The sequence below is a fragment of the Schistocerca gregaria genome, chromosome 2, assembly GCF_023897955.1.
Source record: "Schistocerca gregaria isolate iqSchGreg1 chromosome 2, iqSchGreg1.2, whole genome shotgun sequence".
Classification (NCBI taxonomy): Eukaryota; Metazoa; Arthropoda; class Insecta; order Orthoptera; family Acrididae; genus Schistocerca; species Schistocerca gregaria.
Window position 1 is genome coordinate 546,137,309 of NC_064921.1, and position 72,089 is coordinate 546,209,397.

A 72,089-nucleotide genomic window follows, 5' to 3' on the forward strand; every position below is an offset into this window, starting at 1 on the left:
CGGGCCAAATATCTCATGACATAAGAATCAAACGAAAACACTACAAAGAACGAAACTCGTCTAGTTTGAAGGGCAAAACCAGATGACTCTATGGTTGGCCCACTAGATGGCGCTGTCATAGGACAAACGAATATCAACTAGGTTTTTTTTTTTAAATAGGAACCCCAAATTTTTATTACATATTCGTGTAGTACATAAAGAAATATGAATGTTTTAGTTGGACCACTTTTTTCGCTTTGTCATAGATGGCGCTGTAATAGTCACAAACGTGTAAGTACGTGGTATCACGTAACATTCCGACAGTGCGGACGGTATTTGCTTCGTGATACATTACCCGTGTTAAAATGGACCGTTTACCAATTGCGAAAAAGGTTTACATCGTGTTGATGTATGGCTATTGTGATCAAAATGCCCAACGGGCGTCTGCTGTGTATGCTGCTCGGTATCCTGGTCGACATCATCCAAATGTCCGGACCGTTCGCCGGATAGTTACGTTATTTAAGGAAACAGGAAAAGTGTTCAGCCACATGTGAAATGTCAACCACGACCTGCAACAAATGATGATGCCCAAGTAGGTGTTTTAGCTGCTGTCGCGGCTAATCCGCACATCAGTAGCAGACAAATTGCGCGAGAATCGGGAATCTCAAAAACATCAACATCGGTTGCACCCGTACCATATTTCTGTGTACCGGGAATTGCATGGCGACGACTTTGAACGTCGTGTACAGTTATGCCACTGGGCAAAAGAGAAATTACGGGACGATAACAGATTTTTTGCACGCGTTCTATTTAGCGACGAAGCGTCATTCACGAACAGCGGTAACGTAAGCCGGCATAGTATACACTATTGGGCAACGGAAAATCCATGATAGCTGCGACAAGTGGAACATCAGCGACCTTGGCGGCTTAATGTATAGTGTGGCATTATGGGAGGAAGGATAATTGGTCCCCATTTTATCGATGGCAATCTAAACGGTGTAATGTAAGCTGATTTCCTACATAATGTTCTACTGATGTTACTACAAGATGTTTCGCTGCATGAGAGAATGGAGATGTACTTCCAACATGATGGATGTCCGGCACATAGATCGCTTGTTGTTGAAGCGGTATTGAATAGCATATTTCATGACAGGTGGATTTCTTTCTGTGGGGAAAGTTGAAGGATATTTGCTATCGTGAACCACCGACAACACCTGACAACATGCGTCAGCGTATTGTCAATGCATGTGAGAACATTACGGAAGGCGAACTACTCGCTGTTGAGAGGAATGTCGTCACACGTATTGCCAAATGCATTGAAGTTGACTGATATAATTTTTTGAGCATTTATCGCGTTAATGTGGTATTTACACGTAATCACGCTATAATAGCATGCATTCTCAGAAATGATAAGTTCACAAAGGTACAACCGAAATAAAATGTTCAAACGTACCTATGTCCTGTATTTTAATTTAAAAAACCTACCTGTTACCAACTGTTCATCTAAAATTGTGAGCCACATGTTTGTGACTATTACAGCGCCATCTATGACAAAGCGAAAAATGTGGTCCAACTAAAATATTCATACGAAGGCAGTAACTAGTTCTCGAAAAAACAGTTACTGATGATGACCGTGCAGATTTTCCCTGGAACCTGTCGGCAGCTGAGTTTTTCGGTTAGTCATCATTTAAAACATTCATATTTCTTTACGTAGTACACGAACACGCAATAAAAAAATGTGGGTTTTTATTTTAAAGAAGAAGGCAGTTGATATCCATTTGACCTATGACAGCGCCATCTAGCGGGCCAACAACAGCGAGATCTGCTTTCCCCTTCAAGCTCGACTAGTTTCGTTCTTTGTAGTTTTTTCGTTTGACGCTTATTTCGTGAGATACTTGACCCGGTCACGATCAATGGACCACCCTGTAGAAGTTTGGGCCTGATCGTCAGTGGTGCTCGAATAGCCTAATTGTAAGGCGATCGCTCGCGATAAGCGGGAAATCCGGGTTCGAGTTCCGGTCTGGCACAAAGTTTCACTGTCATTATTCTGTTATACAGCTGATGGTTATCTATATTCGGAACTACGATTACATCTCACGCATTTTGTCATAGCCCTCTAGGAATGGTATTGTATTCCTGAAGACACAGCCTCTCCTTCTGATTCCCTTATGGTATAGGCGGGGGGGGGGGGGGGGGGGGTGAGGGGAAGATGGGCAGGGGGTTGTTATCGTCCCTCAGGGCGGAATCTGCCGCGGTAATATCGCAGATCCGAGTAATGGCCACTTGTCTTGTCACTCGCCGCTAATAGCCGTCAGCTAACAAGACATCGTACTTTATGGCCCCCATTCACTGTCAGGAGAGGTCTACAGACGCAGCCTGTCACTAAGCAGCAGTCTACTTTCCCTGGGGCCCACCTTTTCATCATACCAGCTATTGGCTACTTCTGATGCCCGTTGCCTGCGTTCTTTACTCTGGTTTCAAGGCATTTTCCACACAGCAGTACTAAAACCGGCGTGTTCTCTATGCAGACATTTTAATAATTTCTGTTACCTGTCGTATTTACAACTCTAAAATGCTTCAAGCGGCATTCGTTTCCATCTCTGACTTCAAAACTATACAGTGTGGCTGGAATATTTGAGTAAATTTTTATGTGTTTGGTTTGGATACAAATAGCCAAGTGTGGCTATCTTAAGATGAGAAAAGTAGTAGTGATGGAAGTTTCGCTTTTGTGAAGACAATGGACTGAAATTGCCTTCCAGTCACCCTACTACAGTTTTCTAAAATCAGTTACATCGAATGGAGTTGGTTCCTTCAGTAAGGAATGAGCAGCGGCAGATTCTTTTCCTCGTTGTGAAAGAGCCCGAGCTGGTCATTTGCAGTGGCCAATGAGCTCGATGTTGGTGCTACGTCAATTCAAACCTCCATTTCTTTGAAATTCTGGAAAGAAAATATAAAAAATTACAGAGAGAGGTGAGTAATCCGCAGCCGTCCGTTGTGGCCGAGCGGTTCTAGGGGCTTCAGTCTGGAAACGCGAGACCGCTACGGTCGCAGGTTCGAATCCTGCCTCGGGCATGGACGTATGTGATGTCCTTAGGTTAGTTAGGTTTAAGTAGTTCTAAGTTCTAGGGGAATGATGATCTCAGATGTTAAGTCCCATAGGCCTCAGAGCCATTTGAACTATTTGAGTAATGTGCAACGTCCGCAAAACCCAAAAATCAGGAAATATAGAGTTTTGTTAACCAGGGTATAAGCACAGTTGGAGACTCTTGTATGACTTGCGCATCGTTGTGGCCGAGCGGTTCTAGGCGCTTCTGCCCGGAACCGCACTGTTTCTACGGTCGCAGGTTAGAATCCTGCCTCGGGCATGGATGTGTGTGATGTCCTTAGGTTAGTTAGGTTTAAGTAGTTCTAAGTGTAAAGGACTGATGACCTCAGATCTTAAGATCCATAGTGCTTAGATCCATTTTTGAACTTGCACTTCGAAGAAGCAATCAGCTAAGTGAAAGAACAATACACAAAAAGAAAGAAAAATAGTTTCATGTGCCATCGCTGAGAGCTGCAGACGACACTGCTATCAGGTCGAAAGTGATGAAGATTAACAAGAACTGTTGAATAGAAAAGATAAGCTGGTCGTTTGCGTTCCACTCAAACCTCAACACAGTGAGACTAAGATAAGAAATTTGATAATATACCCTATAAAGAAACTTGTGAGAAGGGCTTACTGTCACAATGTTAGTAGTACCAGTACATGCACTCACTCTTTCACTGGTGCACGACTCTTCGTCTCAGTAGTATGAGCGGCATTCAAAAAGCAATGCAACACATTTTTTTTCTGAAAGGGGGTTGATTTTGTTTAGGATTCCCATACACCTCATTATTACCCACTCTTTTGGCTGCAAACCCCTATTTTGCAACAATCTCCATTTAATGTGACGGCCTTACGCCATGTTACTGGGAAGTCCTGTATGCCCGCATGGTATCACTACTTCCGTCGTCCACGTACTGCTTTCTGCAGAGAGCATCCTTAACTGGATCAAACATAGAAATCGAAAGGTGCGAAATCCGAGCTGTAGGTTGGATGAGGACGAACAGTCCAGTGAAGTTTTTTGAGTTCTTCTCGAGCGCGGAGACTTGTGTGAGGCCTTGTGGTGTCATGGAGAAGGAGAAATTAGTGTGCATTCCACACAAATGGTCCTTGGTTACTCTTACTCTTTATGTTGTTCTGTCAGGGAGCGAGGAATCGAGTGGACACGTACCTTTGAGTGCCCCAGTTGGTGGACGAGTGTGTCAGCACTACCAACTGACCCATGCAATTGTGCGGCAAAGCGCTTAATTGTGATCCGGTGATGTCCTCGAATGAGAGTATTAGCACGTTCCAACAGTGCAGGAATCACAGCTGTGTGCAGCTGGCGGGCACATAGAAGGTCGGACAAGTCTGCGCGACCTTGTTGTGATGATAACAAATGCCTCACTCAACGACTCACCGCGCTTTGGTCTACTGCTAGTTCTCTGCATGAGATGCTCTGGTTTTCTGCCAAAAAAATGACAGCTCTCTGCTTGGAACGCATCTCCATTTCAGACGCTACGTATAGAGCCGCCATGTATCGGAGTTTCGTGAAATATACAGGGGCTGAAGCGGGAATAATAGTCCCACAACCAATTCTGGATTTTTTCAACCGAAATTGGTCGAGAGAAAAATCTGTCGCATTACTTATTGAACCCCGCTCGTAAAATATGGTATGCTGAAGGACAGCACATTGCATCACAGGAGCAACTGGGAATTGGAGTTGGCAGCGAAGGCAACCTTACTGCTTACAAACATCAGTTTACACCACTATCAAATATGTAATCTGTAGTACAAGGTGTTGTGACTGACAATTCGCAATTTTTCACAAACACGACTTTTATTGATGTTCGTTCACAAGGTTGATGACTGAATAACAAAAGAAAGGTAACAATACCGATGCCAGTAAAATCTCCTAATTGAGGCAAACAAAAGTTCACTTTTAATTTTCCACAAAGATTCGTGGGACCACAAAGACAAACATACTCACACACACACACACACACACACACACACACACACACACACACACACACACACACACACAAACTAGTAAAAGTCCAATTCAGAGACGAAGACCAAATTTTCAACGGTCGCAGTACACGAGGTAGGCATCTGGCGTAAACTGAACTTTGGGGCTGGTTCTAGGCTCTAAACAGCTGTCTCCAGCCAATCAGGTTTTGGCGTAGAGATACTTCCTGCAGGCAATGGTTCGAGCTCCCCCTGCAGGAAGTAGTGCTCGGAATGTCTGTTTCCATTATCTTGTATGTAAATAGCCGGTGTTTACCATGGTGCTTTTGGTACGCCTCGTCCTCTGTGGTGTAGTATGGGTTGCCAGACCTCAGTGGCTACCTTGGCTCTGGTATAACACAAGGAATTATTTATTCCAGAAAATTCAAACTCTGGCGTCTTAAGTAACCAAGGTAAAAATGTATTCTAGGCCTGAAGTGGAAATTTAATTTCAGCTTCGACACATACATTAAATGTTCCTTTACTCAATTCCCAAACTACGCAATAGCACTTTTAAGAGAATCACATGTAAAAGTTCTGTGGTCAGATGATTAGCTGAGTGATTATATGCTGTCTGAAAGTGATACTGAAGAACGTCATAATGTTGTGGAGGGTGCCTGCAGTTTCAAAGTGATGTTGAAGAACGCCATGATGCGAAGGGTCCATGAGATCTGCAGCGCCGACGCTCAGGTTGATGCCGTGTTCCTTGACTTCAGGAAGGCATTTGATACCGTCCCGCACTGCCGTTTTCTGAAAAAAAATAGGAGCTACATCTACATTTACGTCTACATCTACATGATTACTCTGCAATTCACATTTAAGCGCTTGGCAGAGGGTTCATCGAATCACAATCACACTATCTCTCTACCATTCCACTCCCGAACAGCGCGCGGCAAAAACGAACACCTAAACCTTTCTGTTCGAGCTCTGATTTCTCTTATTTTATTTTGATGATCATTCCTACCTATGTAGGTTGGGCTCAACAAAATATTTTCGCATTCGGAAATGAAAGTTGGTGACTAAAACTTCGTAAATAGATCTCGCCGCGACGATAAACGTCTCGGCCTTAATGACTTCCATCCCAGCTCGCGTATCATATTTGCCACACTCTCTCCCCTATTACGTGATAATACAAAACGAGCTGCCCTTTTTTGCACTCTTTCGATGTCCTCCGTCAATCCCATCTGGTAAGGATCCCACAACGCGCAGCAATATTCTAACAGAGGACGAACGAGTGTAGTGTAAGCTGCCTCTTTAGTGGACTTGTTGCATCTTCTAAGTGTCCTGCCAATGAAACACAACCTTTGGCTAGCCTTCCCTACAATATTATCTATGTGGTCTTTCCAACTGAAGTTGTGCGTAATTTTAACACCCAGGTACTTAGTTGAATTGAGAATTGTACTATTTATCGAGTAATCGAATTCCAACGGATTTCTTTTGGAACTCATGTGGATCACCTCACACTTTTCTTTATTTAGCGTCAACTGCCACGTGCCACACCATACAGAAATCTTTTCTAAATCGCTTTGCAAGTGATACTGGTCTTCGGATGACCTTACCAGACGGTAAATTACAGCATCATCTGCGAACAACCTAAGAGAACTGCTCAGATTGTCACCCAGGTCATTTATATAGATCAGGAACAGCAGAGGTCCCAGGACGCTTCCCTGGGAAACACCTGATATCACTTCAGTTTTACTCGATGATTTGCCGTCTATTACTACGAACTGCGACCTTCCCGACAGGAAATCACGAATCCAGTCGCACAACTGAGATGATACCCCATAGGCCCGCAGCTTGATTAGAAGTCGCTTGTGAGGAACGGTGTCAAAAGCTTTCCGGAAATCTAGAAATACGGAATCAGCTTGAGATCCCCTGTCGATAGCGGCCATTACATGATTAAATGTGTAAATTTCATTTAACAGAACTGCCACCTATGGCGACAACGACGGTTATTACACCGCAGGCATCGAGTCGACCTGAGCGTTTATGCTGCTGCAACTCTATGCGAGAGTTCACCAATCGTAATTTATGGCCAGTGGTGGCGTGCCGGTTTCTCGGCAACCAAATGTTTTCAGTGGGCGAGAGATCTGGAAAACACATTGGCCAGGACAACAGTCCGACACCGTCTTCATCCAGGTAATCCAAGACAGTGCAGCTAACACGCACTGTTGCGTTTCCTTTTTGAAAGGTGACGTCACAGAGACATCGAAGCTGGGACCCAGCCTTACACTTTAAACACAGCCCTACATCAGAATGTACGAGAGTCATTTCAAAGGTCCTGCACACAGCGCAAGCGCAACCGTTACGTTGGCGTGACCCAGTTCCCAGTTAAAATTCACGTAAGTTGTGAGCGAGACTTTAGGCGTGACGCCCGTATACGTGTTTGCTGGTTCGCGACTGTGTCTTGAGTAATCCAGTTTTAAAGTGGAAGCCGAAACCGAGTCGGGTTGGATTACACGTAGTGACCAGCGTTAGTTACTACATCAAAATCGAATCCCTGCGGGGAAAGAACCCAACAGAAATGTACAACGCTTTGGGAGAGGTGTATCGGAATATTATAATGGTTAATAACACAGTATGATGGTCGTCTGCTCGTTTCCGTGAAGATCGGGTAAGCACTGAGGACAACCCACCACAAGGAAAGCCATGAACTGCAACAGACTACATCCCTCAGCTTATTGTTAATGACGTTTTGAGAGAGGATCGACGAAAAAATAGTCAGAAAATTGCATATGAGACCAGAATGTTTGTAACTGAATAGTTAAAGATGAGAAAAGTTGCTGCCAGCTGGTTCCACATGATCTGAATGAAGAGTGTAAACACGTCACAAAAGAATCGTAGGAGAATTGCTTCAACGATATCAAACAGAAGGAGAACAGTTTCTGAAAAGGATTGTTGTATCTGATAAATCTGTACACGAGAACTGAACTCCCAGTCGTCACAAGGGCAGAGTTCCGATTGTCCAGGCCCGAAAGAGTTCCGTCGCGAACAATCAAAAGTGAAACTGATGATAATCTTTGTGTATGACATGAGTGGAGTCATAGCTACGAACAGAGTGGCCCAGGGACATTTGTAACAGGCGCGTACTACAAGCAATATGTTTTGCTCCCGAAAATTCGTCAAAGAAGGCCTGACATACTTTCAGCTGGTGCCCTCATTTTGCACGACAATGCGAGACAGCATATTGCCTTACCAATGAGAGAAACGCTCAGCAAGTGTGGATTCGAAATACTTCCCATCATACTGTGATTTGTGTGAAACTGAAGGAACAACTCCGAGGAAAACTTTTTATACAGCAGATGAAACTTCCATTGACTTGACGCGAGTAATCAGACAGATCAACAATGAAGGTGCCCTATACAGAATACAGAAGTTGCCAAAACTTTGAGAAGTTGTCATAAGGAAAAATGAAGATTATATTAAATGATTCTTTAGCAAAATAAATTATTTTCTTTGATTCTATCTTACAGTGTGTAGAACTTTTGAAATTATGCTTGTATTTCATTCTGTTCAGACTACTGGCTGTGCGAAATAGAGGTGATTCTGTTGTGTACTCGATGGCCTCCATACTATCACACCAGGTGTTTGGCTCTTATGACCATGACTAATGCAGTCTGGCAACGTTCGTTCTGCTCAGAGCCTCCACATACGGATACGACCATCGTGATACTGTGCGAAAAACCAGTACTTGCCTGCATGGACGACGTGGCTCCACTCCCGTGTCCAGCGTTGTCGTTGGCGCTTCACTGTCGGCGCGCCTCTCTCTGTTGCTATGTCAATGAAAACCGTAACAACGGTCGCCTTGCTCACAGTCCGTCAGCACTGTCCGTGTGTATACTTGTCTTGTTGCAAACGAGTGCCTTTCCTGACTCAAGCTTCATGACCTACCTGTACGATGTTTTAGGGCTAAGCGAGCAAAGTCAGTCCTCTCGAATACTAGTCGCATGGGACCGTTGACTTCATGTCTGGCGTTGAGTGTGGCCCTCTTGAGCCGGTCACCTCCGTATTCGAATAACAGTCATAGGATCAAAACGTAAGGGAGCAACAATACAGCAGTAAGATAAACCACTCGCTTTCTATGTCACAAACGCGCTACTGTAGATTTTTTTTTTTTGGACGTGTACCTTTAGATGTTTCTCCTTTTAGACGAGGCATGATTCCATTTTCTCACATGTAACCAATATTCATATGCCATTTCTGAATCATAAACCTGTTGCATAATCCTTCCTTATGCAGGGTGTACCAGAAATATTGGGACAAACTTCGAGGGGTTGCAGAGGGTGTCTTGAGGAACAAATCGGGGACAGCAACCCATGTCTGGGAACGTTATCCAACAAGGCTACAGTGTCTCGAAGGCACTGGCGCCTACCACTAGGCCACCTGTTCGGCAATGACTTTGTACACTGACGGACCGTAGACAAGAACGTCTCACTGTGTCGTTTGTTATTCACTGATCACGACTGATTGTTACGATCGTCAGTGGAGAAGACGGAGCTAGCTGCTGCGTACAAAAGCCTTCTTTCCTACGAATGTGATGGTCCGGTGCCCCAGTAGACGACGATTTCAGACACAGGTTTACATCCTCAGTGTATTTTTCTCCTGGAACCCTCTAAAAACTGCAGTGTTTTTCGGTTTACAGAAGTAAAATAAAATGCAGGTGGAAACCCGTGTCAGAAACCATCATCCACTGACGCAACAAACCATCACATTCATAAGAGACTGGGCTTTTTTACGCAGCAGCTAGCTCCATTATTCCACTGCAGATAGTGCCAATCAGTCGTGATTACTGAATAACAAACAACATTGTGAGATGTTCTGCTTATGGTCCGTCAGCGTACAAAGTCACGTTTGCTGCCGAAGGGGTGGCCTAGTGATGCTCTGTAACATAGCTGGGTGACGTTTCCGGATACGCATTCCTATCATCGAGTTGTTCGTCAAGTTACCCCCCCCCCCCCCCACAACTCTTCGAAGGTTACCGCATTTCTGGGACACTCCGTATGAAAAATTTAGATAATGTTATTCCTACTTATTTTATGCAGTTGAGCTGAAGTGCAAATGATGTTATTCCTACTTATTTTATGCAGTTGAGCTGAAGTGCAAGTCATTTACATATCCAAGCATCTGCGGCATACTTCATGCCAATTTGACATTTGTCGCATACTACCTTAATCGTGTTGCAGTTTTAATGGTCCACAGTTTGCTATAGGGAATCTAAATGTCCAGCGTCTACCAGGCAATCACCTAAATGATGTGATCAAAAGTATCCGGACACTTGGCTGAAAAGGACTTACAAGTTCGTGGCGCCCTCCATCGGTAATGCTGGAATGCAATATGGTGTTGGCCAACCCTTAGCCTTGATGACATCTTCCACTCTCGCAGGCATACGTTAAATCAGGTGCTGGAAGGTTTCTTGGGGAATGGCTGCCCATTTTTAACGGAGTGCTGCACTGACTAGAGGTATCGATATCGGTCACTGCGGCCTGGCATGAAGTCGGCGTTCCAAACCATCCTAAAGGTGTTCTATAGGATTTAGGCCAGGACTCTGTGAAGGCCAGTCCATTACAGGGATATTATTGTCGTGTAACTACTCCGCCACAGGCCGCGCGTTGTGAACAGGTGCTTTATATTGTTGAAAGAAGGTGCTTAAAATATCGATGTAGGCCTGAGCTGTGATAGTGCCAGGTAAAACAACAAAGGGTGCAAGCCCCCTCCGTGAGAAACACGACCACAGCATAACACCAACGACTCCGAATTTTTCTGTTGACACTACACACGCTGGCAGATGTCTTTCACAGGCCATTCTCCTTACCAACACCCTACCATCGGATCGTCACGTTGTGTACCATGATTCGTCACTCCACAAAACGTTTTTCCATTGTTCAATTGTCCAATGTTAACGCTCCTTACACCGAGACGTCGTTTGGCATTTATCGGTGTGATGTGCGGCTTGTGAACAGCCGCTCGACCACGAAATCCAAGTTTTCTTATCTCCTGCCTAACTGTCATAGTACTTGCAGTGGATCCTGGTGGAGTTTGGAATCCCTGTTTGACGGTGTGGATAGATGTCTGCCTACGCATTACGACCCTCTGCAACTGTCGGCGGTCTATGTCAGTCAACAGACGAGATCGGCCAGTACGCTTTTGTGTTGTACGTGTCCCTTCACGTTTTCACTTCACTATCACATCGGAAACAGTGGACCTAGGGATGTTTAGAAGTGTGGAAATGTCGCGTACAGACGTATGACACGAGTGACACCCAATCACCTTACCACTTTCGAAGTCCGTGAGTTCCGCGGAACGCCGCATTCTGCTCTCTCACGATGTCTAATGAGTACTGAGGTCGCTGATATGGACTACCTGACAGTAGGTGGCAGCACAATGCACCTAATATGAGAAATGTGCGTTTTGGGGGTGTGCGGGTACTTTTGATCACATAGTGTGTCTTGACTGACAGCACGGATGCCCAGTGGCGAAGACGGTGATATATGTTGTTCGTGTTATTTGCATTAATCCTCGTGTTTTCGATATCTTGTAGGGTCGCTGGATATGATTTCAGCAGCAGAGCTTCATTCCATCCTCGAAACCTAAGCAGATGGAGACCATAGCTGCACGAAGATCTGGCAATGACACAAATCACTGCAAGGACCGTATATGTGGATATTCTTGTGTATATGCTCGACGAACACATCCTCACTTGATCGCCTCACAGTTTAATGCAACCGTACAACTAAGTGCATTGGCTCCAAAGGTGAGTGACAAGGTCTTTGTCAGCCATGTAGATGGTGAAACTGAGAGAGAGAGACATAGAAACAACTGCATTGCTTTTGCACCCCTCGTAAGTGGGAGTCTCCTAAACATTACTATTTGTTTATATAGTAGTAGAACGGTAAATGTTACAGAATCATTGCAATCTCATAAACATATATAACAGGGCATTGACCATTTAATTATATTAACATGGATTTAGATTGCTCAAGAAATAAATAAAATAGTACCGTCAGTTTGTTATTTCGTTCAGATTCTATAATACGTCACTCATTCAGGTTTCACTTTCAGACACTCCGTGATTATAGTTTCAAAGCGCTTTTTAGGCATATGGTACCCCTAAGAAACCGTCGCCATACGGAGAGCCATTGTTAACTATAGGGAGTATAAAAGCAATATACGACAGAGATTAGTGTGCATTAATTATTTTTGAAGATGTCTCCTCTGTCCGGAAAAACATTGTGAGGATGCCTTATGTAGGTCGCAGAAGCCTCTCCGGATTTTGGTTGTACCTTAGTTATGCAACCTGGTAGCCATCAGTGAGAAGTGGATGTACAGACTTACAAGGGGTGCAGTCAACCGATTCGGCTCGTATTTGGCAACTCGCTTGTATATAACCATAACTGAAAGACTCTTAACATAATTACGCTTATTGCCGTCTTGGTTTTGAGAAAACCACTAAGTTCATGACCCACAATCAACTCAAAACTGATATGATCGATAGACAATTGAAAATCGAGCATATTTCTTCATCATATATTTATTTATCCACTTGTTATTATTTGTTATTGTGTATTTATCTTATTAATTTATTGGTTATTATTGTTTTATTTGCCTTATTGATCCTATCCCCCTCCAATTTCTTTACGGGAAAATACATACATAAAATTATAATGCATAGACTCGTATGAATCGAACACAACTCCTCCGCTTCCCAGCCAGTTTCCTTTGTCGCTCGGTCAGCGGCGATTTACTTTAAGGACTTTTTTTTCTTTATGGGCACATAAGCGACAGTGATAACGATTTCTTTTCTTCATTTCTCGGACTGGAAAATGAGCGTTTGTGGACACCAAATATGATGATGAAAAACGTGCAGTTTCTAATTATCTGTTGATCCTGTCACTTTTTAGTAGGTTGTACATCATTAACTTTAGAAGTAGTTTTGTCAAAAACGGAGAGGTAGTCCTTCATTATAGGGGATAGGCAAGCGACTTGCCAAACCCGAACCGAATAGGTTGGTCGTATCTGAGGTCTTCACTCTGTGAACATAATATTGCAGTGCATGTGCTGCGTTTTCCCATGTCCTCTGTTCTCGACGTAACTGGGTAGTTGTGTTGTGTATCAGAACAATAACGTTGTTTGCAGGAACCAAGTAACGAAATGACCGATATGTGCTTGCAGGTGGCATAGCTGATGACAGTGCAGAGCTACTGGGCAACAGCATGCAGGTACATTTCTCAACAGAAATAACTTGCATCATTCGATTTTTTCATACTGACACGCCTTTGCTCAGCCTGATGTCTAATGAGATGGTGGTCCATTTCATTGGAAATCACCATCGAAGCGCAACAAGTGATAGAAATAACAGCCTTTTTCTTCCTGTCCTCCATGTATTCGTCCCTGTTATGTAAGGGGCTCTGATGTTTTCTGCTGATAGTACTCTTACAACTTAGTTGCGACACTCAGGTGAACCTGATCACAAGTTGATACTCTAACACTGTAATAAAACTAGTAATGAAATGTTGGCTTAAATTGGTAATAAATGTCTGCATTTAAGAAACTGTGACAAATTCTCGACCTAGCGCAGAGATAATTTTGATATCAATGAAATTTTGTTTTTTTTTTTATGTTGTTAGATGTTGCACAATAATGTAAGTCACGTGTCAGCTTGATCTGGGAGAGCAGTTTACTTGAAGTAGTAGTACTGTGCGTGTTTTGTTAAAACTGATAAACTGGAATACCATTTCGTCATAAAATTCTGTTTATCGCCAATGGAAATCAGTCCAAAGTTGATAGATGCTTATAAGGTGCCTTCCTGGTCACTTTCAGCAGTTAAAAACTGGGTAACTGACTATACCTTATTGGAGATGAACCACGAGCTATCACAAATAGAAACATCGGGAACATGCACAATACTGGTTTCAGGTGAGCGCTGATTAAATGTGTTGGTGTCATGTAGACACATGCGGCGCGGTATTAGCCGAGCGGGCTCAGGCGCTGCAGTCATGGACTGTGTAGCTGGTCCCGGCAGAGGTTCGAGTGCTCCCTCGGGCATGGATGTGTGTGTGTTTGTCCTTAGGATAATTTAGGTCAAGTAGTGTGTAAGCTTACGGACTGATGACCTTAGCAGTTAAGTCCCATAAGATTTCACACACCATGTAGGCATATTAGAAGAACGAGTACGGCAAGATTTACACGCTTTGGCATTAACTATGTGAAAGCTTCGAGAAAGATGAGTATCACATTTGTTGAATGCTGCCCGAATGGAACAAAAAGAGAAATATAACAGATTCTGTACCTTTTTTTATTTTGCTGCCATGAGATTTGGTTCTACTGATTCACGACAGTTCACGACATTAACTGAACACTTACTACCAGGAGGAAGTCTGTAGCCCTGCACCAAAAATGCTATTTTCATCTGCTAGAAAGATTATGGAAAACATTTTCTGGGATGCAATAGGGACTTTTCTTATTGATAGCGCCTCTATGGGAGATATAACTAGTGAAAATTAGGAAAAGACTTAGGTCACTTGATTGAAAAAAGGAAGAAACACAAGTGGACTGAAGTGAAGAAGGAAGCTCTGTCACAGGACAGCGCTGCCCCTCAGCTAAGTTCTTCGACAAACGCATTGTGTGCCTTGAGGACATGCCGTAAGTTTTATAGCTTAGTCGGTAACCAGTAAACTCTCGCCCCAATATTGCAAAGAATGAAATTCCTACGTGTACGAGGGCGTCCACAAAGGGGAGGGGGTGCTAAGCGAGAGAGGGCACTTGCTGCACCTGCACCCCCACCCCCCTGAATCTGGAGTGCAGGGTTTTTATTCAAATATTCAGTGGATAACTATCAATTTTCTGAGAACAGTAAATTTTTTGTCACCTATAAAATGTAGTTCTTACAGCATAACTTATAGCTCTTAATCAGTACATTATGACAGCATTTTAAATTTGTAAATTCGGTCAGTAACTACATGAAATATTGAAAATTGGATTTTTATTGGCCTTGAAACACATTAGATATACAACCTGCAATAGTGACCGTGACTCATGGCCCAGATTAGGAATTTGGTAATATAGATACCACTGACTGCAAAAGGCTATCTTTCGCGTTCGAGTCCTGCTGTATTCGGACACGTAGCCTGTGAGCAATACTGACCATTTCTGTGGGTTGCCGAAACGCGGTCCGGTTGAGAGCACACCACAGAGGAACAAACAGAAGAGTCCAGATGGTAACAGCAACAACAGGGGCCAGTCGGTGCTGCGTCATTGAGAACCAAACACACCAGTTCAGGATAAGAACAGCAACAGATTGTTGTCATAGGAAACTATGGCAGCCGACGTTGACACCAGCGCACAATGGAATATTTACAACGAAATTATGGGCAAATTTTTTTGATAGTTTTAAAGGTTTAAAGAATTACCGTTCACTTTTATTGTAAGTGTAAATACCCCTAAACTCCTTCGATACCAACTTTAGAGAGGCGCCTGGGATGACTCAGTATGCGTTCGTTATTTTGTCTCCCTGTCTTTCAGTCTGTACCATGTAGTTTTCCACAATTTCGGGTCTTTTGGCTTGAAAATTTTAACTTTGCTTCATGAGATACCCTGAATTTTCGGTATATATTTGGTGGCGATATGATGACAGAAAGGCTTCTATTAGGGTAGACAAAAATAGAACTTACAGGTGTCATTTTAAAGCGCAAAAGTATGACAAACAAAGAAATTTGATTCAAATGTGACAATAATAAGGAACTGGCAACTTACCAAAGTTCACACTCTCTAAGAAATGCAAAAATATTTCTAACAAATCAGTCGGTCTGTAGCAGCAACAACACACAACATTAAACGTAAAGGCGGCCCTGAGAAAATGGTTTCACCTTGTGTCCGCCAGGCAGCAGCACTTAAGAATGTAAAAATCGAAAAATCTTTGTACAGTAATTCGATTATTATCTCCCTTCTTCTCCATAGAGAAGATATCTCTGGAGTGAGCATTCATATGAGCTGAACAATTTTGTGTTGTCAACATACATTGCCGGCCTGGTCTCGTGATTTCGGAACGTGTGTTTGTCTGTGTAGCACCCTGTATATTTAGAATGTCACTTCATCCCTAGTGCAGACGGATTCTTTTCGTACGTGTCGTGGATTATTTATATATGTTGCGTAGACATTTTAACAGTATCCATTTGATACCGGGAATAAACCAGCTACGTAACTTTTAAGGGCAATGTGGTATTACATTCTGCTTTTTTGAGATGGGTGTCACAGTTCAGATGCACTCGATTTTTGGTAGTTTTCGGTATGATACGGCACTTTATAGTATTACAGAGCCTGACGTACATTTTTGCAGTGACATTCCTGCAAAATGACTTGGCAGTACGCTAGTACTTTTGCAAGTGTCCGAAAAACACCGAATTTGCCACCAATTAGCGATTGTATCCTTGCTAATTCATCCTTTCTCGTTTTTTCGACCTAAAGCACAAATTTTCTTACTGGTGGCACTTTGAGTTATTTATTTAACGCATTTTAAGTACTTGCTCCCAGTTTATTAAATAAATAGTAGACTGAGTAATCTATATACATAAACAAGTCACTGATAAATGCATAAAAGATAGTATTTACTGAAACAACTAACCATTCCCTTTCCTGTTCCACTAGCAAATTTACGAGAGGAAGCGATTGTTTGTAAGCTTTTGTACGAGCCGTAATATCTGTTATATAGTCATGAAATCGTAGAAAAATAGGTCTACAGAATCAATCCTTAATTATAAGGTGTCTCGAAATTTTTAAACATATACCGTGTCCCTTACTAATATGATAACTATAATTAGAGCTACATGGTATGTACCCATGAAAAGTTATTATCCCTCCTTTCACATATTTTTCTTTGCATCCGTAGCAACAACAATAATTCACCCTCGCTATTACACTATCAACAAACTGTGAAATACAACAAAAACTCTTGATATTATAAACTTCAAACGCTGCAGAAAGCACACACGCACAGCGAAGTCCCGAAAACACGCGACAATCCTGGTTTCATGTTGACAACATGCGCAGAACGCAATGCTCACTCCAAAGATATTTACTCTATGTCTTCTCAATGTTGTTACATCATCTTTGACGTTCCTTTTCTGGTTCTGTTAGATAATTCCTTTATCATTTGTATTAAAGAAATAATGATTATTGTTTGAAAACATCACTAAATGTGAATAAATAAGGTTTCATAGTTTCAAACAAGTCAAAGATTTACTTCTAAGGTCATTTGTAGACGAAACACAAATGAATTTTTCTATAAGATGAATAAAAAAGTTATTTCTTTTAAAAAATCCTATATTTATGTAGGAAAAAATTGGGTTTTTTATGTTTGCAATTGGCTGGCAGTACTATACCAATCACGACTATACTTTAGAATAGGTCCATCAAGCCCCGGCACACATTCAAAACTGCTAAAGGAAATCGCAGTTGGAGTAAAATATTGTTTAATAAAACGCTTCAGTGTCGTTACTGTCTTATAAATATAAGTAATTAGATTTGCCCCTATTTTAAATACAAGCTGTTACAATCCTGTGACGTTTAAATATGCTTCAGCTAAAAACAATTATTTAGTGAAGCCACAAAAAAGTTAGAATCAAACTAATACGTTAATCAGGAAAAACGTCCCCTGGCAGAAAAAAAGCTCTTCTTCAACTATTGCTAGCGGAAAATAGGCATATCTCTGGTCCCTGAAAATTGAGTTATGAACTCACCAGTTGGTCAGTCACAAGAAAATACGCTTGTTATAATCGTTGGGCAAACTTTATTTTTTGGAGTTTTTGCCTAGAATTCCACGGTGCAGTCTTCGCCAACAGACAGCGTTTTCCGCACCAGTAGGAGACATGAAACTCACGGCACTACTTGCGTCGCCCAAGTTACGTGCCCCCAAGAAGGCCATGCAGATTTCCTCCGCCAGTAGAGCATTTACACCAACGCAGGGCTACGGCTAGCCCATTCGGTCCCAGCCACGTAACCGGTTCAGTCCATCCACCGATTCAAGACCACTTCGGCTGCACCATCCTCCAGAGGAGTCAGCCAGTTTACTACGAGCCTTCACCTAATCGACCATTGACATCTCAGGACTCCGATCTCGGACTTGTTCTCCGTCTTCGCCACCACCGTCCTCCTGAGATGCCAGCTGGTCAACCCAGAGTCTTCATCACATTGACCCTCGGCCTCTGAGGACTCTGAAATCGGACTTGTTCTCCACCTTCCTGAGCTGCCGAATGGTGAGACCCGATTGGTCACACCCGAGCCTTAACGCCATCGTATCTCAGGACTTCAACCTTGGCCTTGTCCTAATCTTTAGCCATCACCATCCTCCTGAGCTGATTTTTTGTCAACTTCAAGTCTTCACCTCATTGATCATGGCCGTTGAGTACTCCGGCCTTTGGACTTGGTATCAGAGAAGCTGACCTTGGGGAAGACCAGTTTGGATTCCGTAGAGATGTTTTAACACGTTTGGTATTACTGACCCTACGGCTTATCTTAGAACATAGATTAAGCAAAGGCAACCCTACGTTTCTAAAATTTGTAGACTTAGGGAAAGGTTTTGACAACGTTGTCTGGAATATTCTCTTTCAAATTCTGAAGGTGGCAGGGGTAAAATACAGGGGGCGAAAGGCTATTTTCAATTTGTACAGAAACCAGACGGCGGTTATAAGAGTCGAGGGGCATGAACGGGAAGCAGTGGTTGGAAGGGCGTGAGAGATGGTTGTAGCCTATCCCCGATGTTATTCAATCTGTGTGTTGAGCAAACAGTAAAGTAAACAATAGAAAAATCTGGAGTAGGAATTAAAATCCATGGAGAAGAAATAAAAACTTTTAGGTTTTCTGATGACATTGTAATTCTGTCAGAGGTAGCAAAGGGCCTGCAAGAGCAGTAGAACGGAATGGACAGGGTCTTGAAAGGAGGATATAAGACGAACATCAACAAAAGCAAAATGAGGATAACGGAATGTAGTCGAATTAAATCAGATGATGCTGAGGCAATTACATTAGGAAGTGAGACACTTAAAGTAGTAAAGGAGTTTTGCTATTTGGGGAGCAAAATAACTGATGATAGTTGACATAGAGAGGATATAAAATGTAGACTGGCAATGGCTAGGAAAGCGTTTCTGAAGAAGAGAAATTTGTTAACATCGAGTATAGATTTAAGCGTGAGGAAGTCTTTTCTGAAAGTATTTGTATGGAGTGTAGCCATGTATGGAAGTGAAATATGGACGATAAATTGTTTAGACAAGAAGAGAATAGAGGCTTTGTGGTGCTACAGAAGAATGTTGAAGGTTAGATGGATAGATCACGTAACTAATGAGGAGGTACTGAATAGAATTGGGGAGAAGAGGAATTTGTGGCACAACTTGACTGGAAGAGGTCAGCGTGGAGGGTAAAAATCGTAGAGGGAGACCAAGAGATGGATACACTAAGCAGATTCAGAAGGAGGTAGGTTGCAGTAAGTTACTTCGAGATGAAGAAACTTGCGCAGGACAGGGTAGCATGGAGAGCTGCATCAAACCATCTCTGGACTGAAGACCACACAACAACAACAACAACAACAACATCATCAGAGTCTCATAGACTTTATTACTGTGAACGCCAGATAGCAGCCAAGCTTGTGACGTGTCCGTACACATAATTACACTAATCATGTTTCCTCACAGACACCTAATTAAGAATTGCCATCGATTGGCTCTCTTATTTTCGCTAAACTTTGTCGAACAAGAAAGGAGAAGAAACTTGAAAACGTGAATGGCAAGCCAGCAGTGCTGTAGGTCAGTGTAGCTTTTGGTTCATTGTTGAGTTCAGTGGGAGGGCGATTGTGGATGATACTGGTCGCAACTGCTACACTTTTTTAAAAATCTTTTCATTTCTTCTCTATGATGAGAAGAGGGTGGGCTGCTTGGGAGCATCTTGTTGCTCAATTCAGTCACTAGTGTTGTTTTTCCATTTATTTCTTTACTAGCTAACCCCGCAGACACTGTTCTGTCCAAATTTTAATAAATCTGTTTGTGACCGTTTTCTGAATTTCTAAGAAGCTATTGAAAATGTATAAACAAAGTTAGTGTGAGAAGAAAAGCGAATTTTCGAGTGATCATTGTGCCTGTTAACAATAAATCACGTTGAATATCTTAACGATTTTAATCCCTTTCATTTTTTCAAATCTCATTAATTCGTTAAATCACACTTGTATAGTAGATAAATTGTATGGAATTAAATAATGAACGTAAATTAAATAGCAGTCGTAAATGTTGAGTTATAATATGGTTTTAATTCGAAAAATGATCTAAAATGCTGTTTTTGAGAGTTAGTTATCACAATATTTCACCTGGTAGCGCCTGAACCTCAAGTTCAGCCTAGGTGTCTATAAATACTAACGAAGTGTGGCCCTGTGTATTTTTGTGTTTCGCTTCGGTGCGTGTACGGCACAGCAGCTGACGGGAGTAAAATTTTCGAATGGTCTCGGGCGGTGCTGACGGCTTATACGCCGCAGCCAACTTACTGAACCGTTGTTCACAGCTAATAATATGTCCAGTGCGTCCACGTGTTCGTAAACAAATGTTGGAATAACGCTCGGAGATAGAGATAACAGGAATGTTAGTTGTAATTGAATTTGAAATGGTTTAAATTTGTTAATGAAGATACTTCTCGCACACATTATTGGAAGCTACGATCAGCAGCGACAGAAAGTACTGAATATCGGCCCTAAGTCATACACCTTCTATCAAAAACGCCACAGAAACAGACATAAGGATGATACATAAAACTACGGCGCTAAAGGAGGAGGGCAATAGGGAAATGCAGAACAAAGCATGGAACACAGTCCTCCAAATATACGTACTAGGGGGTCACTGAACGTCTGGGCAAAATTCTCCGTCGGACAGGTATTAAGCCGATTTTTCGTAGCAACGCAAAATAAAAGACGTTCTGGCCCTAAAGAAGCATACAATTGACAAGTTTCACGCCACCGGAGTTTATGAAATGGGGTGCGAATGTGGACTGGTGTATGTAGGCGAGACGGGGCGTCCAATAAGCACAAGGTTATCTGAACACGAGAGATATATCCGTCTCTGCAGTACAACAAATCTGTGGTGGCAGAACACCAGGAACAGTGCAGGATGAAGATTGAATTTCTAGAGGCCCGCGTACTGGCGATACAGCCGTTAGCTTGAGGGGGAAGATCAGAGAGGCTATAGAAGTAGCCAAGCGACCTGACAACATGAACAGAGAAGACGGGTGCTGACTACCAGCGCCTCGCTGCGAGCAGTGACAACTTTGCGGGACAGCTGTCGCAAAGCAACAGGTGCGCGGACTAGTTGATACTAGGCAGTTAGTAAACAGCGCTACGCTGCAGTCGCCGCTCAGTTTCCTGTTCGCCGATTTCCACCAATGGCAAGCAATAAAGGAAACTCCAATGGAAAATGCCTATTTGCGTCAGTGACAACATGTAATGCAAAGACCAACAACACCTAATACCCTTCCTCCTCACCCTCATATCCAATGACAACATTCCTCCATAGTACCGGGTGATCAAAAAGTCAGTATAAATTTGAAAACTTAATTAACCACGGAATAATGTAGATAGAGAGGTAAAAATTGACACACATGCTTGGAATGACATGGGGTTTTATTAGAACCATAAAAAAACGAAGTATTCCTGGATGCGTGAAAGATCTCTTGCGCGCGTCGTTTGGTGATGATCGTGCGCTCAGCCGCCACTTTCGTCATGCTTGGCCTCTCAGGTCCCCAGACCTCAGTCTGTGCGATTATTGGCTTTGGGGTTACCTGAAGTCGCAAGTGTATCGTGATCGACCGACATCTCTAGGGATGCTGAAAGACAACATCCGACGCCAATGCCTCACCGTAACTCCGGACATGCTTTACAGTGCTGTTCACAACATTATTCATCGACTACAGCTATTGTTGAGGAATGATGGTGGACATATTGAGAATTTCCTGTGAAGAACATCATCTTTGCTTTGTCTTACTTTGTTATGCCAATTATTGCTAATCTGATCAGTTTGAAAGTTTGTATTTTTTTGTTCTAATAAAACCCCATGTCATTCCAAGCATGTGTGTCAATTTGTACCTCTCTATTTACATTATTCCGTGATTTATTCAGTTTTCAAATTTATACTGACTTTTTGATATAAGTTATCAAACTAGCGCCCATTCAGCATTTATCAGTACACTCTGAGGAAGACGTCTTGCAGTAGTCGCCGAAACGTCGGAATTTTGTAGTTGAAAACGCTGTCACAAACCCAGAAGAATTTTATTGAGTGTGACAACGTTCGTGGAAGCCTGCGTTTACATGTACGTTTTATACTTTTAGCAGTGGCCTTTATTGCTATATTTCGCTATTTGTGCATTTCAAGCAAACTTATTGTGTTCTAACAGTTACTGTTCTGTGTTTTGGACGTTTAGCTTAAGGCAATGAACAGTATATTGTCGTTTTTAAAATCCATTAGTTCTTTTAAAACTCTGTTATTATGTTGATTTACTGATTTATTGTCCCTCTGAATTATTCTTGTAGAAGACATACAGATGATAAAAAGAAATTCATTATGATATCGGACATGACATAGGCGATTTGATGGGTGAAGACATGAGGTTAAGTGATGAAAACTTACAAAACACGAAGGTAATATGATTTTACACAAGGAAATGCGGTGATATTTACTATAATGTTGCCAGAGTTTCACATCGCACTCGCCACACGCAAATTAAGTAGAGTACATGGCTGGCATAACAATACACACGGAAGTATACGATGTCGATTACGATCGAAAAGTATGTAATGATTTGACCAGCAGCGCTAGATGCAGTCCGACGGTGTTAGTGTTGCTGCGAAACCAGCTCATGGTCAGAGTGCCTCGTCGTCACTCATTGAATCATGGCTCGGTTCCGCCATCTGGTCAATATTCTTTATGTTCTCGCTGTGCTAGGTGCCAAAGGTCTTTCTGTCGTAGCTTCTCGTGTCTTCATGAGTACAACATTGGTGCATTTTATCCGTACTCTTTAAGAGAACTGTTATGGAGTGAAATAACAAAAACTCTATCATAAGACTGACACAGTTTTAAACAAAATTCATTCAAGTTATTTTTAAAGGCATTCGCTTTATAGGAATGTGTGCGTATTATTATTATGAGGAGGAAATGATTTTAGATCAGTCACACTTCTAGCAAAATTTTAAATTTTACGACGCTCATATTTCAAATGTAGGACAGAATAACTAATCGAATAATAGTTGACGAATGACGCAACCAGCCACAAGTACTTTTTATAAATTTTATATTAGCACAATAATCGGTTTCTGGCTGCCATGCCCATCTTTAGATGGCTAATATTTTAAGCAATCTGAAGATGGACATGGTAGCCCGAAACTGATTATGGCAGTAAAACGAAACGTTTAAAAAGTATTTGTGGCTGGTTGCGTCATTCGCGAGCTATGATTAGCGGCCGTGGAGTTTACAAGATCGAACAAGAATAAAAAGCATTAACCGAATAATTATTCAGTTCTTTTGCACAAATGAAATTATAATTTTTTTCAAACAATGCACTCAAATGTAAGCGCGAAGCCCAACAGTAATCTTTTTGCCCTTTTATTCAGGATAAATGTAATTTGCTATCACTCTCAATTTGGAAAACAGTGAGGTCAAAATTAAGTTGGCGAGGACAAAGTTTTGTCTGTATGCATTAAACTATTCACAGATGTAGTAGATAGAATGAGACAGCAGTCGCCCCACAAAAACTCATTAAAATGAAAATAAGGAAGACAGAATAAATATTTAATCATGAGTTTGTAATTTTTGCATCGAATTAAAATTACTCATATACTGGGAAAGATAAGTTCAACTACCAACGTAATGGGTTTGAATAGGACGTTTAAAAAATTGCATCAGACTATTTTTGTTATAATCTGGATGGACGGGCATAACGATCCGACACAGAGAAGCAGGTACGAGAATGCACAACCTCTCAACTGACAGGACGAGCGTAGCATATCGTTTCCCAACGAAAATTGTGGTTCTTCTCCCTAATTTTCACGGAAGCTTAATCATTTCCGTGGTCTGCGGATACGAAACTGCAGATGCTAAATGAGGATATGCACTACGCTTTGCCTGATTCCAATTAGAATTTAATTTGAGAAAATGACTATTTATATTCTGATTTTACATTGTTTTTAAGTTACTCAAATGATACCATCATTACTGACAATGATTTTGAATGCAGAGGAAAGGTACCTATTATGGGAGAGTTCGCTTACGTGAGACAGTGAGATTCTGACAAGAGTAAGCAGTCAATCCTGTTGGGAAGTACCAGAACTTAGTTGTCAAGTGCCTGAGGCGTAGAGCAGTGACGGTAAGAGCGTTACGGTACTGGACATTGTCGGCAATTCGATTTTAAGAGTGTTGAACTTCAAGTTCTGTGTTTGTAGGGCTTTAACACCTGAAGCTGCAACAAACTCTTTTATTCGCTATAATGAATTGTCCTTCCAACCGAGCAGCGTAAATATGAGGCTAGGTTTCTAGCGCAAGGTACGTTATTCCGACATGCGATACAATGGGTATCCCAATACGTGACAGTATCGCATATTAGGACTCGTTATCTCAGAATAGCTTTAGCTTGTCATCCTAGTAGCTGGATTTAGTTTCATATTTCTACTAACTGCTTTGATAATTTTATGAAACCATCTTGTGATGACCCTAATACTTGATGGAAATCGTATCGCATTTGTGTGATAGGCACGGCAAGAGAGAAATGTGTCCACCTCATCTGTTATTATACCACTCTACGCATAAAATGCAGCCATTTGTGCGGAATTCGTGGGACTGAATAAAACGCATTGTCAACAAGAACCAGAAAATCCGTTGGGCAAATAACGCAGGTCAGGTAGTAACATAATTTTTTACTACAGGGAAACATGAAGAGGATTACTTGAGGGTAGTACAATGGAAAATGTTGTATATGGCCTCTGGAAAACGGAATTCATCCAATGCAAAAGGCATATACCTGGAGGCAATGACTTTGCAATACACAAGGAGTTTGACGTACAATATGCAAACAACGGAGCAAATGTGGGTCAACATGGCATGCAGCCAGCTCCCAGAATTAGCGAGATCAAGAGCCAGCAGCTCCGACAGAATCAGCACATTCTGAATCCCTTAATCCGCTAACATCATCTCCATGCAGCGAAAGCTTGAAACAATTCGAAGAGAAGAAAGCTGTAGCAGAATCAAAGGAGATAGAAGAGAAAGTCTTTTACATTGAAAAATAAAAAGTGAAAAATGCAGGAAACATAATCTTCCAGTCTTTTGGAGTCTCATAAAAATGCAATTGAGAACAATGCTTCAGATGCGAAATCCGAAAAAGACACTGAATGCATATTCTACAGTGTTCGTTTATCTGAAGACTAAAACAGAGAAATGGGCTCAGTGCATACAGTGCTATCCTTGTGATTCCGAAGAGTGTTAATTTGAATAGAAGCTTTTTTATGTCCTGACTGCACTTCTTTTGCTCAATAGACACAGAAAATGTTGCAGAGCCAGCAAGGAAGAGAACAATATCATTTAGGGTTTACGTATTCCGTTGTATTTGTCGATATCACGAGTGTTCTTCACTGTCCTGTGTTAGGACACCATTTTTACAAGTATATAAAAATATATGTGCAACCAACGGCTGAATTTTTTTTCTGAAATTGCTTTTTTCTGCTTTAAAATTTACGTGCAATAAGTGTCCAGTAGCATGAATTCAATAAATAAAATTTAAAGAGAAAGATTTCTTGTAGATTTTAGATGGACAAACATAGATTAATATCAAATATTGTAATGTAAAGTGGGGTAAAGTGAGATGAGGGGATGAGGCTAGTATGAGGTCCACCCACTATTGAGGTCAATTACCCGCCTCATCTAATGAGAAATATGGAAATATGACATACGGCAATGTGTCTCGTCATCCGCGAGACTCTCCCATGTATCCAACGCTACTTCCCACAGTTGGTCAGATGTACGTGCGGTCGGTGTCAGCCAGTGTAAGTTCATGTGACGCTTCAGTTCGAGCCACAAATTTTCATTTGGATGCAAGTCCGAAGCTCGCACAGGTCAGCGATCAGATCGACGTCAGGCAGTTGTGGGCGATTCGTCTCGTATGAATCAGTGAGTGGTGCTACTCTAACTGGATCACTCCGTTGGGATAGCGCATCCTCACACTGAGCACTAGATTATGTTCCCTGTTGCGCACATTCTAGTCAGCTGTGAGATCACCATAAATTTGATGAAGTATCCGCGCCTCATCTGATAACATAGAACCTCCGCAGGAGACTGTGATACGGTCAAGCGAATGTCTCGCCACATACGTGTCCGCCGTGATCTGCTCACCGTCATTGGAACTCATTCACGGAGCTAAATACTAATTCATCTGAAAAGAAGGATGTGGTGCTAGTCATGGTCTACATTCAGTTCAGCAAAGGCAAACCTATAAAATGTTTTGAACGTCAGAGAGGGCCTCTTTATCAACAGCTCTATGGGCTCTAAAGTGAGCATCCTGTTAGCAGTTGTGAAAGGTTTGTGAACATCCAGGGAAATATCATTATTGAGCTGGACAGCTTTTCGAAATTGACGTTCTGTAAAGGTGTCAGCTAACACGTTGTTTTGCTGAGGTCACCTTTCCTAATCCCGACGCTCGAAGACTACCAGTTATCTCTGTCTCGCCCCAACGCTTCATTATACACATTTGCTGTTATTTGTTTATTCAAGGTAGATGCCTCTTGGCATTTCAAACACGTAAAATGTGTATAAAACTGTATGCCGTAATGACATGCAATCACAGAAAATGAAAAGGTCTATAAGTAAAATCCTTACAATTTTAAAGCGGTCAACCATCGGGTCAGGACTTTAGTGGGCCTGGAGGCTGAGCAGGTAAGGTGTTGACGCTACGGGTGCAGGAGGCCGAGCTCTGGAACTGATGAGGGTAGCTGCCACATGTCCGAAGGCATCAGTTAAACGGCGTTGTCTGGAAACATGTTTGTTACTCGTGATTTTACAGTACGGAATGTCTTCTCTGGCACAATGGTAGTTTTATCATTCTTTCAGTAATATAGCCTCATCATTGTCTTTCCTAAAAATATATTATCACAAAATCCCTTTTTAAATAATGCTGCCTCCACTACACAGCGTGTCAGCCTCCATCCTTTTCAAACCAAGTACACTACCAGACTGTCCAACAGACACTGCTACTACTCTTCAGTAACATCCCTGGTCTCTTACAAAGAACATGATATTACCGAGGTTGAGTACATTTATCAAATTCGCAACTTCGTTCACATTTATGGCCAAAACCACCTGAAAATTGTCATGGCAGCAGGATAGCCCCTTTTCATAGTTCAGTGATGAAACTTTTCCTCAATCGAATCGCCAGCAAGCCAATAGTTACGGTATATATCCCGACTACACAAGCTGAAGATGAAGAGAAGGTATATGAGGATACTGATGGGTAATTCAATATGTAAAGGGAGACGGAAATCTAATAGTCACGGGGGTTGGAATACGGTTGTAGGGGAAGGAGTAGAAAAAAAGGATTGCGGGACAATACGTGGTGCTCGGAATGAGAGAAGAGAAAGACTAACTGAATTCTGTAATAAATTTCAGCTAGTAATAGAGAATAGTCTGTTCAAGAATCACGAGAGGAAGGGCGGGAGATACTGGAGCATTTCCGTTAGGTTACATTATGGTTAGGCAGAGATTGCGAAATCAAAAGCTGGATTGTAAGGCATACCCAGGAGCGGATATAGACTCATATCATACTTTATTAGTGATGAAGGGTAGGCTGAAGTTTAAGAGACTAGTCAATAAGAATCAGTGGACGGCGTCTTAGGATACGGAAGTACTAAGGAATGAAGAGATACTCCTGAAGTTCTCTGAGACTATAGACACCGCGGTAAAGAATGGTCGGTAAATAGTTCAGTTGAAGAGAAATGGACATCTATAAAAAGGATAATCACAGAAAAGGGAAAGAAAAGCATGGGTACAAGAAAGGTAACTGCCAAGGAAACATGAGTAACAGAAGAAATAACTCAGTTGATCGATGAAAGAAGAAAGTACAGCCACATTCTGGAAAATTCAGGAATACAGAAAGACACGTCACTTAGGACTGAAATAATGTGCAGGGAAGCTAAGGCAAAATTGCTGCACGAAAAATGTGAAGAAACGGAAAAAGAAATGATTGTCGGAAGGATTGACTCATCATATAGAAAAGTCAAAACAACCTTCGGTGAAATTATAAGCAATGGTGGTAATATTAAGAGTGCAATGGCAATTTCACTCTTATATGCAGAGGAGAGACCGGATAGGTGGAAAGTGTGCACTGAAGGCCACTATGAGTGGTTCAAATGGCTCTAAGTGGCTATAAGCACTATGGAACTTAACATCTGAGGTCATCATTCCCCTAGAACTTAGAACTACTTGAACCTAACTAACCTAAGGACATCACACACATCCATGCCTGAGGCAGGATTCCAACTTGCGACAGCAGCAGCAGCGCGGTTCCGGACTGAAGCGCCTACAACCGCTCGGTCATAGCGGCCGGCCACAATGAGTGGAAAGACTACTCTGATGACGTGATAGAAGAAGAAACAGGAGTCTAAATAGAAGAGTTAGCGAACCCAGTATTCTAATCAGAATTTAAAAGAGCATTGAAACACTTAATATCAAATAAGGCAGAAGGGTAGGTAAAATTCCATTGGAATTTCTAAAAAAGTGACAACAAAACGACTATTCACGTTTGTATGTAGAATGTATGAGTCTGGCAATTGTCGGAAAAATACCACCCCCTCAATTCCGAAGGCTGCAAGATCTGACAAGTGCGAATATTATGCATCCAAGAAGATGACAAGAATAATATACAGAAGAATGGAAAAGAAAACTGAGAATGTTTTAGACGACGATCGGTTTGCCTTTAGGAAAGGTAAAGGCAACAGAGGGACAATTCTGACGTGGCGGCTAACTATGGAAGCAAGACTAAAGTAAAATCAAGACACGTTCATAGGATTTTTCGACCTGGAAAAAGCGTTCAACAATGTAAGATGGTGCAAGTTCGAAATTCTGAGCAAAATAGAGGTACACTATAGGGAAATATGGGTAATATGCAATATATACAAGAGCCGAGAGGGAACAATACGAGTAGAAGACCAAGAACGAAGCGCTCGGATTAAAAAGGGTGTAAGACAGGCATGTCGTCTTTCGCCCTTACTATTCAGTCCATACATCGAAGAGTCAATGACGGAAATAGAAGAAAAGTTCAGGAGCGGAACTGAAAGGATTTTGAAACCTTGTAGTCAAGGGAAGGCAGGGTTCGGTTACGATTGTGGACGGGGCCGTAATCTGTTATTATTGGTTGCCTTTTACATTTACAAACAATTTATTTTAAACCAGTAATTCCAGACTCTACAATAAATAAAAAATACCACACGTTATTTATGAAGGAATAAACAACTGTGTAAATAATAGTGTTTTCAGTGAGTTACAAATTTAGCATATCACCATTAAATATTGATACAGCAGATAATGTTTTAAAAGCAAGCCACTGTGACCTGGGCAGAAGACCTTACACGCCAGGAATTGCAATAAATTATGAATTGTTTAAAACTCGCTGTAATTTACAACTTACAGGTATTGAAATATTAGAGTTAAGTCACCAAAAAACAGCAGAAGGCATCAGATGCCAGGAATGGCAGTAAATGAGGTTTTAAGGCTTGCTGCTAAAATACATATACCAAATTAGAATGTTAAAGCAAATGACCACAATCACAGCTGAAGGCCTTACACGCCAGTAACGGCAATAATATAAAAAAATTTGGAAACCTGCAGTAAAACAGCAAATACAATAGTAAATGTTAATTAAAAACAAAGCAACTGATCACCAAAAGGGTGAAATAAGATGATAGTAATCTTTGTACACAAGCCTTAACACCCACTGAACACTACACTGCTGGATTTATTCCAGAAGGCGACCAGAACTATTAATTAGGCATATATAACCTTTAATGTAGGTATTACAAGGTATTGTAATAAATAATACAATAATGAAACACAAGAACCAGTACATAAGTTCCTTAAAGGGTACTGAGGCAGATTATACTCGCAGAAGGCGTGGGCTGAAGGAGCGTTACACTGAACTACTGGCCATCAGATCTCCTTTTAGAACACACATGTCTTACAAGAACCAGGGGGCCACAGAAGGAGCTCAAGGAATTGACCTCTGAGAAGGTCCGGCAACAAACACTTTCGCGAGCGATGCGATAGGCAGTCAAGAGTTCCATTCACTTCACAAGATGGTAACTCAGACTAGTGGCAGTCTAACGAATGACTAATGATAATCTTGCTGAAGCTACCTGACGTCCAATAAACCAAATGCAACGATGGAACAACACGCCAAAGCCGGAACCGGCGGTCTGCACTACGTCCCCAGAATACTGTATTCTGAGCTCACGGAACGGGAAAGGAATCACTACCACCAGCGTAGAAGAATCACCAACCGGCCTACAATTAAGAAAGCTGTCAAAACTACACGCCTTGCCGGACAGCAACGGCAAGGGAAGGAAACGTGCACTGCCGTTACACACACTAACTCCCAGGGCTGGTAACTGGGGCGTTAGCGGCCACCAGACAAGAAAAATTACTACTGGTTGAATTTAACAAATTGTAACATGTTGAACACAGTAATAGTAATAAGAAATCGAGGAAAGCTAATCAGATCCGCCTTCCCCAAGCACCCCACTCGTTGCTATTCGCCTCGTCGACGCTACGAGCAGCAACACGAACCCAAGTCACTGGAGAATCGCGAGATATCACAATGGTGGGGGTTCCTCTACTTGGATTGAAATGCAGTATTCTTAAAGTTTGCTGGATCCGGTTTTCGACGAGGTCGTGCACCCTTGTGACCACAGCCCTTCCATCCGGCAGTCCATGCGTGCCGCCAACTATCCTTGCGTGTTCTGGCACTGCAAGGACCTGGCTCCTCCTGTGTCCCCAACCGAACTGGCCCACTCAAACGGCCCGGAAAAACAACGACGTCGCCCCAAAAATAGGGCAACAGTTACTACATATCGATAACTGCCGCTGCTGCCACCAGCGGACAGGCAACCGAGTGGAGCCAGTCAACACGAGAAGAAGACAAGCAACCGCAACCATGACAACTAAACGATACCGTCTGGCGTCCAACAGAGGGCGGAACTCTACAAACGGCACCAAGGCGAGCCGCCTCACCGCTCACTTTTCAATAATGAGTTTCGCTTATGACATTCGTTTCCTCACTGAACGTGAAGAGGAAATACAGGATGTACTGAATGAAATGAAAAGTTTGATGAGTACGGAATATTGACTGAGAGTAAATCGAAGAAAGAGGAAATCATTGACAAATAGCAGAAATGAGAACAGCGAGAAACTTAAAATCAGTATTAGTGATCACCAAGTAGATGAAGCTAAGGAATTCTGCAACCTAGGCAGCAAAATAACCCGTGATGGACGGAGCAAGGAGGACATCAAAAGCAGACTAACACTGACAAAAAGAGCATTCCTGGCCAACAGAAGTCTACTAGTATCGAACATAGGCCTTAATTAGACGAAGAAATTTCTGAGAATGTGCGTTTGGAGTACAGCATCGTATGGTAGTGAAACATGGACCGTGGAAAAACCGAACAGGAATCGAAGCATATGAGATGTGGTGCTATAGAAGAATGTTGAAAATTCGGTGTCCGCAGCTCGTGGTCGTGCTGTAGCGTTCTCGCTTCCCGCGCCCGGGTTCCCGGGTTCGATTCCCGGCGGGGTCAGGGATTTTCGCTGCCTCGTGATGAATGGGTGTTGTGTGATGTCCTTAGGTTAGTTAGGTTTAAGTAGTTCTAAGTTCTAGGGGAGTGATGACCATAGATGTAAAGTCCCATAGTGCTCAGAGCCATTTGAACCATTTTTTGAAAAATCTGTGGACTGATAAGGCAAGGAATGAATAGGTTCTCCGCAGAATCGTCGAGAAAAAATACGTCGAAAACACTGATATGAAGAAGGAAAACGATGATAGGACGTATGTTAGGACATCAGGATATAACTTCCTTGGTACTAGAGGGAACAGTAGACGGTAAAAACTGTAGAGGAAGACTGGGCTTAGAATACACCCAGCAAGTAATTGAGGACGTAGGTTGCAAGTGATATTCTGAGTTGAAAAGGTTGGCACAGAAGAGGAATTCGTGGTGGGCCGCATCAAACAAGTCAGAGGAGTGGTGATTCAAAAAATGAATGAAAGTGCAAGAATTAGATTGTTTCCTTTGTTTCGTAGTCAAGTCAGAGGCCGCTTGTAGAAGCTGTTGTGGTCTCCTTTCGGATCGGATGGTAGCTCTACACAGCGTCCTGCCACAGCAACGTGTAAATTGTGATACGGGACCATACAGCCTTCGCTGCACTCCCGGAGAGTCCTGAGCACTGCACAAAACACCAAAGACACTTTCTTTACAGTAATTTGAACAAAGCAGTGGTTACTGAATACAGTCTCACAAATAAGTACAAATTTATGTGTTGTGAGATGAACCTGTTGTCCCACTTTTCATCGTACTGGGAATCTTTCATCAACGAGGATGTTGAAGTCAGGATGAGAGGCAACAACTTCAAACCGAATGATGGCTGTAGCTTTAGTGGTGCTTTCAGTGGGTAATCGACACAGACAGAGGCTACTGATAACTGAGCCATGGCTGCTTTAATTTTGGCGGCTTAGCATTCCACTGGCGTCACTAATTACTTGGATTGGCGACACGATCTGATCATATGTCCCGAGCTATGGTCTTTGGTCGAGGTGTGTGTTGTTGGTTTGTCATTGAACAGTCAGTTGGCTGGAGTGCATGTGGCTGGTAAGCTGTTTCTTTTGGAAGCCTCCGCCTATCCAGTACGGACCTCGAGAAGCCGTGAATGGTTAAATCGGTCGGAGGCAAGCCTTGCTGGCTCGTTAAGGGCTGGTAGCGGCGAATTGCGGGAAGAGCAGTGGACTTCGCGTGCAACCTGGTCGTCAGATTCCTGGCCTACTCTGCAAGCGTAAATTTTTACAGCACCTCGAAGACCGCCTGTACGGATTGGCGGCAAAACACCCCGGCTTGGAATTCTGGAAGTGGCGGCTCCTTCACACCTGAGTGGAGTTAAGTGCGGGTTTTTTGGGTATTTGGTATCTCAGGGCCATGTGTATGTTAATATGAAATTGGACCTGTTATATTAAAGCGCCTCCGAGTGATTGTGTGTATCATCGTCGGTCAATGTAACGTCCCAGACCATATTCCGTGCAAGTGTACGAGTATCCTCTATTATAAATTGAATCAACGAAATTAAATTCGTAACATATTCTGTGTCGGAGGCAAAGCACTCTTTGTAGATGAGTACGTCTTAATCATTGCTTCAGTAGGGGGTGATATTTCGCCTTCTACCTTACAAATAATCTTAAGGAGTGTTAATCTTGTAACTTGTTTGTATACTCTCTTTCGTGATAAGATTTCCTACATCTTAGGCATTCTCGTCTGTGGCCTTCTTGTGCAGGTTATTGTTCCCTTCTGATGTATTGTCAGGGTAGCTTGGCAGCGGACGACGCGTTCCAGTTCCCTGGGCCTGGAGCACAGACGTGTTTGCTTTCTGCTGCGGCAGCACTTCCGTCATTGTACGACGTCTGGGTTTTCCAGCAGTCTGGTGCCTTTACCAGCTGCGTCGTGGTGGCTCAAGTAAAGTTGATCGTTTGATGTGTGCCAAGGTCGCCAGCCGCCGATTAGTGAAGAACCATTAGTCTGTCCTATCTGGTGAATTCGATAAGCTCATGAGGTTTTAAGCGTGTTCTGCTGCCCTTAATTTCCTTCTTTCTGTACCTGCTCTTTAGGTACTTTTTACAACGTTGCTGCGCGGAGTGGCCGAACAGTTTCAGGCGTGATGTCACGGTTTGCGCGGCCCCTCCCGCTGGAGGTTCGAGTCCTCCCTCGGGCATGGGCGTGTGTATTGTTCTTAACATAAGTTAGTTTAAGTAGTGTGTAAGCCTAGGGGCCGATGACCTCAGTAGTTTGGTCCCTTAGGAATTCAAACACATTTGAACTTTTCTTTAAAAACATTACCCCGTCATTGCTTCTTATGTAGCGCATTACGTTTTAAGGCCTTTTACTGATCAGTATAAACTTTTTAACCTTTCCTTTGATCCACTGCCATTAGCTAACTCCACTCACTGGGAAACTTGCATGTTTGTTCCTTGTTGGCTGTGATGGCCGTCTGCTGTAGTTCTCGGCTTCCCTTGTATTTTGGGCAATTGTGTGTTTCTTGAGAGTCATTGTCGACGTTTCTGCTGGTGTATGCCAGTTGGATACACGTTAAATTCGCATGTCTTCCCAACTAATCTTGTATTTTGGGTAACTGGATTTTTATTAAAGCTCATTGTCAAGGTCTCTGCGTGTACAATTTGGGAATCACATTTACATTGCGTGTCCTATCAACTTATCTTATGTTTTGGACGATTGTATTTGTTAACGTTTCTTCTGGTGTGTACCAGTTGGGAGTCGCTTTAACTGCATGTCTCTCAACTCATTTTTGATTTGGGCAATTGTATTTTTATTAAGTGTCATTATCAATGTTTCTGCTGGTGTCTACCAGTTGGGAGTCACATTTAAATTGTATGACTTCCCAGCTTTGCCTTATTTTGGAGGTTTGTGCTTTTTATTGCTTTAGGGATTTGTTTAAGGCTTATACATTGTTAATGGCTTTCCAATAACCACAATCAATGGGCTGAGTTGTTATCCTTTCGGTGTTTTGGATAGGCGTTGTCCACTTATGTAACGTGTTACTCATGCTTGGAAATTGTTAGTATATTTAGTGCCTATCATTGTATTTTATTTTACTGATAAAACTGAAACAGCTTGCAGCCACGCCTAGTTGGTGTGTCTACTTTCTTGTACTTGGGAACCCTATACCCCAGTTTCAAGCACTGCTCTTATTGGTATAAATTGTTAAAGTTTGTTATTAATGAATTGAGTCTGTTCAGATTTTTAAAATGATTGTAAGCTTTGTTATTCTTTTAAAGAGACTGTTTTTGAATTATAATTATAATATTGTTGTTAAGCAATAATGTGTACTCCATAAAACAACAAACGACAGAATACGTGGGTCCACATTCCATGTATTTTTCTTTAAAGTTACCCAAACCCTAGTTGTGAGATATCAATAAGTATACTGTGATGTTTTCTTTCCAGTGGAAGTAGTGGCGCAATTAACGTCCTTGCGTCGCAGACATTGACATTTTTTCTCGATAATGTTTTCTGTGACATGTATCTTCCAATTACAAGCCAACAACTCGTTACAAAAGGAAATCGGAAGGATTGTATATCAGGTGTACATCACCTGGACATTCAAACCACACAGCTTCCCTCGTCCATTGACCCCCTTCTCGAAAAGTATTGATTCCCTTACGAGTATGGGCATGCCCGACATAATAAACACCACTCAGATATATACATTTCTTAATTTTATCCATTGTTTACCAGTGTTTCGTCCGCGACTGTTTTACTTTCGTAAAATAAAGAACAAACCGCCTTCAGTCACAAGTTGCATTTATTTATTGCACTATGCATTTCGAGCCCTGGAGGCTCATCTTCAGGTGCTTTTTTAGTGATTTACTTCATGTGTTTTAGTTGTTTGCCTGTTGATATTACATTTTTGGTTACAACACGGTATATTGTAAATATAAGTTTAACAGCGTTAATAATATGAAAGTAACTTACAGTTAACATTGTATATTGTCTGCTTCTGTTGTCCAGTTGGTATACACAATACACATCTTTAATTTTACGGTACATACTGGTATATATAGATAGTCACACACTTTTTTGTACATTGTGTTAGCAGAACGTAAACATGCCAAAGATTCTCGTTCATACAGATAATCTATTTCTAAATATAATCGATTTTTTTTTTCGTCACAGAAGATAATATGATATAGTATTACCAGTACACAGGTAGTATTAAAATAATTATTTGGTACCATGTTGTATGTTGTCAACTGTTTGTACTATTATAGATTTGATTCCTCAGGAAAAAATAAACTTTTAAAGGTGTAGAAAAAATTGTGTCTGTTAAACTCTGTTTGTTCATTCAACAAGTTTTGAGGATATTACATTTCTGTAAGAGCACGACGGTTCCTTGACGTTTGTTTCAGTGTGGAGGCACTAGCACCGTCCGAACTCCTACGGGAATAAACAATTTGCGAGTAGAGGTTTAATGGATGAGCGACGCTACATTGCAGCATGTGATAAACTGAGAATTTGGATCAGAGGGAAAGCGTGTGTGGACGACCGAGGCGGTTAAGGCAGCCGTTCTAGAGAAGTGGCGCACAGGGTTCGAGTACCAATCTAGCACAAATTTTCAAATTTCCTCATTCCGTTAACTCAATGTCCTGCGTGGTTCAAAGTCGCAATTTCCTACACACCCATCTCCTTTTACTTCCCCATTCTCAGCTTTATATAACAATGTGAGGAATCACCACAAAAGACAGTTGGTTAGGATACCACGTTAAAATATAGGCCCCCTTTCCTCGGTTGGGTAAGAGGCATGGATTAGGTACACCCAAGCCGCCGAGGTGGCGTCTAAAAGAAAGACTTGCACTAGGCCATTGAGCCTCTCGAAATTATTATAAGTGTTATTTTGCGGATGAACATGATTCATTGCTGTTATTTCAAGTGTTTGGTGGTACTTAATTACTCATGTAAATAGTCTATTTATCCTGGGAATAGAGAATTCCGACGAGTTTTACCTGTTATCGATATCGATACTGGCAAGATATTGGTCTCGGGAATTCCCAGACCGTGTCAAGATCTCTACAAGAGTCCCTGAGACTAGCCTAGACTTACAGAAAGAAGCGAGCAGCGGAGTTCAGTTTATATATGTAGAGAGAAAAGTGTAAAATATTTTTTTATTTGCGTACTAGAACGTCAACTTAAATTTTGGATTTCCATTCAGTGATATTATTCAATTATACTTTTGACTTACGATAAATGCAATGTAAGTTATAATGGCAAAAATATATTTTTTGTGGGGTGCAATTCCAATTTAACTATTTTCGGGTTTTTTCTTTTACTTGTACTGTGAAGTCTTGCTTATTGCCAAATTTCATGTTTCTAGGTCAATGGGAAGTACCCTATACATGGTGTTTCCGTAAGAGCGTGCAAAAATTTAACAAGACATAAAGGATGCTCTACTGAACAATTTGAGGTTGGGAACCTGCGGTCAGAGAAGCCAGGTGTAGAAGATAATAGAAATAAAATCACATTACGGTGTACTTTTTTATTTACATTAGTTACAGCTAACTGCAAATACCATCACTGACACAATGAACGTACCATTTGTACTTTATCTTGCAAAATGTTCTGAAGCTGATGGCAGTCAACCTCAATACAAGCATGACATCGGCGAACAAGATTCTGACGCTTGTGACTCCTCCTCCTTTTCGTAGTCTTTCGTGGGTGCTTAATTTTAGTTGATTAAGATGGCGGGTGACGACGTCTTCAATCTCCAGGATCGTGTTCAGTTTATTTTTATTTTAAGCTGGGAGGACGAGTCACAAGCTATTAAAATCTCTTGAAATACTAATAACGGATGTAACGTGGCTTGACACCGTCGTGAATTGTTTATTCACAGGCCCTGTTATTAAGCAAGCTCAGTATAATTCGGTGAACAGACACTATTTGTTTTTAATTATAACTGATTTCAAGTACTCAGAATTGAAAATAAATGCCTTGACACCTTATATTTGTCGTAATTAAGTTTTCACGTCAGATTACACGCTGTAAGTCAGAGAGGTTGCTGCAATATAGTCGGTTAAATTCTTCAAGTAAAAGACAGTTAGCAGATCGCTCTGTGCTGCGATGGATGTTAACTTTTCATGAAAATTGTTTAACTGCTGTTGAATTGAGACTGCGTTCAAAATTATAGTAAGTGCAGTCTATTATCTTTAAACCAGTCAGACTAGGATGTAAAATCGTAACAGTTCAATAATTGCACATATTAAAATCCATACATAACCAAGTTGAACCAGAGATTACTTTTGATTCTGTTTTATTCGTATCTCGTACGAAACGAATCTTTCACAAATAACACTTTTCAAACATAAATGTAACCGAGATTCTAACCGAGAGAGAGCTAACAGAACAGAAGAAATCACTACGGTTCAAAACATATACTACTAAAAACAAAACATTGATCAATGTAACACCTACTTGTTATTCTGAAGCCTTTAGCTTTCTTGAAAAATCTAAATTATTTTATTATATTAATAGACTTATAAATGTCAAACAAAAATTGACGCAATAGCTCATCTAAGTAACTCAAATTAAATAAAAATAAATATCTCAATTACTGTACTACGAAACAGTGGCTTCATGCACCCTGACAAATATCCCTGGTGTGTTCCCAGGCATATCACAGGCAACTAAAATTCTGGCAACTAATCCCATCTCAGTATCCACTAGGGTCTCATACAGAAGTGAGTTTAGATATTCCCATAGGAAATAAGCAAGGGGATTCAGGTCAGGTGGCCTCGCAGGGGCCATGGAACAGGACCTCCCCTTCGAATCCAGCGAACAGGAAATACAGAACTGAGATGGTTGCGGACATCCACACTGAAAAGAGGTGGTGCACCGTCATGTTGTATTCACATCCCCTTACGAACAGCCAAGGGTACGTTCTCTAACAACTCAAGTAAAACTGTTTGCACGAACCTCAAGTACAGGTGGCCATTCAGACGACCAGGTAGAAGATATTGCCCGTACTCCATATTTCTTTGCAGAAAATAAAGAATGTACATGTAAGTAAACAGCACAGTACGTGTAAAATTGTACGAATGTTTGTTGTAAACCAGCTAGAAAACAGTAACGCTAGACAGAGCTGTGGCCAAGTTTACTTCCGTATCAACTGGCTTCTCCTACACCAGGTTTCCTGGCTCAAATTGTTCGGTAAAGCACGCTATATGTCCTGTCAAATTTTAGTACTCTGTTACGGAAACACGTTGTATGTTTGGATGAGTGAGTTTTCGGGTATCAAAATATGTTAAATAAATGGCCGTATCTTTTAATTGCATTGATTTAGAACCTTAATTTGTTTACACCGCCAAGGGACTGTACATCTTAGCATTCGACATAAATTTCAATCTGATAGTCTACCCCTTCCTGAGAAAAAAGATACTTAACGGTGGGAGAGACAGACAGATGGACAATAAAGCGATCCTATAAGGGTTCCGTTTTTACCGACTGAGGTACAGAAATCTAAAAAAGAAGAGACTAGAGTCGAAGGCAGTCTGCCCCACAGACGACTACGCTTTCACCACTGTTCGGCGGCTCGAGCTTTCGTACGGCATTCGAAAGGCTCGTAAACATCTGCACCTCGATTTCTCGTAAACGCCTGGGAAGCGCATCGTACTAGAGGAGCAGTTGCTACACCTAAATACGAGGGCTGTTAGAAAAGAATTCGATCGGTCGCGAAATGGAAACGTCAGTGAAAATCAAAAATGTTGTATGTGTTTGGTGTCTGTTGTTTCGGACATTACGGCGATCACAAGCCAAGGATCATTTCTGTGTGGATGTACACATACGCTCGAACTCATGTGGAATAGGCCTTGCGATGAGTAAGTTGAGAACGTGGGCCTGCTGGGGAGGGGGGACGTGCTTGGGGTAAAGTCTGAGCAGCAGCGCCAATTCCTGTGTCCTGTGGCTTAGGAGTCGCCGGCACGGTGGCTCAGCGTGTACGGTCAGAGAGGCGCCGGCCCTCTGTAATAAAAAGACAGGGTAAAGGACTCAACGATCAACTTGAACAAGTGTTATGTGACGTCCGCCCAGCCCAAACGCAACGAACAATAACGAAAAAACAAGGGTTAGATTGCCTGCCTAGTAAGCAGGAGATCCCTGGTTCGAATCCCGGTTGGACACACATTGAAATATCCCCTTTGGAAAAAAAATTATGAATGAGAGTGCTGGTAAACTTCTTACGTTATTTGATTTTCAAGCAGCTGAGCAAAATTGAACGTACTCAGACATTTCTCTCTTTATTTATTCTGATCAACACTAAACTGACACATAATATTTTTAGCGCAACGTAATCTGACTTTCAAAAATCCCTAAAAAAGAGTGGTCCTGACTTACAATAACCTATACCTTTCATGAATCACTTACAATCTTCGTTACTCGAACTACTGCAATACAGCGAGCGCCACTACTGGCAGCTAAATAAAAGATTCTAACTACTGAAGGCACTAGCTACTGATAGGGTTAGTTAGCAAATGAAAGATTTTGATAGAGAACAAACAATGTATTTACCTTAATAATGTTCAAAAGTCATATTATATGCATATCTGTTCATGATAGCCAGTATTACAAATTTACTCTTTCTGGCGGACACACGCCCAGATCATCCGCTCTTAAAATTCTGACATCTCTCTCCCCACATCCACCACTGCTGGTGGCTCACCTCCAACTGCCCAACGCTACGCGCTGTTCACATCCAACTGCCCAACACTAGAATATCGAATATTGCAACAATGCCAACCAGCCACAGACTGCACACAGCACAGTGAGTGATTTTCATACGGTGCGCTACGTGGCGTTACCAAAATAAAAACCTAAACAGCCTACTTACAACATTTTCGACTCTACTCGTTAATTTCTATAAACTTCCTGTATACGGCGGATGTTTGTAATTCATTGACATTTCAAAAATGTTTTATTTGCAACAGTTTGCTACACCTTCCAGAGTACTCGTCTACATAGTCGCCGCTCCGACTTAGACATTTGTCGTAGCGTTGTACCAACTTTGCAACTTCCTCGTTATAGAAGGCAGCCGCCTGTGCTTTCCGTCACTTCTGTGTGCTGGTCTGCAGTTCGTTGTCTTCATAGCCAGTGGTTCGTGTTGGCAGAGATGAGCATCAGAAGGAGAGAGGTCCGGGCTATATGTGGGTGATCAAACAATTGCCATGGAAACCGTTGCAGCGGCGTCCTCATTGTGCCTGCAGTGAGCAGACGAGAATTGTGATGAAGAAGGAAATGTATGACAGTTACGTGGGGTTGCATGAAATCAGGCGAAACCTCATGGTGGGCACTCATACTTCGTCACTACATAGTCGTTATAGGCAACGCTAGGTGCTCAGAACTGAAAAGCGCGACGTGATGCAATGGACAGGCATACCAGAGACACTGTCCAACACATCTGTGCAAAGCTGCATCGGATTCTCAGTGTCGTTTCCATTTCACAACCGATCGGACGTTACTTCCCGAATAGCCCTCGAACGTACAGCAACCGTGTAAAAGATGAACCAGTCCGGTGAGCCTCTGGCTGTATGCTTCCCTTGTCAGATGGGGGGTGCTGCCGTTAGGTGGTGTCCCCCCGCGTTATCGCGCCAATCGCAGCGAGGAACTGCGGCTCCCCGCCGTCGGCCGTATGCGGGCCGGAGGAGCAGCCGTGTTTGCAGGCCGGCGGGTGGCCTCGGGTTGAGGTCGTCTCGTCTGGCGGCTGTGCGGAAGCAATATGTGGTCGGCGCAGCGGCCCTCTCCGCCGTAATATGCTCTCCTGCGAGCGCAAGCAGTGCCGGCAGCCGCCAGCCGCACAGGCCGCCCCGGGCCGACCCAGTCTGTACGTGCCCCCACTGGCCAAGCCGCGCCGACACTCGGCGACGCCAACCTCAAGGCGGGAGCCAAGTAGCGTCTCGTGTCTATAAACTACGAGCAATCAGTAACTTGAGGAGTCTTGGCTATTGTGGAATAGTTTGGCAATACGGTGTGCCCTACCAGCATTTCTCCTCTGGTAGGTGCTGCTGATGTAGAGATAATATCGTACACTACCTCTAAGGGCTTCCATAAGGTTCTGTAGTGAGTATCGACCATTTGCCAGCATTGATCTGTTCGCTGTTCAAGAAAGGTTGTGATTCAGTTTTGTGAAATTCCCGCTGGTAAGCTTTCAAAAAATTGTTTTCCGTGCTACATGTTGAAACATCCCCATAGAAAAATTTATGAATTACAGTGCTGATAAACCTCTTACGTCATTTGATTTTCAAACAGCTGCGCAGAACTGCACGTACTCAGGCATTTCTCTCTTTACGTATTCTGATCAACACTAAACTGACACACAATATTTTCAGCGCAACGAATTCTGACTTTCAATAATCTCTACAAAAGAATGGCCCTGACTAAAAATAACCTATACCTTTCATGAATCACTTACATCACAAAAATCTTCGTTACTCGAGCTACTGCAATACTGCCAGCTAAATAAAAGATTCTAACTACTGAAGGCACTAGCTACTGATAGGGTTAGTTAGCAAATGAAAGATTTTCATAGAGAACAAACAATGTATTTACCTTAATAGATATACCGGGTGATCAAAATGGTTCAAATGGCTCTGAGCACTATGGGACTTAACATCTGTGGTCATCAGTCCCCTAGAACTTAGAACTACTTAAACCTAACTAACCTAAGGACAGCACACACGGCCATGCCCGAGGCAGGATTCGAACCTGCTACCGTAGCAGTCGCGCGGTTCCGCACTGCGCGCCTAGAACCGCTAAACCACCTCGGCCGGCCGGTGATCAAAATGTCTCTATAAATTTGAAAACTTAATAAACCAAGGAATAATGTAGATAGAGAGGTGAAAATTGACACACATGCTTGGAATGACATGGGGTTTTATTAGAACCACCCCATATTGTTACACGCGTGAAAGATCTCTTGCGCGCGTCGTTTGATGATGATCGTGTGCTCAGTCGCCACTTTCGTCATGCTTGGCCTCCCACATCCCCAGACCTCAGTCCGTGCAATTATTGGCTTTGGGGTTACCTGAAGTCGCAAGTCTATCGTGACCGACCGTCATCTCTAGGGATGCTGAAAGGCAACATCCGACGCCAATGTCTTACCATGCACTGGACATGCTTTACAGTGCTGTTCACAACATTATTCCTCGACTACAGCTATTGTTGAGGAATAATGGTGGGCACATTGAGCATTTCCTTTAAAGAACATCATCTTTGCTTCGTCCTACTTTGTTATGCTAATTATTGCTATTCTGATCAGATGAAGCGCCATCTGTCGGAAATTTTTTGAATTTTTGTATTTTTTTTATTCTAATAAAACCCCATGTCATTCCAAGCATATGTGTCAATTTGTACCTCTCTATCTACATTATTCCGTGATTTATTCAGTTTTCAAATTTATTCTGACTTTTTGATCACCCAGTATAATCAGTACATGACATCCAGTCTCACAAATTTAGTCTTTCTCATGGACACACGTCCAGATCATCCGTTCTCAAAACTCCGCCATCGCGCTCCCCACATCCACCAATGCTGGCGGCTCACCTCCAACTGCGCAACGCTACGCGCTATTCACATCCAACTGCCCAACACTACACAGCACAGTCAGAGATTTTCATACATAGCGCTACGTGGCGTTACCAACATAAGAACTTAAACAGCTTACTCACAATGTTTGTGTTATACATTGAAGATAAGTGTCATACAAACTCGAAGAGGAATACATTTTTAAGTTTTCGGCTTTTTCTTTAGTTACAGAAAGGATATACAGGATATACAGGATGACAATTATTGAACTATAGGGAAAAAAGGTAAATTATTTACGAACTATTGCGTGGCTACACATTACTCAACACGTTAACGTCACTACAGATATTCGGATTTAGCTTATGGCATGTTCGATATGCCTGCCATCACTGACGACGATGTGGCGCAGACGAATAGCGAAATTCTGCATGACCCGCTGAAGTGTCGCAACATCGATGCTGCCGATTACCTCCGTAATGGCTCTTTCCACTTCAGCAACCGTTTTGGGGTTATTGCTATACATTTTGTCTTTAATATAGACCCAAAAAAAAGGATTTGCGTGTGTTCAGATCCGGAGAATATGCCGGTCAATCACAGCCCATGACAGTGGCCTCTGGGTACCCCAGAGCCAGAATGTGGTCCACAAGTGCTCCTCCACGTCATCAGTCTCCTGCTTCGATAGGCTCCGTCTTGCGTGAACCACAACTTGTCAAAATTAGGTATGAAATCATCTTCCAAACCTTCACGTACCATTCGGTAGTCACCGTGCCATCAAGGAATATCGCACCGGCTATTTCGTGACTGGTCATTGCACACCGCACAGTCACCCGTCGAGGGTAAAGAAAAATGACAACTAAATGGACACCTTTGCTGCAAAGAGGCGTTGATATTCTTCATTGGGGACATGTTGAAAATGTGTGCCCCGACCGGGAGTCGAACTCGGAATCTCCTGCTTACATGACTGAGGCTCTATCCATCTGAGCCACCAAGAGCACAGAGGATAGTGCGCCTGCAGGGTCTTATCTCTTGCACGCTCCCCGTGAGACCCACATTCCCAACATGTCCACACCACTACATTCGTAGTGCGCCTAATAGATGTATATCAACGCCTCTTTGCAGCTAGGGTGTCCATTTAATTAACATTTCATTCTAGCAAAGCAGTAACTGTTCTTTCGGGAACAGATAGTACTGTCATATATAGGGTGAAGAGGCTTCTAGATTGTGAAGTGCGGGTTATTGGTCCCCCAACTGCGCCAAATTTGATTATTGACGAGCCCATCCAAATGAGAGTAGGCTTCGTCGCCAAACGAAACAATTCTAATTCCCGTCATGTCCCGCGGCCAACCGCGCAGTTTGAACGTCCTAACGCAAATCGTTCAGACGTTATGACGATTTTATTTCATGTAGTTCAACAATTGTCACCCTGTATACTTAAAAAAAGCACCATGAAGAAATTGTCTGAGTGGGGCGGATATCAATAGATGTCATGTACATATACAGACAAATGATTAGAATCTGAGAAAAATGGAATGATTTATTCAAGAGAAAGAGCTTTACAAATTGAGCAAGTCAATAACGTGTTGGTCAATCTCTGGCCCTTACGCAAGTGGTTACTCGGCATTGTCTGATAGAGTTGTTGAATGTCCTCCTAATGGATATCGCGCCAAATTCTCTCCAGTTAGCGCCTTATATCGTCAGAATCCCGAGCTGGTTGGCACTTCCGATAACGCTCCAAACGTTCACAATTCGGGAGAGACCCGGCGACACTGCTGCCCAAGGTAGGGTTTGACAAGCACGAAGACAACCAGTAGGAACTCTGTCCGTCTGCGAGCGGGAATTATCTTGCTGAAACGTAAGCCCAGGATGGTCTGCTATGAAGGCAACAAAACGGGGCGCAGAATGTCGTCGACGTACCGCAGTGGTGAAGGATGCCGTGGATGATAACTAAAGGGGTCCTACCATGAAAAGAAATGGTACCCGAGACCATCACTCCTGGTGGTCGGACGGTATGGCAGGCAACTGTCAGGATGGTAATCCACCTCTGTCCGGGGCATCTCTGGACACTTTTTCGCTAGTCATCACGGCTCAGTTCGTCACTGAAGGCAGTCAAAGAGATTCCAGACCGAAAACTTTTCTGGAGACGCCATGGACAGCGATGGAATGCTAGGCCGACTGTCGCCCGCTGTGCGGTCCGACAACCGAGAGTGAGGGTTTCAGGTGCCATTTCCTTTCATAGCATGACCCGTTTGGTCGTCATCTACTGCACCGTTAGAGCACAATGGTACGTCGACGATATTCTACACCCTGTTTTGTTGCCCTTCATGGTAAGCCGTTCTAGGCTTACATTTCAGCAAGATAACGCCAGTCCTCAGACTGAGAGAGTTTCTACAGCTTGTATTCGTGATTCTCAAATCCTACCTTGGGCAGCTAGGTCTCAGGATCTCACCCAAACTGAGAACGTTTGTAGCATTATGAGCAGTGCCATTCAACCAACTAGGGTTTTTGACGACCTAACGCGCTAACTGGACAGAATTTGGAGTGATATCCTTCTGGAGACATTCAACAACCCTATCACTGGATGCCAAGCCGAATAACTGCTTGTATAAGGGCCACAAATGGACTCATTGACTTCCTAAATTTGTGAAGATCTTTCTCCTGAATAAATTATCTAATTTTTCAGAAATTGTTTGTCTCTGTATGTGTGTCACATCTATCGATTTTCGTTCCATTCGGATAATTCTTTCGGGTGCATCTATTTTTGTAGAGGAGCTCTGGCGCAACTGTTCCATGGGCGTAGCCGGAGGTGGACGAAGCTAACAGAAAAAGGGAGAAGTGGTCTTAAACTCGATTATATGTAATATTTATTTAAAAATTTCCGTGTTTTCATACCACGGCTCTTGCTAGGGCGGCGAAGTGCGTGAGAGGCATACGGAAGCGATGAACTAGGTTGGCGATAATGTTGGCACCGTTGTGTGCACCGGGCCGCAAAAGTATGTAGTTTGCCTGGAACCTTGGAAGGCCAGGTAGCTCTGTCCTTGCGTGAGAGCTACCCTAATCATCACAGTTGGGCATAGTGAGAAAACATTCTTTCGCGTGGTGGCAGCTAGGAACTATCATCATCGTCACTCTACCTGGAAACTGCGGAAGTTGTAGTTTTTGAAACCTTATTTTAAATAATGTCATGTAGGAGAGAGGAACGGCTGGTGTGCACAATATGATAAATCTCTATTTTTTACATCTACTTTTCTACCCTTACATGATAGATCATTTTGACTAGAAATTGTGTAAGAGGAAAGTTGTAGAGCATAAGTGGATTTTCAAAAGGTCTAAGAAAATAAGACAAACCTAGCAGGCAAGTAAATATCGCCATTTATCAATTTAATAAAAATGGCATGCCTCGGGATAATGGTTATGGCAACAGAGCAAAATGACGTAAAGTACAAGAAGTTTGTTTACATGGGTACTGGCTATGTTTATTATTAAGGTAGTCAATATTGACGTACGCGTTGCAGAACAAAATAGGATAAAAGAATTGACTTGAGAGAATCTACTGGTTTTTGCATACTGGATATTTAAATTGATATCATTGTAGTTTTAATTCAAAAGCTGATAGCGCATCTACAAGATCTCTTGATCCATACTTTTTTATATACCGTTCTTTCAAGACGTAGTTCTGTATTACAAACGAAGGATCTCGACCTTGCAGCTGAAATAACAGAATGTCAAGTGCAGTCGTTTGTCATCTTTAGCAGTGAATGGTCTCCTTTCTTTTTTGGACAAATGACCTTTAAAAGAGCAATTTCAGCGACTGTACATGTCACTTTCAACTTTATCCAAGAATATGTTTGAAGGGAGATACGTCTCCGCTTCATAAACTCGTGATGTAATGTCCTCCAGGATTAAAGCAGCAGTTTCAACAATTCAGATGCGTTACTCTTGTTGATCTTTCCTTCTGGCCTGATAGCATATATCAGATTAGATGGAATATCCTGTATTTTGAAGTAATGTCATGGTTTTCTTGTGCTGATTTATTTTTCCAACGAATAAAACGTCTTCATGGAAGTTTTAGAAGTACTGTTTTTGTTTCGTCCCGACCATTGGAAAGTATCTACTATAGTTCTACAGGATGTCTTGCAGTACGAACTGTCATTCTTCTCCATTTGATTCCAAACTCTCACAAACGAAACATAAGCAGGCAAATACCTCATCTTTTTGTCGCCCAAAGCTACTGTTAATTGCAGCATAAAGCTTGAAAATCCATTTCCCGCAATCACCATTGTATTTACTATCAACAACAATAAAACTGGTTAGTTGTATAGTTCGTAGCTGTTGTGTGATGGACTGTGATGTCTGCTACTGGCTGTAGCAAAAACTAAATGAAATATTACTGTTTGCGGAGTGGTGAAGCAAACTACAGCACGCTTTTTTATGCGACTTTAGTGTTAAATTTCATTAATTAAACGACTGAAAGAAACTGTCAGTGCACTCATACGACTATGTCATTGAAAAGCAAATAACAAGATAAGCCTCGTTATGACGATCCACATCTGTTTATATATTATTACTTCTTTCGGCATAAGTGTAGCCTTGGTTTACTGATGTCTTTTGTAAATTGATCGTTGTCATTGAAACCAATGCTTCCTTCAGCAATAGGTGCTTACGTAATTTAACAAAGGTAGTATGCACGCGAATTATCGTAAACTGTTGAATATTGAGTGAGTAATCAGCACTCGTTCGAAAAAGACTGAGAGAAATGTAGTACTGCCTATGACATAATGAAAAGGAAAACCTGAGGATTCGACTTGTTCATAGTAAAACGTGGTGCAAACGAACAGAGCAAGTTTCAAGATTAATTTTTACACACAGAAAAGCAGTCTGAACACAGATTATTCAGTTTTATTGAAATATTACGATTGAATGAAAAGTGAACACATGAGACCAGCCGGACAAATCACACGAATAGAGGATACAAAGAAAAGTCAAATAAATACTGAAATACGGAAAGAAAAAACATTATACACATACGAGGAGCGCCGCATTATCCATTAGGCAGTGTAGGCAACTGCCTAAGAGCCCCGCATCGCCTTGGGGGCCCGTGGTACGAAAAAAAAAGTATTTTTGTAAATTTTTCTTGTATTAAAAATTAAATTTGAAGATTTATGTGTAACAAATCTTCAGTGATAATGCACCGAGGTGACAAAAGTCATCGGATATCTCTTAATATCGTGTGGGACCTCCCTTTGTCCAACGTAGTCTAGCAACTCACCGCGGCATGGACTCAACATGTTGTTGGAAGCCACCTGTAGAAATATTGACCCATGCTGCCTCAATAGCCGTCCATATTTTGAAAGTGTTGCCGATGGAGGACTGTGTGCACGAACTGACTTCTCTATTATGCCCTATAAATGGTCGATGGGTTTCATATCAGGCGATCCTGGTGGCCAAACTATTCATTCTAATTTTCCAGAATGATTTCAAACCAATCACAACCAGTTGTGGCATGATGACATGGCGCACTGTCATACATAAAAACTCCATCTTCGTTGGGAACATGAAGTCCATGACTGGCTGTAAGTGATCTCCAAGGAGCCGAACATAATTTCCAGTCACTGATCGGGTAGGAGCCACAGTACCTTGTTGGCAGCTTGGGTTCATGGCCTCGTGGGTGTGCGATACACTAGAACCCTGCCATCAGCTCTTACCAACTGAAACTGAGACTCGTCTGACAATGTCACGGTTTTCCAGTCGCCTAGAGTTCTACCGATACGGAGAGGCGCTGTGGTCAATGTCGTGCTGACAGCAAAGGCACTAGCGACGGTCGTTCGCTGCCATAATCCATTAACGCCAAATTTACCCTCACTGTCCTAACGAAAACGTTCGTCGTAAGTCCCACATTGATTTCTGTGTCATTTCACACAATGTTGATCGTGCATTAGCATTGACAATTCTACCGGCGAACGCCCTGCTCTGGGTATTAAGTGAAGGCCGTCAGCCACTGCATTGTCCTTGGTGAGAGATAATGCGTGGAATTCGGTATTCTTGACACACTTCTGACACAGTGGATCTCAGAATATTGAATTCCTTAAAGATTTCCGGAACGAAATGTCCTATACGTCTAGCTTTAGCTACCATTCCGCGTTCAAAGACTGTTAATTCCCGTCGTGCGGCCATTATCACGTCGGACATGTAGTCACATTAACGACTTGAGTACAAATGACTGCCTTTCTATAGCCTGTACACGTGATACTACCGCCATCCTGTATGTGTACATGTCGCTTACGAATGCACATTTACTGGAACATGTGTTAATTTATTCTGTGGCCATAATACTTTCGTAAGGTTGGCAGTTACTGGTTCGTATGATAAAGAGCACTGGGTGAATCTCCGATTCATTGGATACGTATGTTTTCGAAACACCTGTAGTTGTTTAATTTTCGTTTTGTTCTGTAATTACGATCTGCGAGTTTTGCGACTGTGAATTAAATGTAAAAGTTTTTCTGAGGCCTGTATTTCAAACTTTACGAATTTGGATAAGAGTGGCAGATTTTTGTAAAGACTGCAAGTACTTTGAGAAAATCGGCGAGACGGCGAGTATAATAAACTAAAGTTACAGTTACGATATCACGCAGTTTTATTACGAGATTTCATTTTCCATATTTATTTCATATAATATTATAGAATTTGACAAGTGTGAAATGCAGAAGTTTCCCTTGTGTAGATTTTACAGAAATTGGTACTATTTCTTCCCGCGCCGTTCTTTATTTTCTCTCCGTTCGCCAAATAACGAGGCGGAAAAATAATAAACGAGGTAATGATAAAAATATAGAAAATAGGTATATTTTTGAGATCAGTTAATTTTGTTTAAATAGTCAAGTACAAGCTTACTTGTCAAACGTTATTTGTAAATTCGTATCGGCGCTCTGATCACTCGATTATTTACCTTTTCTTTCAAGAACAAAATGTCGGAGATACCCGGGAAGAAAAAACACCAAAGTGGTTAAAAAAATGTAAAAAGCGGCAAGAGCAACAAAAGAAGCGTGATGAACATTTGAAGAAGATGCAAAACCTTTGTCAACTCGGATTTAGTCGCCAATCCACGGAAAATCAACTGTATACGTCGCCAAGTGTGTCTGCCAGCCACGCGATGACGGTGGGATCAGTAGAGATTCCTTGCGGGGTGTTCTGAACAGACTGGTTAGGATCAAGAAGCAACTACTTTAGTGGGTGTAGAGGAAAGTGAGGCCGATACCTATGTCCAATTATTAGATCAAAACGTAATCGAGGTGTAGAATACCAGAATGACACTGCCTTATGGCAAAATATTACTAATGAAGTACAAGATTTTTGGTGTATTGGAGTCCTAAAGAATGCCTAGATTTTGAGTGTTATTTTTATGCTTCAAGTCGACAGCACGACGAAAACATTTTTCTCAATCTATGTTTTTCCGAAAACATATAAGTGGTTGTAAAATTACGCGAAAATGGTTCCTGTATTCTCCGTCTACTGGAATAGTATACTATTTTTCATGCGTTCTTTTTGGTGAAGCTCAAAGACAATCACAGTTTCAAAGCCGATTTTCTGATTGGAAAAAACCTCCGGTCCGAATTCAGTCACATGAGAATAATGCAAAACACCGAGCATGTGTAGAGACTCTGGTTTGTAGGTGGCGTAGTCACGGACGAATCGACATGTCGTTGTAAATTACATACAACAACCTGAGATTAAAGGCGAGATGGTGCAGTTCAAGTTCTTCATTTTACAACTAGAGGATGCCGAAAAAGATAAAATTATACCTGCCGAGAAATTGTATACACTGTTTATCGGTAATATGACAAAATCAACTTTCTCGAATGTAATGACAGCGTTGCAAATATATAGAAGTCTGTTGATTACAAACCACAAAGGTGAGTATAACTTTTGGAAATTAGAACTAATCAAAAACTGTCTTCGCTCATCAATGTTTCAGAACCGCTGTCGTGAACCAGTTAGTAAACAACGCTATGCTGCAGTCTCCGCTCAGTTTTCTATTCGCCGATTTCCACCAATGGCAAGCAATAAATGAAACTCCAATAGAAAACGCCTATTTACGCCAATAGCAACACGCAATGTAAAGACCAATAAAAGAACACCTAATACCCTTCCTCCTCATCTTCATATCCCATGACAGCATTCCTCTGTAGTATACAACGTGAGTCACCGACTATTGCCACCTAGAATAGCTCCGGAAGTATGATAGTAGCTGAAAAGTTTGTGGGATAAACGTTGCATGGGACAACGGGGGCCATAATACGACGCTGTTTTTTTGTTGCTAGGTGGGGTCGCGTCAGAGTTATGAAGGTCAAATTTGTTTTTTAAAATGGGATCGTATAGTCTGGTACTTATTTTCCGATAGCGGCTATGGACACGAATCCAATGATGTATAACAGTAAGGTCTTTGAAGGTCAACGAAGGTCAAAAAGGTGGAATGAACGTCCTATTACAGAAAGTGTTCCAAGTGATGACCATTGGTATCAATGCAGTGGTGCAATCTTCTTATCATGGCTTGAGTGCTATTCCTTATCGCTTCGGCACTTATCGAAGCACATGGTCTGACAATTATCTCTCGTATATCGCGCAAATAGTAAATATTCGCCGAATACGGCGTATCCATCTAACGTGTCATTGACATGTAAACACCATTCGACGGTTTCGCAATACAACACTAATAGGGACGATAAGACTAGTCGAATCAAGCGAATGTGAATGATGTATTCCTTCGATGAACAAGTCGATATGCTTCTGATTTACGGAGAATGCTAACGAAATTCAGTGAGATCTAGAGACTTACATGCTGGAAGATACCCTCAACTTACTCACCCTAGACATCGTACATTTAAATATGTGTATGATAAATTGAGAGCAACTGGATCTTTAACGCATCAGAAACATCCGGCAAAGGAAAGTTACTAACGAGGAAACGGAAATCGGTATTCTTGCCACTGTGGTTCAAGATCCTTGAGTTAGTTTGCGTCAAATCGCAAGGGAATCTGGCAGGAGCCAGAGTAGTGTTGTTCATGTTCTGCATCGCCATAAATATCATCCTTAACATCAGTCACCACCAAGAATTAACTGGTACGGATTGTATGCGTCGCACTGAATTCTTCCGATGCGCTCAACTTCAGATTCAGAGGGATGACACCTTTTATTAATGTCATTTTATTTACTGACGAGGCTGCATTCACGAAACATGGAAATGTTAATTTGCATAACATGCATTATTGGGCAACTGAAAATCCATGTTGGCTGCGGCAAGTTGCACGCCAAAACCGTGGTCGGTGTGGGATTTTGGAGGACGGAATTATAGGCCCCTATTTCATCGAAGGAAATCTTAATGGTACGAACTACACCACATTCCTGCAAGAAACACTAGATCCGTTATTAGAAGAAATACCTTTAGGAACAAGGAACAGAATGTATCAACACGATGGGTGTCCGGAACATTTTTCGGTGATGGCTAGAAATGAGTTGAAGAAACAATCCCCAAATCGTTGGATTTGACGCGGAGGAGATGTGTCGTTACCGGTTCGTTCACCAAACTTGAGGCCTCTGATTTTTTCTTGTGGGTATTCGTAAAAGACATTGTTTATAAAGAGGTTCCAACTACACCTGAAGATATGCGAGAGTGAATTGTCAGAGCATGTGCTTTGATAAGTGCCAATATGATAAGGAAAACCAGTGAATCCATGATAAGAAGATTGCAGCACTGCATTGATACCAATGATTATCACTTCGAATACCTTATGTAAATCGACGTTCTCGCCACCTTTGTGACCTTCATTCACCCTCAAAGAATTTAGTGTTACACATAATTGGATTAGTCTCGATAGCCGCTATCAGAAAATAAGTACCAAACTACAGCATCCCATTAAAAAAAACAAACAAAGTTGAGCTTCATATCTCTGAGGCAACCCCACGTAGCAACAAAAACCCAACGTCGTATTATGGCCCCCGTTGTCTCATGAAAAATTTGTCCCACAATCTTTTGAGCTCCTTTCATACTTTCCGAGTTATTCTTGTTGGTGACAGTTAGTTACTCACTCTGTATAAGTAACCAAACTAGTGCTCATTCAGCAGTTAGCCCTCAGGAAGGCGTCTTGCAATAGCCGCATTATCGTCGGAATTTTATAGTTAACAACGCGGCCTTAAACCCAGAAGAATTTTGTTGATTGTGATAACGGCCGCGGAAGCCTACGTTTACAACTTCCGACGTGGTTAATCCGGCCCTGCGAGCAACAATTTCCGATCATCGCTAACTGTATCAGACTTTCTTCAGGCAGAGTCCCACAGAGTACTCACATCTCTAAGAACTTGAAAGATCACTTTCAGTGTCATTTGGAGAACAGATAAGATGCATAAGAAGACGACGACGAAAGCGAGAGCCCTGATGAAGACGAACCTGCCGACATACAACTGGAGAACGGTAGGAGGCGGTTCGTAGTGATCAGAAGTAGCAGCAAATGCTTGCATTTATTTTTGTGTTCTTTATTGGTTTAATTTACCATGGAAATTTAGTAAAAACACGTAAGTAATATAATTTATAAATTTCAGAGCGCAGCAATCAGTTGTCCTTTTTATCCAGGTTTTATTTAGCGAATCCAGATGTCTAGCCATAATTAAATGGTTCAAATGGCTCTAATCATTATGGGACTTAACACCTGTGGTCATCAGTCCCCTAGACTTAGAACTACTTAAACCTAACTAATCTAAGGACATCACACACACCATGCCAGAGGCAGGATTCGAACCTGCCACCGCTGCAGCAGCGCGGTTCCGGACTGAAGCGCCTAGAACCTCTCGGGCACAGCGGCCGGCCTAGCCATAATCAATGCATTATTTTCTAGTCTCAATGCATGGCAGTTCCCTGTTGTTCTTTGAGTAGTATTCGAAGAACTGTGACTGACGCCCGAACAACAGAGAACTGACATGCATCGGACTAGAAAATAGTGCATTGATAATGGCTAGGCACTAACCGAAATATGGATTTGCCAAATAAAACCGGCAAAAAAAGGAAAAAAAAGACGACTGATTGCTGAGGTCTATAATTTATAAATCGTATCACAGTCGTTGAGTGCACACACTTTCCTAATGGTGGGTAACTTGATGATCAATGTAATTATAGCTGAATGTCACATGACTAAAAGATAGCAAGAAAAGTGTACAAATTGTATTTTTATTTTTTTAATTTAGGCGATAAAGAAAGGAATGGAAAGGATATGACAATACGAAACATTTAATAATACAATATTTATGTTTCATATTAATAATCAGTTTGAGTAGATTTCTTTCTGCCTTTGTTTGTAGCTTTTTATTTTCGGTTTTAATTTGAATGTTCTGTAGCTCCAGTTGTTTGAACAATACAAGTCTTTGTAGCTGTTGTAAAGGAATGTCTTTTGTTTCTTCACTTTCATATGCTGCAAGTGTTTTTACTTCAGGTCGAATGTTTGCGGTATTGTTGTCACACTAGCAACAATTGGGCACTATCTGCGTACGACGGCTCTTTTGAGCTTCATTTCTATTGCAGTCTGTAGCAGGGGTTCATATGTGCTTGACACTACCCGAAATCGCCCCTGGAACCTTTCTACATACAGAATTATCTTCCTGGGGGAGCAGTTCCAACAAATCCTTTTCCCAATCTTTAAGTTTAATTGGTTTATTTCCCGTTTCCTTCAGCGCGATTTTCTTTCTTACTGGCTCTTCATATTACTGAACAGTTTATTAAGCAGTGCAATGCTGTACTGTTTGCCAGTTCAGTGGGAGTATTCTTGTGAAGTAGTATTCCATGCATTCTTCTTTTCTAATACTGCTACCTTCGTATTCTAGATTTGTATAACACAGTCATGTTCTCAGATTTGACGAAGAGTGCTTTGTTAACTGTGGTGTTGTCGGAATCTTCACTTTCACTAAGGTATGTCGATAATTTTTTCTTAAATTAGCGGGACCTGTGCATCACGACGCTCTGCATGTAAATAACGTTTAGTATGAGAACAATGGGTCGAGAGGGTAGGGTTGGCGGCTAGTGGCGGGGGAGGGAGCGGTGGAGGAAGGGCAGACATAAAATATCTGCGATTTTCCGCGAACAGGAGAACGCTTACTTAACAGGGAAAACCAAGATGTATCTTGCTCTTGGGTCGTACCTACGCCTTTAGATTCTTCTTGCATTTTACGAATGAACAGGATACAGGTTCCTAGACGTAGCTTCTAATTATTCACTTTACATATAATTGGCGCTAATTCTGGGCTCTAGAGAATACGAAATAGACTCTACGTTTTATTTGTTTTATTCACAACACTCGGTACACTATATGGTATTACCCGACCCTAAAGCTTCAGTACTGTGCCAGGACGTTGAATGGATCTGGTCTGAATCGTTACTTAATTATTGTCTTTCAGTGTACGATAGGCTGTTGCACAGCGATTCCATTGAATCTGCATGAGCTAAACCTTCCTACGACATACCACGTCCTCTAACTCAACTATCACCTCAAACTCAATAACTGACGAAATGGCCACATTGACACACTGCGAACCACAGTCGGTTCAGCAAAACGTTCTTGTGAGGAGCTGAATCGCACCAATGACTACGTGAGATGGTGGGTATATATATACATGTAGTCACTGTTCACGTAGTTGCTGTGTTGGGCGAAATCTTCGAATATGTACTTTCAGTTTGTTTTTTAGGATCTTTTCATACACCGACATACGTACATTACACGGAGCCATGTTACACGCTACGATTCGGAATGCTCTACCAGCAGATGGTTGCAACTTGGGTCAGCGAAGTGGGGAAATCGGCATATGTAATGTGAATGACACGTGACACCTCAAAACATTCGGAGGAATTACTTTTAAGCACGTCCTCGTGTGTGTACTTCAGATAATGTGCAAATACTTTAAAGCTGGATTTTCAATAAACGCTCTTGTCGTTTAAAAGTGTGTTTTTATATACTCAGTTCCTCCTGTACCTCCATTAAACATTCCATATTGCCTACGCAACTCATCAAGGATGGGAGATATAATTTTAGATGCTTCGTCAGTACGATGCTGAAAGCGGCAGTGGTCGAAGGCGGCTTTTACCCAGGTCCCATACGAACCTATTTGTATAAAAAAATGCTGATAGTTTAATAAGTGAACTGATGTACATTACTAAGTCGGAAAATGAGCCTTCTTGTTCTCCTGTTTGTCCGACCGCTCTGGTTAGAAAAAAATTTCTTTTTAAAATTTATTAATTCATATGTTTCATGTTATGTATTTACGACACACGTTGCATGGCAATGCGCAGCGGCTTGCGAGCGCCGCTCGGAGTTTTGAAATCCAAACACGCGCTTATGGCGCTAGGCCTCATATCAGACACGGGCTCTGCAGCCCCTTATTTGCCAAATATTGTCGTATGACGAACAATTTTGATGGATTGAAACTGAGCATTTAGTAAAATATCCGAAAATATAATAAATTATTATTATTACTTTAGACTACAAGACTTGTATAATTTCTTTTGTTAAAGAACGTGTTTAAGCTGTGATTTATGACTAAGGAATGGCTTGTCCAAGTGCGACCCTGTTGAGAATGTTCCATATGTATTTCTGAAAGGCATTAGGTTTCTGAAAGTGAGTGAACTGTGTAACATTCTCGTCGTTGACGTATGTATTGTCACTGTTCTTGAGTATTGTACGTAGTCTAATAACGGTGCCAGTGTTTGAGAGAGAGAGAGAGAGAGAGAGAGAGAGAGAGAGAGAGAGAGAGAGAGTTAAATATTGCAGCTATTTGTACCGAATTGTGATATGGTTGATGTCAATCACAATCTAACATCATCAATTACATGTCACCAAATCATGGATTTTCAAAAATGTATATATAACTTTGTAGACTAACATCACATTCATGCAGTGCTAGGGACACAGACGTTGGGGGTAGCAGAATCTCGAAGTCTGGAAACAATTCCGTGTGTTTGTTCCGAGTTGGACGATTTCCTTGCTGCCCAAGGCGACAGTTTCATACATACTGAATTTAGCGTATACAAAAGACCGTTATTTGGCAAGTTTTTTCGTACGGCAAACGGTTTTAATGGATGAAAAATGAGAATGTGTTGAAAAGTTTGTACACATGAAAAAAAATTTTTTTTTTTTTTTTGAAAGTTACGATACTTGAATAACTTCCTTAACTTGAGAACAAGGTTTTTAAACTGTGATTTATAGCTATAGAGTGGATTACCTGTGTTTGATACTGTGGAGAATGGTCTAAATGTATCGCTGAGGACTGTGCGGCTGATCCCGGAGGAGGTTCGAGTCCTCCCTCGGGCATGAGTGTGTGTGTTTGTCATTAGAATGATTTAGGTTAACTAGTGTGTAAGCTCAGGGACTGATGACCTTCGCAGTTAAGTCCCATAAGATTTCACACACATTTGAACATGTATCGCTCACACGCATTAGGTTTCTGAACGTGAATTCGCTGTGTGACATTTTCATCATTGATGTACAAATTTGTACTGTTCTCGGGTAGCTCACACACATATTGTATAGTAATCCAGTAACGCTGCCGCCGTTTGAGAAACACAGTGTGTGTGTGTGTGTGTGTGTGTGTGTGTGTGTGTGTGTGTGTGTGTGTGTGCGTGTGAGAGAGAGAGAGAGAGAGAGAGAGAGAGAGAGAGAGAGAGAGAGAGAGTTGAACATTGCAGTTATCTGTGCTGATTGAAGATGTAATTGACGTCAGTCATAATCTGACATCACTATCATGTCAATAAATGGTGGATTTTATGGCAATTCTATAACAACATATTTAACATTGTCAAGAGTAACAACGCATATTTGCAATGCTAGTGGCGCAGATGTTGGGGACATCAGACTCTCTAAGTCTGGAAAAAATTCCGTGAGTCCTCCTCCAATGTATTCTTGATGATTAGTAAGCATGGATACTGGGGATAAGTTGTGGTTAGAAATCTGCATGTCTTATTTATACTATAAACATTCTCAATTTATATGAGAAATCGGTCAAAAACCCAGTACTATTTGTGCCGAATTGTGATATGGTTGATGTCAATCACAGTCTAACATCATCAATTACATGTCACCAAATCGTGGATTTTCAAAAATGTGTATTTAACATTGTAGAATAACATCACATTCATTCAGTGCTAGGGGCGCAGACGTTTGGGTAGCAGAATCTCGAAGTCTGGAAACAATTCCGTGTGTTTGTTCCGAGTTGGACGATTTCATGCTGTCTGCACACTAGACTGCATTCTATTTATAGGAGGGATAGTTGAGGTTTTAACGTATGGCTCCGTTGTGCTTCTGTTCGATTATACAGAGAAACAGAGTAGGACGCAATGGGCATACAACCCACATTGCTGACATCAGCATCTTCAGTCCAGGAATCGATTGACGTAAGCCATCAGCTTTCCTGGAATCACCAATGTCAATATCTGGTGCTCAGGCGAGTGTACTTGTTATATTTCGTTGACATTATGATCAGCATTCCTTGGCTACCCTCCCTCACCTTCATGGCACCCACTCAACACACCCCCCACCCCACCCCCTCATCCCTCTTGTCGTGGGAGCAATCGTCGGCGTTATCATGTTGTCTGGCAACAATGTGCAAGCTCAGCTTCCTACCCTCCAAACAAGTATAGTTTTTATAATTCTATTGTGTGAGTGCAGTCATTTGCTGTCTGCACCTTCTCTGAGACTAAGTATTTGTCAGTTCTTTTTGTTATAGCAATATGATTATTATTCGCAAAAGCTCCCAATTTGTAAATGCTATCACAGCATTCGACACGTGTTTATACCTAGGTTTTATGGACGATAAAATAATAGTTTGGGCAAGAAGAGTATAGAAGCATTCAAAATGTGGTGCTGCAGAAGAATACTGAAGATTTGATGGGTAGATCACATAACTAATGAGGAGGTACTGAATACGATTGGGGAGAGGTTGAGTTTGTGGCACAGCTTGGCTAGAAGAAGGAATCGGTTGGTAGGGCATATTCTGAGGCATCAAGGGATCACCAATTTAGTATTGGAGGGCAGCGTGGAGGGTAAAAATCGTAGAGGGAGACCAAGAGATGAAAACACTAAGCAGATTCAGAAGGATGTAGGTTGCAGTACGCATTAGGAGATGAAGAAGCTTGCACAGGATAGAGTAGCATCGAGAGCTGCATCAAACCAGTCTCAGGACTGAAGACCATAACAACAACAACCTAGGTTTTGTTCCTCCTGTTACTTTCCCCAGTCTGGTGCTGGTAGAGTCAAGATAGTCTATTGAATTTAGATGCAATATGAGAGAGGTGGGCGCACTATGCAATCTGATTGGCCTTTGTGTCCTGAAGCACAAGCGCCATCAATATATGCCACGGGAAGTTTGCACGATATGTAGACGTCAAGACCAAGTGGTAAGTGGTTAACTAGAGGGACTTTGCAGTACACACAAACACACACACACACACACACACACACACACACACACACACACACACACACACACACTCACTAACAAGTCGGAAACTCCCACGAACTAATCACTTCTTTCTTTTTCATCGAGCCAGCCTCGTACATTCACTGCGATCCCACATAACGCATAAATTGCCCCCTGGCAATTGACACTATTTGAGGGCACAGTGGTCAGTCAGGTTACATAGAGTGCATCTTATGATATACACTCATCAAAAAAAGTTTTGCATCACCCCAGTTCCCAGAACTCCGAAAGACAGACGTTGACTCCGGATATTGTATCAGAGACACAATCCCTTTGACTGTTCAGAGATGTCACTAAGGCCGGCCAGAGTCGCCAAGCGGTTCTAGACGCTACAGTCTGGAACCGTACGACCGCTACGGTCGCAGGTTCGAACCCTGCCTCGGGCATGGATGTGTGTGATGTCCTTAGGTTAGTTAGGTTTAAGTAGTTCTAACTAGAGGACCGATGGCCTCAGAAGTTAAGTCCCATAGTGCTCAGAGGCATTTGAGCCATTTTTTAGATGTCACTAAACCCGAAATCCTTAGCTTAAATTTTTACCATAAATTCGGCTGAAGGCCACAGATTAATCAATAACAGTGTTACGGTTTAAAGCCGAGACAAAGATATTCAATGTTTAATCTAAATAGGCTGAAAACTCGGCTGAAGGCCTCATATCAACAAAACAATTTAATGGCTTAAGGCCTAGGAAGAAGAACTTTCAATCTGAAAAGGCTGAAGGCCTTATCTTAAAATATTTCATGCAAAACTCGGCTGAAGGCCTCATATTGAAGAATAACAAGGGCAAGACAAGGATTTTTAATTTTAGTGAGATTAAAACTCGGCTGAAAGCCACACACCATGCAGAAAATAATTTTACGGCTTAAGGCCTAAAGGGAAGAGCTTCTAAATTTCAACTAAAATTTGCTAAAGGCTTTATCGTAAAATGCTCCACATAAAACTCGGCTGAAGGCCACATACGAAACCCAAACAATTTCACGGGTTAAAGCCCAGGCAAAGAAATTTCCAATTATTTAATTTAAGCTGGAAAACTCGGCTGAAGGACAAATACAAACTAGAAAATATTTCTTACGGCTCAAGGCCTACACAAAATTTTTCAACTTTTGATTTGAAAAGAGTTAAAACTCGGCTGAAGGTCACATACCAACTTGAAACACGGCTTAAGACCTAGACATAAGGAATTTTTAATTTTGATTTTGAAAAGCTGAAACTCGGCTAAAGGCCAAATTTCAAACAAGAACTTTTTTATGGCTTAAGATCTATGAAGGAAAAGCTTACATTTTTAATGAGTTAAAACCCGGCTAAAGGCCACACAGAGTAATTAAGACTAAAAAGGAAATAACTTTGTAAATTACAAGGAGTGGTGGTCAGAAGGTTCCAAAAGTCAGCCTGGGAAGGTAACACTAACGCATGTTTATGTGAGACAGGCAGCCATATTGACAACCTCTTAATCGGAAGGCAACCCAACTGAAAGCCAGCCGATGAATCAACGAACAAGATCAGTTCCCCTCCACCCGACCGGCAAAACAACAAGATGTCAATATCACAACGTTCTGGATACTGGTGTCCAATCCAGCCAAGTCAGAATAAACGCCCAAAACCACCAACACACCTCACCTGTCGAACTACACGCCGTGCTGGGAAGAATCAACACGGCGAGGAAAATACACTGCCGAAAATTACGTCAATGCCCAGGACGGGTAACCGGAACGTCAATGGCCACAAGGCAGAAGATACCACTGGTACACTTCATTAATGAAGGAATGAATTAAGTTAAGCACCACACAGGAAAACGGCTGCAACTCTAGCTGCTTCGATGCACACACGTTGTTGCTCGCGGGAATCCCCCAGAAAGCGATAACCAGGATCAAACGAAGATATGTGTCAGCCTGATAGTAGGTTAAGTGAGCACTCAACTTTAGTGTCCAGGATTGGTGGGCGACGAACTTCGTAACCTTCGCAAGAAACGCCTCACAACTCCAACCGCACTTGCACGCCGCCCGCGACTCCGGCCTGAATACGCGCCACGAAGACTTCCCTCGCTGCTCTGCCCCAACCAGCCGACTTACACACACAGCACACCTCGAAAATATATCCGCCACACCAAAGGTAGTACAGCAGTACTAGTATCAATACACGCTGCTGCCACTCATGGAGAAAAGTCAGCAACGTTATGGCGATAATCGAAGAAGAAATAAGACACCAATAGACTGCAACCAATGATAAAAAACAAGGCATGACTCAAGCCAGCCACGGTCAGGTTGAACGCCTTAGATTCACTGTCCAGCGAGTGCAGCAAGGTGCAGGATCCCTGCTGTTTTGGGGTGGCATTATGTGGAGCCTACGTACACCACTGATCGTCACAGAAGACGCCGTAACGGCTGTATGATACGTTAACGCCATCCTCTGACCGATAGAGCAACAATGTTTGCAGCATTTTGGCGAGGCATTCGTCTTCATGGACGACAATTCGCGTCCCAATAGTGCACATCTTGTGAGTGACTTCGTTCAGGATAGCGACATCGCTCGACTGGAGTGGCCAGCATGTTCTCCAGACATGAATCCTATCGACCATGTCTGGGATAGATTGAAAAGGGCTGTTTATGGACGATGTGACCCACCACCTTCTCTGAGGGGTCTACGCCGAATCGCCGTTGAGGAGTGGGACAATGTGGACAAATAGTTCCTTGATAAACTTGTAGATAGTATGCCACGACGGAACAGACATGCACCAGTGCAAGAGGATGTGCTGCAGGCTATCATAGGTACTGGTATGTACAGGAATTCTGACCACCACATCTGAAGGTCTCGCTGTATGGTGGTACAACATGCAACAATGTGTGTTTTTCATGAGAAATAAAAAAGGGAGGAAATGATGTTTATGTTGATCTCTATTCCAATTTTACTTTTTCGATGTGTATACACACACACACACACACACACACACACACACACACATATATATATATATATATATATATATATATATAGGGTGAAGAGAAATTCGCGCGCTCGGGCTTAGCAACGCGACTTCTCACATGCCAGCGATAAAAGAAAATGTCTCTCACAAAATTTACACCGGCGAGTACATCCAGCAGAAAAAGACGTTAAACAGTGGCAATCTGGCAACGCTGTAACCACATGTGTGGTAACTATCTCTGTCACCAAAAACATTCGTGCCATACAGTTGGTGCAGTGGATCGAGTTTTGGGGATAGCATGCAGGTGATCGAAGGTTCAATCCTTGGTTGGGGCGCATTTTTTTTTATTTGCTAATTTCATTCTGACATTTCATACTCTAATATACACTGTTTCTTAGGTCACATGTATCCTAAATTTACAGCATTCTGTAACGCTGAACATAATAAATACGTGGTTAGGCACATAAGAAGTAGACAGTTGAAACAAATGATGTCTTATAGGACAGAATAACTACAAAAACAATATCAATTTCGAGATGCTAAAGATGATAGTACAGTACAATAACACAACATCTACTTGTCATTTATACAATATGTAATATGAACGTTTAGATGTCACAGATTAGCAACCAGTGACAATAATAATGTCCATATTAATGACCGCATGACCTTCACAACAGAACACCTTATCCTCAGAACAACAGATGCCCAAGGCAACCCCCAAGTCCACACATTGCGCAACCCACCGTATCATACAGCTCTGGAACCTTTGCAGCAAAGCTGCGCCCATAATAACAAGAGCACCATGACCACACGCTACCAATTCTTCACATTTGTTGGCGGAGTAGAGTACATGTGCTCCTTAAGCTGTCCCACAGGAAGAAATCCACAGGATTTAGGTCAGGCCATACAAATGGACCTCCACGTTGGAGCCATTTCACTGGAAATGTTCTAGGAAAAACTGTTGCACATTAATTCCAGAGTGTGGAGGTGTACAATCACGTTGGAAGCAAATCTTCTGCCGAATATGTAGTGGAACATCTTCCAGCGCACCAGGCAGATAGTTTGATAGGAATGCATGGTATCCTCATGCAATTAGCTGGTCAGAGAACATGGAGGGGCCCAAGCACCAGTCACCCAATATTCTAGCCTAGACGTTGATACCAAAGCGAAATTGATAGCCACAGTTGTGGGTGACGTGCGGTTTAACCACACACCAATAATGGGCATCACGCATATTGAAGACTCCCTCACGAGTGAATGCTGCTTCATCTGACCATATTATGGTGTTCACAGAGTCATCGTTGGCTTCCTGTTGTTGGAACCATTCAAAGTATTCTATCTGCTGATGGCGATCTGCAGGATGCATGTGTTACGTGAAAGCATTATGATACGGGTGCAACCCACACTCACTGCAGAACGTTAACGACTGTGTGGTGCGAGATACGCAGCTGCCTTGCTACATTACGTGTGCCTCGCTGAGGTTCTTGGTGTATGACCTCCAGAATAGCTTCCTCAGTAGCTGGAGTATGGACAGTCTGTGGACGACCTCTATCACGCGATGGTGGTAGGAGAGTACCTGACTCCCAAAGCCACAGCTCCAGAGGAAGAAACACATTTTTATCTGGATTGCGCCGATGAGGATATCTAGCAGCACATTCACGAGCGGCAACACTAGACTGGTTATCAGATGCACCAAGGGCCAGAAGCATATCCACAGTTTAATCGTTTGTGTATACCATACGTCTGCCACACAGATTTGGAGGTTTACAATTAGAAAATTCAATACATGTACGCATGTACACTCGACAGCAAAAAAAGTGGGTCCCCCCTGAATTCCAACGTGTAGGCAGCACCTGAATGTATGCAACCAACACTGCTTATTTGTGTTGCACGTTGTCGCAAACCTCCACAGTACAGTCGTTGTAAGATACACAATGGGTGCCGCTAGATACTACTAGAGAACACCGGTCTTTATGACAGTCCATCCAGATGTAAAGTAACACCACGATAGTACAGATTAGATCAGACAGTCCTTAACGTTTGTAAACTAAACTTAATTACAATAAGTGACATTTCAAATGTTATGGAACAACTAGTTTTGTCACATAAATCGTTCAGTAATCCTTAGGCACACTTAAATATTTGAGACAGTATATGGATTTATAAAGTTGTATGGCAGTTGGAAACAAGTTCTTTGCTGTCTGAAAGGTTTACGCAACACATGCTAAACGTCGTTCAACGTTCAACAGGGAGTGGATTCGCATCAACTTTATGTAATATTAAACAGATAAAAGAAAACGTGATTAACGGTGGCAACCACTCTACAGAAATCGCAACATAACAGCGAATCACAAGTAATATCATTGTTCACATTACTCATCAACAGTTACTTGTACACGAAGTTGTAGTTTAAATGACATGACCAACATCTTTGTTCTGGATCCGGATGCAAACCCAGAACGTAAAGCCATTGTTAACCAACCAGCCTTATCGAGACTCGATCGCTAGGCAGAAAGAGACGTCAAATATTGACGTTAACACCAGTATCAGTTATCAATTCTCAAGTTGAACGTAAATGACGATAAATTTTGTACGAAAGCAGGAACCAAAACATGACAATTACCTTCTTGGTAATTAGCCTCGAAAGACGTTGTATAGTGTTGCATTGTCAAGGAATAAAGGATGCACATGTTTAAAATTGAAATTCCATCATGTAATGCTGGGGACAAGGATGCGAACCCAGCACCTAATTGGATTGTTGAATAAGTACGTAAAATCAGAATGTAGATATCACAGTTTGTCACCAGTAGTGGGGTTGGAACCTTAAATGACGACTGAAGTTGTATTGCCTGACCGGGATTCGAACCCGGCGCCTACCACCGTCGTTGTCTAACCAGGAACAGACGGGAAATGTCCAATGTAGGTCCACCATCAGCGCAATGTGCACACGTTTAACTAGAAATTAGGTGACGAAAACGTCTATGCTGACTGAGAGTCGAACGCCGCACACATGGTTATGAAGACACATTAATAATCAACTTCATATTCAGAAGTAGCTAGGAGTAGCATCTTTAGTTGCAAACCTTAAGGCCTTACTCACCCCTAGTAACGTGTTGCCTAATATCTGCGATTTCATGATGTTAATTTACAAGTGGATTGACTGCCGTAAAGTCGAAGCTCGTGCTTGTGCGGTAGCGTTCTCGCTTCCCGCGCCCGGGTTCCCGGTTTCGATTCCCGGCGGGGTCGGAGATTTTCTCTGCCTCATGATGACTGGGTGTTGTGTGATGTCCTTAGTTTAGTTAGGTTTAAGTAGTTCTAAGTTCTAGGAGACTGATGACCATAGATGTTGAGTCCCATAGTGCTCAGAGCCAGTTGAACCATTTTTGAACTGTCGTAAAGAGCAATGTTCTCTAGTAGTCGTGTATCATTGAGATGTAAATGAAGTGCCTCAGCAGAAAGTAATTTCCGTCGTGCAGCACGTATTGTTTCAGAGACACTGAGTACATGTTATAAGTGCACAAAACGTGTATTATATAATAAGTATATACTATTATTTGGAGCAGCTGCATCCAGACCTGTTTACTTTTACATTCCGCTTAGTTGTCGTGGTTGAATACAGGTTTTCTTAAGGCTACATCTAATGCACAGCGCTTACAAGAAAGTATAGTTTCCTGCGTCATGCTATTGCTGGCTAGGTGAAATATTTTGTGGTAGCTACGTTTAAAATGAATGTACTTTTGAAAGTATTGTTTGTCAAATATTTGAATAAATATTTGAATAAATTGTCAACTGTAGGTGTGCCTGCACATCTTATAGCATAATAGCTGTAGCTGCGTCAGTTTGTACTACAGACTGTAGTACAGTTTGTACTAGGTTAGGTGTAACTTTTGATCCTTCAACAGGTGATCGTGGCCATGCGGCCCGGGTCTGTACTAGCCGCGGCTCGCGTGTGAGACGCAAGTGAGCGAGCTGGCGGTGGCGTTGGTGGGCCAACAGCCCGGGACGAGCCAGCACGGCTGCGCCGCATGCCTCTGCCTCTGCCGCTCCGTTTGACGTAAATATGTTTACCTCCTCTCCTGGAATCAGTATAAGAGCGGCAAGCAGAAATACACATCGGGCTGTCTGCCGTAATGGCTCACTGGAAGAGGTCTATTCGGGGTAGAGTCAAAAAATGGTTCAAATAGTTCTGAGCACTATGGGACTTAACATCTGAGGTCATCAGTCCCCTAGAACTTAGAACTACTGAAACCTAATTAACCTAAGGACATCACACACATCCATGCCTGAGGCAGGATTCGAACCTGCGACCGTAGCGGTCACGCGGTTCCAGACTGAAGCGGTTAGAACCGCTCAGCCACTCCGGCTGGCCGAGGTAGAGTAGTCGCTCTCATTGAGGAAGGAGGATGTTCCATCAGAGAAGCTGACAGACGGTATGGCGTACCACATACCACTGCAACGAGATGGTGGAGGATCTGCCTTGAAAGAGACACCACCAACAGGGTTCCTGGCTCAGGCAGGAAGAGAGTGATCTCACAGCAGGAAGACAGGGACCTAGTGTCTAGGAGCAGAGAAAATCCCTTTTTGAACGCGGAGCAGTTGCGGCAGGAGACCAGCTTCCCCGGCTCCAGTGACACGATTCGCTGAAGGCTGAGGGACGCTGGACTGCATGCACGACGATCCGCCGTGAAACAAGAACTCGGCGAAAACAACGTTTTATACTGGCTAGCATTTGCGGAGCTCCATCTGAGGGCGTCGTGGGACAACGTCATTGTCACTGATGAGTAGGTGTTTTCCACCAATAACGGCGGTCCACGAATCGTTTACAGGCCGCTGGGGACTCGCCATCGACGCGAACGTGTAACTACGACGAGAAGAAGTGGCCGCCTATCTGTTACCTGCTGGGGTTCGAATTTTGCGAGAGGGGCGGGAATTCTTCACAGCATAGAAGGAACTCTGGACACCGCGCAGTATGCCCACATATTGGAAAATGTGATGCTTCCGTCAGTGCGAATGATGTACGCAGAAGGGACGTCACATTGGAAGAGGATCATTGTCCCATTCACAAGTCTGCATCTGTTCAGCAGCGGCTCTCCACGATTGGCGTCAACGTCATGGACTGGCCGCCACAGGTGGCTGATATGAACTCCATGGAAAACATGTGGGCTGAGGTCGCCAGAACATTAGCAGAGAAATGGCCACGAAACCAACCAACTACTGCGAACGCTCTTTGGGACTGCGTCTTGGAAGCCTGGGAGGAAGTTGCTTCTTCAGGCTATTACGTCCGACGGCTTATACGTTCTGTGCCAAGACGCGTGATGGAAGTACAAAATAATGAAGGATTTTGGATAAAATGTTAGAGTTCTTAAAATGTTTTGTTATGTCTTCTTTTCGTCATTTTTCCTCATTGGGATCTAGTGGAAGATCGCGTGGCAAGAGAAAAGACACAATATGGGTTAGCTTTCCTCTGATTTGCCCTTTTAATTCAAAGTGAGTTTCTTTTGAATATACAGTTTGTTAAGTATTCTATTTTGATTTCATTTATACCCTGTCTACATACTTACAAACTAATCAGCGTACATGGACTCTGTCACAGTAGTTTTTGTTATTTCAAATACGTCTCTCTCTTCCCCTCAATCCATGAATACACCCTCCGTCCTCCACGCAATACGCCAACGATTTCATATTATGTTTACTCGCCGCGCTGTACTAGCAGAGGGGTCTGAGGCGCTGCAGTCACGGACTGTGAGGCTGGTCCCGGCGGAGGTTCGAGACCTCCCTCGGGCATGGGTGTGTATGTTTGTCCTTAGGATAATTTAGGTTAAGTAGTGTGTAAGCTTAGGGACTGTTGACCTTAGCATAAGATTTCACACACATTTGAAGATTTATGTTTACTCGTTGTTAATATCTCTTCTATTCTCTCTCACACACACTCTCTCTGACACTATCGCCGCAAGTGGCCTTCTATTACACTCCCCCAAAACTTTGTAAACAAATCTAGCGGTTTCCAATGACCCTACATTTTCTATTTTAATTGCTGCTGTCTTTACTCTCTATCATTCCTCTCACCACCTATGAAACCGTATTCTTTGATCTCCCCTTCCCTATAACCCATTCTTCGTTCTGAGAAAAAAGATAAAACGAACTGTGGCACACGTCTAAGTAAGCAATACTTTGCAAGCATTTCACGCTTACATTTTGAACTTCTGCACTTCTGCACTTCTATCCATTCCCAGACCCCGCCCTTCTTCCTGTTACGCGTCCCTCGACATCTGAATCTACATCTAAGAGAATACTCTGCAATTGTGCTTAGCAGGAGGCTCTGTGGTCTGGTGGATTAATCTTGTATTCATGTGTAAAACTTGTAGGTTCACATCTCACGTCAGGCGTAGATTTTTAACACACACAAGTAGCTCTCCTTCACCCCTAGAATCGCCAAGTGCAGAAAGCCAGTAAGCTCCATAGTTCAATATCCGCAGTAAAGATAACGTCCCTTCGCTGCCGAATGGAACAGAGTAGCATTCGTTTGAGCAGTGACAGTTGGAGAAACCCCGTAAGGTAGACACTCTGTCAACAGCAAGCCGTCGTAAACTAGAAAATGTATTTCATTTAATGAACCAATGGCCATGTAAGTTCACAAGGCCCTTACCTTATTTGAAACTGAGACGTTGAAAATTGTGGTGCTGGACTGGGATTAGAATTCGATTTCACTGTGTTCCCGAAGATTGCAAACTCTTCTAGGCGTCCTCGAAAGGCATCTATCTGGTTTCGAATCCTGATCAGCACAAAATATTCATTACTTCATTTCAAGCCCTAGCATGTGCACTCCGAACTACTGGTGAAAAATAGTTGCATTTTCAACGTCTCTTGGTGCGTTGTCAGCTGTAACGTGTTCGTTTCAACTCACAGCCACATGATGAGCTTTTTATCACAACATTACAAGATCAAACGTTTCCTTACATCTTTTCAAGTTCAAACATTCCTCTCCATCCTACTGGTGAAAACGGGTTTGGGTTTGACGTTGTGTTCGTTGTGATCACCAACGACGACATGTTGTGGATTCAACTTCTAGCCAGCAGAGTATTTTCCATCACATAATTGAAAGTACAAACATGCCATTTCTAGCTATTATTGGAAAAAAATTGATAATTAAAGTTTCTTCATGACCACGTGTGCGGGGTTTGAATTCCATTCAGCACAGAACGTTTCGTCGCCTGATGTCTAGCTAAACATGCGCCCATCTAGCTACTGGTGAACAAACAATAGCTATTTATCGTCTGTTCCTGGCTAGAAAACGACGGTGCTGGATGCTGGGTTGGAATCCTAGTCAGGCAAAAACAATTCTATCGTCAATTAAGGCTCCAGCATTTCGCTATTGGTGAAAACATTTGATATTTAATTTCTGATTTTATGTACAGTTGTGCTCAAAAGTATCCGAACGTCTTTAATTGCATTTCACCTGATTCCCATGCGATCCACATAACGCAGCTGTCTAGCAGGTCCTCTAATCACTCCTTGGTACAGTCGTTTGACTATTGAAAGTGGTTCCAACAAATTACCACTAGAAAACACAGCTCTGTACCGCAATAACTCAAGATGTAAAGTAATACCACGATACTACAAATATCAGGGAACACCTCATCAGAGGTAAGACTGTCGTTAAAGCTTGTAAGCTCACATTTATTGCAGTAAATGACATACCTGAAATCGTAGCACTCTCATTATTATGTCAGATAGGTAATGCACGTAGTAAGTTCGTCGTATTAATGATTTCCTCTTCAAAGTAACATTTTGTTGTTGTGGTCTTCAGTCCTGATACTGGTTTGATGCATCTCTCCATGCTAATCTATCCTGTGCAAGCTCCTTCATCTCCCAGTACCTACTGCAACCTACATCCTTCTGAATCTGCTTAGTGTATTCATCTCTTGGTCTCCCTCTACGATTTTTACCCTCAACGCTGCTCTCCAATGCTAAATTTGTGATCCCTTCATGCCTCAGGACATGTCCTACCAGCCGATTCCTTCTTCTGGTCAAGTTGTGCCACAAACTTCTCCTCTCCCCAATCCTATTCAATATCTCCTCATTAGTTATGTGATCTACATACCTAATCTTCAACATTCTTCTGTAGCACCACATTTCGAAAGCTTCTATTCTCTTCTTGTCCAAACTATTTATTTTCCATGTTACACTTCCATACATGGTTACACTCCATACAAATACTTTCAGAAACGACTTCCTGACAATTTAATCTATACTCGATGTTAACAAATTTCTCTTCTTCAGAAACGCTTTCCTTGCCATTGCCAGTCTACATTTTATATCCTCTCTACTTCGACCATCATCAGTTATTTTGCTCCCCAAATAGCAAAACTCCTTTACTACTTTAAGTGTCTCATTTCCTAATCTAATTCCCTCAGCATCACCCGACTTAATTCGACTACATTCCATTATCCTTGTTTTGCTTTTTTTGATGTTCATCTTATATCCTCCTTTCAAGACACTGTCCATTCCATTCAACTGGTCTTCCAAGTCCTTTTCTGTCTCTGACAGAATTACAATGTCATCGGCGAACCTCAAAGTTTTTATTTCTTCACCATTGATTTTAATACCTACTCCGAATTTTTCTTTTGTTTCCTTTATTGCTTGCTCAATATACAGATTGAATAACATCGGAGAGAGGCTACAACCCTGTCTCACTCCCTTCCCAACCACTGCTTCCCTTTCATACCCCTCGACTCTTATAACTGCCATCTGGTTGCTGTACAAATTGTAAATAGCCTTTCGCTCCCCGTATTTTACCCCTGCCACCTTTAGAATTTGAAAGAGAGTATTCCAGTCAACGTTGTCAAAAGCTTTCTCTAAGTCTACAAATGCTAGAAACGTAGGTTTGCCTTTCCTTAATCTCTCTTCTAAGATAAATCGTAAGGTCAGTATTGCCTCACGTGTTCCAACATTTCTACGGAATCAAAACTGATCTTCCTCGAGGTCGGCTTCTATCAGTTTTTCCATTCGTCTGTAAATAATTCGAAACTGATAGTTCGGTAATTTTCACATCTGTCAACACCTGCTTTCTTTGGGATTGGAATTATTATATTCTTCTTGAAGTCTGAGGGTATTTCGCCTGTCTCGTACAATTTGCTCACCAGATGGAAGAGTTTTGGCAGGACTGGCTCTCCCAAGGCCATCAGTAGTTCTAATGGAATGTTGTCTACTCCCGGGGCCTTGTTTTGACTCAGGTC